The sequence below is a fragment of the Peromyscus eremicus genome, chromosome 14 (assembly GCF_949786415.1).
Source record: "Peromyscus eremicus chromosome 14, PerEre_H2_v1, whole genome shotgun sequence".
NCBI classification, from domain to species: Eukaryota; Metazoa; Chordata; class Mammalia; order Rodentia; family Cricetidae; genus Peromyscus; species Peromyscus eremicus.
Genome location: NC_081430.1, coordinates 42,230,695 through 42,302,783, shown reverse-complemented (window position 1 = coordinate 42,302,783; position 72,089 = coordinate 42,230,695). Strand labels below are relative to the sequence as shown.

Here is a 72,089-nt window from a genome sequence, read left to right as displayed (position 1 = left end):
CAAGGTTATATGTTATTGGACATCAAACTCAGGCCATCATGTGTAGTTAACACTCAACTGAGGAAAACTTCTCTGATGATGAACATGTACCCTGTTCTGTATAAAGGTTCATTTTCATTTTAAATACATTCTAGAGCTATTTTAACAAGTATCTGAACTTTATCAAAAATAAGTCTTTTAGTTTTTTTGACAGTAGTGGAAAGGTAGGAGATTTGTTTGAGAATCTGTATTTAATCATAATCTATTAATCTATTTACATAGCATTAGATTAGGTCAGGATTTATCTAGAGGAACAAAACAGATGGAATAAATGAATGAAGACATATGTGTGTGTGCGTGTGTGCATGTATATATAATATATTCATATATATGTTCATATGTACAGACAACATATGGTATTTATTAGAGTGGCTTATTGGTTGTGGTCTATCTAACCCAATAATGACTGTCTAACAACAGAAAGTCCAAGAAACCAGTAGTTGTTCAGTCCACTAGGCTGGACATCTCATCTGGTCTTCAGTGTCTGATCCCTAAAGAAAATCCTTTTCCTAAGGTCAGATATCTAGACAAATGGCAGCATTCCCTCAAGGGCTTGCAGAAAGTTCTGGCTTGCTAAAAAGTTGGTCATTCTCCTTATGTCTGGCAAGATGAACATGTGGCTCTTCCATTAATGTATGATTTGTTACCTATTAATTTGTCAAGGTCAATGATAGACTCTTGGATCCCCTAAACTCACAAGCCCCATCTGAGCTCACAAGTGCTCTTTCTTGCATTCATGTTTAACCCTGGACAATTTTTCCCTTTTTGCTTCCCCTTGCTTTCCCAGAAGACAGCCTTAGGAGTTTGGAATAAACTTTTTTCTTTTTTTTTTTTTAACCAATAGAGGGGCTATTTTTTTCCCTTATTGTGCCCATTTTCATTCATTCAGTGTACCAAAATCCCAAAGAAAGCCAGGGAAGAAAATGCAAGTGAGAAGGAGAATAAGCAAGCAAAGGGAACAAGCTTGATTTCAAAATTTATATCTAATGAGCATCATATAACGGGACATAGGTAAAGCAATGGAACATGTGGTGATAAATAGATTAGTAGTTATGGGATAATTTAAGATTTAAGAGCTAGCTAACAAAGGGCTTGAGCCATGGCCATACAGTTATAGTTAATATAAGCCTCTATATGTTTACTTGGGGGACGCAAGTGGGAGAGATTTGTCCCTACCGCCAGCAGGCTGAGACACTGGAAATCTTCCGACTACAGCTTGCTTTTTGCATTTCCTTCATAAAGGATTCCAGGGCAAGTTGTAGCCCAGATTAAAGGTGAATCTCCCCACCTCAAAAATGCCAGATTAAAAGAGGTTCTACCTACTTCAAATGATTTAATAAAGAAAAATCTCTTACAGGTGTGTATAGCCTCTTGGGTTTTAGTTAATGCCAGATGTGGTCAAGGTGATAACAAAAATAGCCAGCACACCATCTTTAACACTTCAACCCTTCTATATTCTATTTGAGACAATCTGGCAAATAACTAAAATTCACCTTCCTCTGAAAGTAAGATATGATTAAGTTACTGGGAGTACTAGCAATTTGAAAGAGATCCTGTATGTGCTTAATTTAGGGCACAGTCAAGGAAATTGCATATTACACAATTATGTTAGCGCTGTGGATGCTTCTGTGTCCAGATGTCCTGAGATGTTTTTAACTCAGCAGTGTGAGATTCTTTGCTAAATATCCTGTTTTCCTTTACTCAATCGTCCTGTCTTATTTCTCCCTAGTATTTCAAACCCTGAGAATAAGGCAGATATAGAGAAAAAGACATTCACAAATCTGCATGAAGGACAATTACAAGTTAATTGATTTACATATCCCCTGTTTGACATACAACTTCCAAAGCAGATCTGTGAGTGTACCCTAAAGGTGTGCCTGGAATGGAACATGATCAGAAATTCTCCTCTAAAATATCCAATAAATTGAAAAGGATGGAAAATAAATGCTACCTAAAGTAGTTATATTTCTCAAAGACATTTGTATGGAAATCTTTCAAATGTAAAGCAGTCCCATTTTATCCTTGATTACTCCTTCTGGGTGCTCCTAACCATCTGAGCGGCAGTTATTGCTTCATAATAATGACCATTACCGTCTCTTGTTCAGTTCTTCTATTCTCAAACAAAATGTTCAGAATGTCAAGGGTGACTGTGTCATGAATAATTCAAAATGATCATTTCCTGTATTGTCATTGCTGGTTCTAGGATGGGTTACATCCGAAACTAGTTCACTGAAGAGTTCACCAGAATATGCTGGAAAAGGCGTTATGATTCTGGGTTTGTATCTTTTTTCTACCAGTGATGTTGCCTAAAAGCAAAAAACAAGAACAAAAACTAAGAATAAAGATAATTAACAAAATTAAGTATATGAGGACTTAGAAGAGAAGAAATTTCTTATATAGAAAAGCTTTCAACACTAACAGTATATTGCAATAAGCACAAGCTTTTATATAAACAGTCTCACTGTTAGATACCTAGACATTCCTCTCCAGAATTCCCTTTTAGGCACAGAGCCCTGGCAATATCTCCATATGAGCATTTTCTAAACCAAGGGTCTGTAGCTATGGTTCCAGCCTCAGCAACTTAAAAAGCACTTACTGAAAAAGAAACCATATCCAATAAAAGCAACAGGGTTTGAGTGACTGCGCCAAGCCAATTTCTGTTTTGTATAACTGCTCAGGTTCTAACCATTATTATTTTTTTCTAATAGATTGAAAGGCTCCTTTTTTACTACTGGGCTGAAACAAGGCAATCCAGTAAAAATAGCCAAGTGTCTTTCTGTACAAGCTTGTAATTTCCTTTTCTATGAAGGTTATTTTGGAAATAAAGGAAAGTTATAAATCAAAGAACACCATTCGGTTTTAGCTTTCCTCAGTTCTTTAGCCCAGTCAGACTCACCGCCTTTAACCCAAACAGCTTGATAAAATTGAAACTGATCATTTTTTTTCTTTCAAACTATCTGGTGTTTCATTAAGCATAACATGCACTCTTACATTTCAGCATACAATTGTAAATGTCAGATGAAAACACAAAATTTGACTACATTAAAACACAAAGTATAAAATGAGAGGTGGGGGAAAAGGACTTATAAAATCAAATTACTGACAGGTGGCCTGGCGGTGGTGGCGCACGCCTTTAATCCCAGCACTCGGGAGGCAGAGGCAGGCGGATCTCTGTGAGTTCGAGGCCAGCCTGGGCTGCCAAGAGAGTCCCAGGAAAGGCACAAAGATACACAGAGAAACCCTGCCTTGAAAAACCAAAAAAAAAAAAAAAAAATTACTGACAGGCACCTAAAGACAACAACTGAGCCTCGGGAGGGTGAGAGCCCCTAAACAAGTTTGCTTGATCCCTCTGCCCCAGATGTACTTGACCCTATGTGAGCAGGAGGTCTGCAGGCAGGAAATACGTCAGGATGTATGCTTGCCCCTGATTCGATGTAGGTTGGAAGTATGTCAAAATGTACGGTTGCTCCATATTGGACCTGATGGGAAATACTTAAGTCACTGTAAACCATGATTAGGGGTCTTTTTTTTTTTTTCTTTCTGGGAAACCAGAGATGGACCTAGCCAGAGCCCATCTAACTGGCCAGAGTTTAATCAAAACTTGCTTCAAAATTGGGTTTAAACTGTGGTAGTGGTCTTATTCTCAATTGGTGGGATTAACAGGAGAAATCAATTTCACTTTCAGTTATGAGAACCACTCCTTAAAAACTTTAAATTCATTTTCTCTGCATTTAATTTAAAAATAAAATATATGGAACAATGAACTTCTTTATAACATTTCACACATTTAAGTCATATATTTATTCACATTCAACATCCAAAACACTTCTTTGGTCTCCTTTGTCACTCTTATCCATCTTCTTTGTATTTCAAGTAATCCCTTTTCTATTTACAAGTTGTAGACATATATATTTCATAAAAAATGTAATAGTTTTTGAGTCCATCTGATTTTGTTTAGCATGAATATCCCCAGTTTCATCTGCTGTCTTTCAAATGGGACAATTTTTTTCTTATTTATGATGGAATAAAAATCTGTTATGTATGCATACTACATTTTTACCCATTCTCTGTTTGATGGACCTCTATTGGGATTGATCTTCCTGGCTCTTGTAAATAGTCCAGCAATACACAGGAACATGCAAGTACATCAACAAACATACTGAAAGATTTCATCAGGTACGTACACAGGGGTGGCACACATCTATTATAGAGTTTCAGTGGTTTGAGCAAGGCTACATCTTGTTTACAGAATATTATAAAAAACCTTGCTTTTTTTAGCTCTCTATATCTATTATACACCTTCTGAAAGAGAAGATTTATATAGTAAAGAGGACAGACCACAAAACTTAAGTCAATGAAGGAAAACTAAGTAGTTACAGTTCTTCTTGGGAAATTATAGATGCTACAAAGGAGAGCAGTCCCCTCAGAAGAAGGCTTTACTGGTTATTAAGATAACTGCAGGATATAGTATACACAAATCCATGATGCCCTCGATTTTTAATCTCACAACTAAATTATATTTGAAACAAAATATGGTAAATCTCTTCGTATTTGATAAAATGTCTAAACCAATCATATCTAGAAATGAAGCTGAATTTTTTCAGATTTTTTTATAACTATGTGTTTTAGAGCTCAGATAAAACCCATAATTATAAATTTTCAGTAGGACTTCATTATTTGTATCACAGTAGGATATATGTCAAGAATTCATGAAATTTACAAATGAAATCAATGGACATAGAGTCATTTCTCTAGGAACTTTAGAAACAGCAATAATTCCAACAACCCAGTACAATATGATGAAAACATCTGTTACTGGGGTTTATTACTGTTTCATCTATACTGTTCAACGTTTTCTTTCAACCACTCAAAGCATTATATAGTATGTACAACTTAAACATGGGGTAAAAATAATAACACATATATTGTCCAAGGTGACTTAAAACTAAAAGTAGGGGGAATACCAACAGTTGTCTACTTGGAATTAAATTCTGCTCAACATGAACAAAATCTCACCTTGTACTGGAAACTTAGCCAGCTACCTGTGACTGGAAAGTCATAGACCTGAAAGGAGCCTCATAAAGCCTTTTTCCTATACAAGTATAATTCTTAACTTCCTTCTAAATGTTTATCCTTATACTACAGATAATTGTAGATTTCACCACACCACCAAAGTAGCTTCTTTTTGTTGCAGCAAGAAATGATTGTAGAAAGTCATAACTTGTCAAAATACAGGGACTAACTGATCATGGAAGAGCCATCCCAACTAATTCATGTATTACATAACTGAATCTAAAGTACAAAGAATATCAGGCAAAGGTTGCAGAAAGATTCTAAGAGCCAGGGGAACAGGCAATATGCTTTAAGATTGTGCTTTTCCTTGTTGTGACATGGAAGCTACACCCATTAACTCCCAACAACATAGCTACCTAAGCAACACCTGAACATTTGCAACACCAGTTGTTATTTCAATATACATGAGGAAAATCTCAGGGCTCCCATATCTAGATGACAAGCTAAAAAAGGCAATTAAGAACTTCTGAGAAAAGGAAAATTAGCCTCCCCCAAGAATGATCCCCTTGATTGGTTATCTAATATTAAGTGGTCAGCCCTAGGCAGTACTGAATGAACACAACATGATTTGTTCATGTGTGCATTTGTTTACAGGTTTACGTAATAACAATTCTTAAAGAAGAGAAGATCATGAATTTTGGAAGGAGCAAGAGGTGATGGGAGAAGTAGGAACGAGGAGGAAATAATACAATTGTATATTAACTAAATAAAATGATAGGAAAAATTAAGGTATGATTTAACATACATAAATTAATCAAAAATTTGAGGTTTCTCTAACACAAACTATCTCCTTCCAATTTCTAAATATAACTCAACATATATCAACTCGAAATTCCATGAAACTGTTTCTTCCAAACAAACATATTTTATACATATTCTATGATATAATGACAAAACTGATTACATATGAATATGAAATAAACCCAAATTAACTAGAGAAGGTGATATCAATAAATTAGAAAAAAATAAAATTGAATAGTAATACCACCACCAAAAGTTTTGAAATACTGAAAGAATAACCTAGAGGAGTTCAGTCAAACAACATAAAATAAGTTAGATACTCTGTTCCACACAAAGAAAAAGTTACCACTTTTGTGTTTCTTCATACAGATCTGTAAGTATATATGAAGAGGGGTAACTTGTATGAAAAGGCTGTCATGTATCTCATTTCATTCATTAATGTTACTGAAGAGGTGGAGCCATAACCCAAAAGTGGAAGAGAAAATACTATGAGATAATCTGCTGTTTCTCTTAAAGTATTTGATGTTAAAATATTGCAATTGTAGTGTAAAACATGGCTTTGTGAGTCTAATCCTCTGAAGTAGTAAAGCACACAGGATTTTGAGTTTGAATGCATACTTATCACTAAATGGTTTTATGATCTTAATTCCTTGTTGTAGTCTACTTCAACCTTTAAGACCCAGAAAACATAATGAAAGGTGGATTGTTAGAGTCATAAGGCAGGCCGAGGGGCTGTGGAACATCATTTAGACATGTCATAGACACTATAAGCATTGTCTTGTGGAAAATTTGGTGTCTTCCAATGAGCTTATCACACATTAATCAGGAAGAGGTTCAAGGAGTCCCACAACTCCCTGTGAGTCCCACCATGCCGTATTAAACAATAGTATACCACTGGATTATGAAGGAAGGACCCATCATTAGAGTACTCCATTGGTGAGTCAACTAGGCTGCAAGGCCATGACCAAGCTCATGGTCATACAAATTGCCCAAGATAAACCTAGTGGTCAGAAAATAAAATACAGTATGTGTATGTAAGTAAGAATTTGCAGAGAAGAGGGGTTTAACAGAGGTAAGAGGGAATTAGGAGAGAGGGTCAAAGGTGAGAGTCATCAGAAAATATTATATACACATATGAACTCATCAAAGAACAAGCTTACTACTTATATTTAAAAACACAAGTAATTAAAACACCTTTGGGGATTTTGTTCCATTTGATTAGTACTGATAATGTATCAGGGAGACAGATATGTTTATAAGAGTGCTATGGAACTAAAACATGATGTCATAGAAAATACTGGACTCTCCATCATTTTCATTCGATAACGAAGAATAATGAAATTGTTTAAAAATACATCACGCCACTGTGTCCATAATTCCTTCATGCAATAACTGCTAAGAGGAAACTGGACAGGTAAGTGTAGCAAATACCCAGACACCTAACGACCATTAGGGCAGATCTTGTTTGTCCTGTGATGCTTATTCAAGATGGTCTGAAAATGTCTGTTTTTCATCATTCAGGACATTAAATACAAAGTGTTCTCTGGTTCTTTGGGTTTTCATAGTAAAGGCCCATGTATTATGTAAAACTCCAGTGAAAAGGAATGTTTCCTTTTGTTAATTGCCTTTGGTTACAGGAGTGTCAGCCATGATTAGGTGAAGGCTTAGGGAAATACATTATTTTTTTTTCTCTCCTCCAGTACCATTAGCTGTAAATGTTAAAAGAGAAAATTATCCTTTGAGAAAAGCTGCAAGGCTCTAGGAAAATGGGTGATAAAATTTTATTTTAAATAAAATCTTCCTTTGACTAAAGCACTATATGAGCAAATTAGCAACTCTTTCATGCCTCATAAATAGAGATTTTAGTTGTAATAAATACCAATCTTACACAGCATACTTATTTTTTTCCACACAGTCCCAATGCTATTTCTCAGACTAATTCTCAATAAGAATACCATGTTCTTAATAGGTTACTCTAAAAGTAGACACTTCCAAATGATTAGAATTAATGAGTATGAGAAACAGAGAGAAACAAAGCATTCTGTCAAAGCTCATGTCCTTGGGAAATTCCTCTGAAATATAGGAACCTGAGGAATATTGTCAAACAACCTGATTCTTAATATTCCAGCATAGAAGAAACAATTTAATTGGCACAGTTGCAGAAATTATTTAAATGAAAATTGGTAATTGAATTGGCTATCATTGCCTGGCTGAAATATAAGGTTTAGGAAAAAGAAAAGAGAAAATAATTAAAGAAAAACCAACCAACAAACAATAAACCCAAAAAATAACCAGTATAATGTTATAGGTATAAATCTGGTTTGAAGCCAGAATCAAGCAAGATGACTATAATTAGGCTCACTAATTATAGTGAGCAAAACAAAACAAACAAACAAACAAACAAAAAACAAAACAAAACAAATAAACAAACAAACAAAAAACAATCTACACTGGCATATTATGGAAAGTAAGACTGAGCTGACTGACATGGCCTAGATGAAAAGTGACAAAAGTCATTTGATGAACTTTAACTAATCTAAAAGTAAGAAGTAGTAGTGATTCATAAAAAGTTAATATCTCAACATGTATTAATAAATTTGAGGATAAGTTTGAGAAAATAAAAATCAATTGATGAAGTAACGATCTTAAACTGAGAGCTAATGCAGTTTAATATAGATCAAACTTATGGTATCATTTATTATATTCTTATGAATAACTTGAAAACAATCATAGGTTAAGTGTGAGACTGATATCATCATAAACATGCTATGTCTAGATTTCAAATGATGGTAGGTAATTTTCTTAAGTAAATATTATTTTTTATTATTATAAGCATTTCACTTTCGAAGTAATGAATCCTTTAAAATCTTTTTAACCCTGAAGTTAGTGGAAATATTGTAAGAACCAGAGAGGATGGAGGATACCAGAACACTGATTTCTGACCAACTAAGCACAGCAAATATGAGCTCATAGAAATTGAAGTAGCAAGCCAGGGCCTATGTGGGTCTTCATTCAGATCCTCTCCATGTATATTATAATTACTAGCTTTGTCTTTATATAGGACTTCTGATTGTGAGAACAAATGAGTCTCTGACTATTGTGCCTCCTCCTAGGACTCATTTCCTCTGGTTGGGTTCCCCTGTCCAACTTTGATACCATAGTTTTTATTTCATCTTACCCTATTTTATTTTGTCATCTTTGATTACTGTCTCTTGAAAGCCTGTTTTTTGTTTGTTTGTTTGTTTGTTTGTTTTTTTTAATGAATGACAGAAAGGTAGTGGATCAGGCAAGAAGAAGTGGTCAGAACCTGAGAGAAGTGGTGGGAGGGGAAACTATGATCAGAATATATTGTATGAAAAAAATCTATTTTCACTACAAGGAAGAAAATGATTTAGGAATCATGTAGAAGATTTTTCTTTGTTTTGCCAGCTCACAAAACGACAACAAACAAACAAACAACAACAACAAAAATGGAGACTTATTACTAATTATAAAAGCTCGGCCTATAGCGTAGACTTCTCTCATTGGCTCTTATAACTTAATACATTTCTATTCATCGACATGTTGCCATGTGACTCGTGACTTTTACCTGTGCTCTAGAATGTCTTACTCAATCTCTGTCTGGCTGACATCTTCAACGTTCTTCTTCCTAGAGCTCTCTCTGTCCAGAAGTCCTTGCTATGTCTTCTGCCTATCTACTGGCTGTTTAGCTTTTTATTAAACCAGTCTCAGTGACATATCTTTACAGAGTGTCATCAAATATCTTGCAACATTTCTCCTTTTTGTCTAAATAAAAAAGAAAGAGTTTTAACTCTAAACTGTAAATATACAATAACAACAATTATCAGATATTGTTTAAATATAAAGGAAAGGCATTAACTTTAACAAATGAAACAATATACATTGGGAACAATTATCATGTAAGAATCACACTCAACATGCCCAGTCCATTTGTATTTAACATATTTGGAGAAAATAATCTATTATCTGTTTTTTTGTTTTTGTTTTGTTTTGTTTTGTTTTGTTTTGTTTTGTTTTGTTTTTTTGGAGACAGGGTTTCTCTGTGTAGCTTTGTGCCTTTCCTGGAACTCACTCTGTAGACCAGGCTGGTCTCGAACTCACAGAGATCCTCCTGCCTCTACCTCCCGAGTGCTAGGATTAAAGGCGTGCGCCACCACCACCCTGCTAAAGATTTATTTATTTATTATGTATACAGTGTTCTGTCTGCATGTGTGCCTGTATGTCAGAAGAGGGCACCAGATCGCATTATAAATGATTGTGAGCCACCATGTGGTTGCTGGGAATTGAACTCAGGACCTCTGGAAGAGCAGCCTGTGCTCTTAATCTCTGAGTCATCTCTCTTAGCCCTCTATTATCTGTCTTATCTTGATAAATTTAAAGTTTTATACCTAAACTATTTTTGTCATAACTTGTATTACCATCTTAAAAATATCTTTTTAAACATTAAAGCATTTTTATATAAACAATTTAAACTTTTATTTTTCTCAGAATTATATACTTCATACCTCTTATATAAGCTTTTAAAAAAATGGTAACAAGGAAAACTTAAAAGTATAACTATTTAGTCTTCAAACCCCATCAGATACTCAAGAAGGACAAAATATTACTTAAGTAAATAGGAAGTACAGAGAAATCAGCTTCTAAAATTGGAGAAATGACAGAGACATCTGCTTGTCTGGACAGTCACCCCAAGGTTTCTTTGCAATTTGGGGGCATCCATCTTTGGCCTAAAGGCCTAGAATATCTGACACTTTTCTGTAAAGCATGAATTTTGAAGGACTGTCCTATCTTGTGTTGGCAAAGTTTGGCAATCATTTTTTTTCTATGTCATGCTGTCCAATTTGGACAACATACTGTCAGCATTTGAGGAAAGGGCAGTTTCTTGCACAAATGGCTAGCTTTTGCCACAAATAAAGTAACCTACATATGAAGGTTCTTCAGGTTCTTCAGTGCCCACCAGCATCCCTTTTTGAAGTAGATTCATGACACCAGGAACAGGTGGGTCTCATTGTCAAGAAAAGCCTTGTGTTATTAAGTATTTTAAATGGCTATTCTGTAGGTCTTTGAAGTGTTTGAATATTATCTGTAAATCTAAAATATATCTCAGTATGACTTTGAAAACATACCTAACATGACTACAATTTTGATTGTTACAGGTGACTACTAAGCTGAATTTCTTTATTATACATTACATTTTTAAATGAGTTGCATAAGCACAATACCCAAACAAGTGTAGAATCACACATTCAGTATAATAAAAATAACTTTAAATTTGTGTCAATATGCAAAAATCCATACCAAAGTAAAATGAGAGTAGTATTTGCTTTCTTAGTTTAGTCTAATCTTCCTGTGTTATATTTCCCATCTTCACATGGCTTGTTATTTTTCATTTTTATTATTTCACTCTTTCTTTACAGACTTCAATATTTCTAAACAATTTGTTTATTTATTTATTTATATGACTTTCTATATTCTTTATTTTTAGTAAATCTAACTCACATTATTAAACATATTGCAACCTATTTAGAGGTTTTCTTTTGTTTGGTTTTATTTTGCCGGAAACTGGTTTATTGCATATCTGTAACCTTTTCTGTCTCTATAAGCAAAACCTTAAACCCACCACACAGCTTAGCTTATGGTACAGTGGCAATTCAAACACACAGGCAGCTTTTGGGAGATGTGTCTCTGTACTGTGGCTAACATAAGAGACACAAGAATAGGAAGCTGCACTTGGCTCCATTTTTGTGTGCTTAGATCCTTTTTAAAAGCCTTCTTCTCAAGTCTTATGTGTATATACACGGCTGGACATAGGGAGCCATTTGTAGAAAGATTTTTCTTTGGGATGCCAGCTCACAAAAAACAACACAAAGGCTTTTTAATTAATGATCAACCTATAGATTAGGCTTGTCCCACTAGCTCTTATAACTTAATGTTCCCATTTCTATTCATATGTTGTCATTTTACTTGTGCATTTTACTTGTCCTCTTGCATGTCTTGCTCCCACTCCATCTGGCTGGTGACTCTGCCTTTCTTCTTCATAGAGTTCCCTTTGTCCAGAAGTCCTTGCTGTACCTCCTGCCTAGCTATTGGCATTTAGCTTTTTATTAAACCAATCACAGTGACATATCTTTACACAGTGTAATCAAATATCTTACAAAAACTAAGAAACAAAAAAAAAAAACTTTTCAGACTAAGCTACACAGAAAACACCCAACATCTCTCTTTTGGTGCTTTCCATTAAAGCAATGGAAATTTCTGTAACGGTTGACAAATGCTTACAAGAAGACTGAATCATTTTAGATTATTTAAATCAAAGATACCAAAGCAAATTCTTCTAAGTGAACTACACATATCTCATCCCCAAAACATGTGGAAATAAAATCAGAAAACATAGAATATATTGTAACCCGAAATATGTAGAAGTAAAATGAAGTACAGAATTTAAAAGGACAAAATTGATAAAACAATGTTATTTGATGCACTAATCTTATTCTGGATAGATTAGCTATCCTATTTAATAGATGGTAAAAGTTAGAGAAAGCTAGTTTACATGATGTGTGGCTTTAATTATAGGTCAGAAGACTTAATCTTTCCTTTAATGATTTAGTCAGTCAAAATCTATTTAGTACCTGCTGAAATAATATATCCTAAGGCATATGAATTATATGGGCACATAAGACAAGATTTCTTGCACGCATGATTTAGCAGGTGATATAAACAATGGATGCTTTTCTATTAAATCATCTTCATAAAATAGGGCTAAACCAAGATGCTAGCAGAATGAAAATATGGCTACAAAATAGTTGAAGAAAACAAGGAATGGTGGATCTCCCTCAATTATATTACATACTATATTATAAAGAAATTACTGGGTATTATGATGAAGCTTCCAAAGCCTTCAAAGTACCTAGTTACTATAGTTTATATGGCTTCTTTTATAGTTAATTTGGTGATAAAGTCTAGGGCTACAAGGAGACAAACTGGCAGTAACACATCTACTTGTCAGTTATTGGATGGGTGTAAATCAAAAGGTAATTGTAATGACATTGCTTTCTAAAGAACTATGCTCAAGATTATTTATCTCAACACTTTTACTTTAATGTAAATTAAAATGGATCAGGTTGTATAATCACTCAAAGAATACCACACTGGATTGCATGAATTCTTCTTGGCATACTTTTCAGCAATTACTTTGATGAATTATTCCTTCTCTTCAAATGTGCTAACCAGACTTGTCCTGTTATGTGGAATTAAAAGGAAAACAAAATGAAATAAAGTTGATTGAATAAATAAAATTGAAAATATAAACACAATATTTTTGTTAATTTTCACTTAACTTTAGAATATAAACTTACTGAAATTAGTAACATGTGCTAAGAATAGACATATGAGCTACTATGGATCTATTTATTTAAGTTTATAAGGTGAATAGCTTATTTTATAATTGATCCACCTTTAAACATATGTTTTAAATAATGAGCATGTAACACAGCATATCTTAAAATAGTGTGTTATTTAACTCACAGTCATTAACTAAAGAGCAATTATGAAAAATAAATATGTTTAATGAGATAGAATCAATGCTTACTAAAGATGATAGCATGAGCTCATGTATCATTCTGTTTTTGTTTTCTTTTTGAAACAGTAAGATACATTCACACGAACTTCTTATTAAATTACATTATTAACAAATCTCATTTCATACAACTTATCCAAATACAACTTAAACAAATTAAAATTAAATGAAAGACCAAATCTAAGAAGAGGACTTTTGGAGACATACATAATTAATGTCTGAAAATAGATTTTAATTTTATTTACAGAAAAGATGTCAATTTTGTTTCATGATGATTCAAATCTCCCTGTTACCCCAAGAGTCCAAAATCTGAAATAGAATGGTCCACTATTGTCTTGTTTCTATGATTTTCTTGTGACTTACAACAGTGTCTAAGAGCTTAATAAATGACTGTTTTTTTGAGGTGATTATCTGTTTTTTCCCAGCATCTGTCCTAGTATTGACAGAATTCACTGCAGATAGCTATTTGAACAAAATGTAGGGATGATGACTAGCCTTCATTCATAGACTAATCCTGAGAGGAAGTAAAGTATGGAAAATAATTGGATGACTAATGTTACCTTTCATGTAAGTATAAAGTACAACTTTTTGCTAATTCTTATAAAAAATATGCAATTGTCCCTTAGAATCTCTTAGTTCTAGGACCTGATTCCTGTACCAATATCCATAGATCTTCATGTTTCCTCTGTAAATAGTCTGGTATTTTCATATAACTTATACATATATTCTCTCATATTTTAATTTATTTCAAATTTCTTCTCATATTTAATATATGTAAAATATATAAACATTTGTTATAATCTTGTTTAGGTAATAGAGTAAAGGAAAAGGTCTTAAAATGTTAAATACAGAGACTTTTTTGAAAATACTTTAGTTTGTAATAAAATATAATGAAGGGTCAACTTTTAAAATATGTGAATATACACATACATCTATGTATGTGTGTGTATGTGGACATACACATCTGCATAAATATAAAGATGTATATGTCTATAAAACTTCATCCATGTTCCAATATATGAAATAAAATTTAAGAAATGATCCAACGTAAACACAGAGGACTGATTTGAAAAAAGTTAGAAAAAGTGTTCTAAATACAAACTAGTTTATATGACTAAGACATTAGTGATTACATAGAAAAATAAAAGAACAATATAGTTCTAGAGCAAAAACACTATGTTTTAAATGGTTGTGTTTTAACATTATAGCTTTTGTTTCTTTATAAATGGAGAAACACGTTACTGAGAGACTAGACCAAGAAAATGGTTATTAGAATTCTAGAAGACCTTCAGCACTATTATCCCCCTTCCATCTTTACTGGGATTAAGTTGTTATATGGTAAAAGGCATTTCATATGCTGAGTTGATCGGGTTGTGAAGTCTTGTTAGTATAGGTATATTTTGTGGGCAGATCTCATCTATGTACAGGCAAAATAAAAGATATTATTTTTCCCTGTAGGTAGAGTTTTCCTGTCCTGACTGCCTGCTACCAAATAATAAACACGGAGGCTTGATATTACGTATCAATACTCCACTGATAGATCAAGCTTGTTACTAGCCAGATCTTATACTTAAATTCACCCATATTTTATATATCTATGCTTCACCACATAGCTCATGCCTCGTTATGTCATTTTCTATACATCCTGCTTCCTCAGAGGCTGGCTGGCATCTCCCTAATTCTGCAGCTCTTCACACCAGCATCCTCAGTTTGATTATGCTGCCTAACTTTATCATCCTGCATTGCTATAGGCCAATCAGCCTCTTTACTAACCAATGAGAGAAATATATATTCACAGTGTACAGGATTATTCCACAACATTTCTTCCTTTTTGTCTAATTAAAAAGGATTGTTTTAACCTCAACATAGAGAAACTAAATATAATAAAACAGTTATTAAGTAATAATTACAATTACAATATCCAATAATATAAGTTTATTTGAGTCTGAAGTTTTATATCTAATTTGTTTTTTATCATAACTAAGGGAAACAATAAGTTTAACTATTTTGTCTTCAACTTCATCAAAGACCTGAGAAGTTTATAGCAAACAACTTCTAAAACTAAGAAATGACCAAAATAGCTGGTTGACTGGAGAATCACTCTAGGTTCTTCTGTAACGTTGGGCCATCCATCTTTGGGCTGCAGGCCTAGAATATCTGACACACTTTTCTGTGAAGCAGAATTTTTGAAGGACTGTCTTGTCATGTCACGACAAAGTTTGGCAGTCACTTTCTTTTGTGTTCAGCCTGTCCAATTTGGACAGTAACTGTCAGCAATTGAAGCAAGTGCAGTTCTTTGCCCAGTGACTAATCTTTGTCTCAAGGAAAATAAAATTAATATGGAGTTTCTTTGATGCACATTATTTTCTCACAAGTACATTGGTGCTGCCAAGTGTATACATGTTTCATTGTCATAAAAAAATCTGATATTATTAGAGTAACTTAATTTTCATATTCTGTAGGTCTCTGAAGTGTTGAAGACCACTTGTCTATCTAAAATTTATCTCTGTTTGACCTTGAAAACATACCTAACATGGCTACAAGTTTGATTGCAATAGATGACTAACTCTTAACCTGTATTTCCTTATTATCCCAAAGATTTTGTACTAATAACTTTCAAGGACTGGAAATTTACATAACATTTTCAAATGAGATGCATAGGTACAATTCCTTAAACAAGAGTAGAAATATATATACAATATATTCTAACAAAAATAACCTTAAATTTGTATCAATATACAAAAATGTCTTAAACAAAGCCAGATGGTGGTGGCACATTCCTTTATGCCCAGCACTCGGGAGTCAAAGCCAGGAGGATCATCATTATGAGTTCAAGGCCAGCCTAGTCTACACAGCTAGATCCAAGAAAGGTGCAAAGCTACACAGAAACCCTGTCTTGAAAAACCAAAAAAAAAATCTTAAACAAGAGTGGAAACATATATACCATATAACAAAAATAACCTCAAGTTTGTATCAATATACAAAAATCCATACCAATGTAAACCTTTAAGAGTAGTAGTTGCTTTTTGGTTTAAAAGTAGATTAAATAATTTACAACTTTATCCTATCATTTTCATATCTTTCTTTTTCTTTTTAGAATGATATCCCTGAATCTAATCTCCTTTGTTCAGTTTTTTTTCCTGATAATTACCAAAAACAACTTGTAACCAAATCCCTTTAAATGATAAATATCTATAACCCATTGTAGGGAATGTGGGCATAGTTTTTTAGACTACTTCCTGTTCATTGGTAGCACTAATTATCTTTGAGAGAACCCTGAGCAAATCAGGATAATTGTTAAGTTATGGTTATAGTATTCTGTGAGGCTGGATCATTTTAGTCAACAGCCTGGAAGCTGTTCTGGATGCTGGATCACCTGGGACATCATTTTCATTGCTGCCTGCCCCCCTTGTTCTAAAAATACATAAAATTTTAAATGTACATACATATTTGTATTAGTATAAGTATAGATGGTGCATTGTACACAAATCAGTTAATGATTTTTTTTGAATCATGTCCTTGATCGGGTAAAATATACATCATATTTCTTGTAGTTCTTTTATGTTTGTATGCAGGATTTTCAGGGGATCTTCCTTGATCAAACCTGATTTTCTTTAACTCAGATTAAACCTATAGACTCATTTCTTGTGGAAAGAAAGCATAAACTCTCCCCTAAAGTGATATATGTAGCTAGAGTTTTCCTGCCTTTCCCAGTCAGGACAAATCTCTGTCACCCGCCAGTCCCACAGCCTCTCAGACCCAACCAAGTAAACACAGAAACATATTGCTTGCAAAATGTATGGCCGTGGCAGGCTTCTTGCTAACTGTTCTTATAGTTTAAATTAATCCATTTCCATAAATCTATACCTTGCCACGTGGCTCGTGGCTTAACAGCATCTTCACATGTTGCTTGTCATGGCAGCAGCAGGCAGTGACTCCCTCCACCTTCCTCTTCTCTCAGTTCTCCTCTCTGTTAGTCCCACCTATACTTCCTGCCTGGCCACTGGCCAATCCATGTTTTATTTATCGACCAATCAGAGCAATTTAACATACAGACTATCCCATAGCAGATATATCTTTTGACTTAAATTTTGAAGTCAAGATATCTTTAAAATATATAGGACGGTTGAATCCATCAGTTTTTACAATCCAGTGTTTCTTAGCAGTCAAATGATGCAAAAACAATGCAATGAGATACAGGATCCAGACTCTGTGTATTTCATATCTGTATGTGACTTATTTCTTATATATTACTGTGCAACCTTTTTAAGGACTTTATTTTATTATTTTAAAACTATATGTTGTGAGTAGCAGTCTAGTCATCTTTGTTTTATATCTAGTATCCTCCTATGAGTGAGTACATACCATGTTTGTCTTTCTGAGTCTGGGTTACCTCACTCAGGATGATTTTTTTCTAGATCCATCCATTTGCCTGCAAATCTCATGATGTCATTGTTTTTCTCTGCTGAGTAGTATTCCACTGTGTATATGTACCACATTTTATTTATCCATTCTTCAGTTGAAGGGCATGTAGGTTGATTCCAGCTTCTGGCTATTACAAACAATGCTGATATGAACATAGCTGAGCAAGTGCCCTTGTGGTATGATTGAGCATTTCTTGGGTATATGCCCAAGAGTGGTATAACTGGATCTTACCACTCCAGGGAGGCTACCTAGAAAACAGGACCCCAAGAAAGACACAGGGATCACCCAATCACAGAGAAATGGATGAGATCTACACGAACAACATGGACATGAGTGGGGGTAATGAAGGGCAAGGGTCGAGGGAAAAAAAGCTTAGGGGAGCGGGAGATCCCAGCTGGATCAAGAACACAGAGGGAAAACAAGGAAAAAAAGACCATGATAAATGAAGACCACATGAGAATAGGAAGAAGCAAAGTGCTAGAGAGGTCCACAGAAATCCACAAATATACCCCCACAATAGACTACTGGCAATGGTCGAGAGACAGCCCGAACTGACCTACTCAGGTGATAAGATGGCCAAACACCCTAATTGTCATGCTGGAAACCACATCCAATGACTGAGGGAACCGGATGCAGAGATCCATGGCCAGGCCCCAGGTAGAGCGCCAGGAGTCCAAATGGCGAGAAAGAGGAGGGGTTGTATGAGCAAGAATTGTTGAGACCAAGTTTGGAAAAAGCACAGGGACAAATAACCAAACGAATGGAAACACATGAACTATGAACTAATAGCTGAGGGGTCCCCAACTGGATCAGGCCCTCTGGATAAGTGAGACAGTTGATTAGCTTGATGTGTTTGGGAGGCATCTAGGCAGTGGGACCAGGTCCTGTCCTCAGTGCATGAGCTGGCTGTTTGGAACCTGGGGCTTATACAGGGACACCTGGCTCAGCCTGGGAGGAAGAGACTCGACCTGCCTGGACTGAATCTACCAGGTTGAATTCAATCCTCAGGGGAGTTTTTGCCCTGGAGGAGATGGGAATGGGGGGTGGGCTGGGGAGGGGGGAGAGCAAGGGAATCCATGGCTGATATGTAAAATTAAATTAAATTATAAAATTAATAAAAAACTATATGTTTAAATCTAAGACTTTATGTACTTTTTTCTTCTCTCTTCCAAGCTTGGTATAAGCAACTATTTATACAAGTGTTTATATATATGTACAAATATATATATATATATTCATCCCAAGCCTGGTACAAGCAACTCTATATACTCTTTCTATTCTTTCTTCCAAAGCTGGCACAAGCAACTCCAACTCACTGGGGTTAAAACAAAATCTTATTACAAAGTTTAGGCTGGCCTCAAGTTTATAGTCTTGTTATTTCAACATTAAGCATAGTCTATTATAACAGCAATTTTTACAATATTTCTAAATATTCCAAGGAAATAAAACTGAGCAAAACAGAAAAAAAAAACTGATGAAATTCCACAATAAAGATGTAGAACGGAACTAATTGCCATAAAGAGTCAGAAAATGCAAAGGAGGTTTTTAAACAGACTTGACAATAAAATTGTCAGTTACATAAGAAGAGCTTCTTTATAAATATGCGTGTTAAATATAATCATCCAATGAATATAGACTCTAAATCTACGATTGCGCCTTTGTGAATGATACTGTTTTTATTGCAACAGAGAAGACTTAAATTTATGGAGAAAGATACTAAATATATATATATATATACATATATGTGCATGTATGTACTACTTTGAATGTGTAAAACTGTGTATATCTTACTATACAACAACAGTCATGATTTAATTTACTATTTTTAGTAAACTATGCTCAACTGGAGTTGCAGCAGTTACATAGTACATAGCTTCTAACTCTAGACAATTAGTTTGTTAGTTTGCTTTGCAGGGTTTTTCTGCATTAGTATAATATCATATGCTTATTTTTTACTATAAGTTTTATAAGTTTTCATTCACATTCATATTAACTTATGCTTTTATAATTACCCAGATTCTTATTGTTAACAAAAATACAGGAACACATTTTCTCATTAACTTTTTTTTAAATGTGACTGCTGTGGGATGTTCTGCATGGCAAATGTGTTGATGATTGGTCAATAAATAAAACACTGATTGGCCATTGGCTAGGCAGGAAGTATAGGCGGGACAAGGAGGAGAATAAAGCTGGGAAGTGGAAGGCTGAGTCAGAGAGACACTGCCAGTTGCCATGATGAGAAACAGTATGTGAAGATGCCGGTAAGCCACGAGCCATGTGGCAAGGTATAGATTAATGGAAATGGATTAATTTAAGCTGTAAGAACATTTAGCAAGAAGCCTGCCATGGCCATACAGTTTGTAACTAATATAAGTCTCTGTGTTTACTTTGTTGGGTCTGAGCAGCTGTGGGATTGGCAAGTGAAAGAGATTTGTCCTGACTGTGGGCCAGGCAGGAAAACTCTAGCTACAAATTGCGCCCAACTTGGGGCAAGAGTTTCCAAATAAAACCTGAGAAAAGATTCTAAAACGGAGCTAAAAACAGCTTCCTAATTGCCTCTCTCAAGTGAGCGGCAGCTGCCAGTTTGAGCTACTGGTGGGTTCCTAGCGTGCGCGCTTGACCTGCCATATGGCGGGAATGAGGCCTCTGCAAGTGGCACATTAAGCTGCATGGTGGATTTAGCCTTTACTAGTACAAAACAAAAAAAAAAAAAAAAAAAAGGTTTCTGGGCTACACGCTGCTTGGACAAAAGCATAGACCCAAGATAGCTCCCAGAGCTGGCAGTAAAGGTAGCCATGTTGGGAAGCTGAGGTGGGCAGAACCAGCAGCCACAGCTGCTGCAGTTTAAAGCAAGAGATTCACAATAAGACAGATTCAGATGTAATAGTTTACAATGTGTGTAAAATATATGTAGGCTTGAAAGAGACAAAAAAGGTGATATATGGTGATATATAAAGTTATATAAACAAATACATAGTTTTAAAAATTAAAGTGTATAAAGAGACAGTAAAATTAATATAAAAAATAAGCCACATAAAGATGAATATTACACAGAGAATCTGGATTGTGTTGTCATTGGGATTTTTAACTGCAGAAAAACATATGATTGTAAAAGCTGTTGAGTTATGCCAAAATGTATATTTTAAAGGTACCTTGACTTCAAAATTTGGATATAAGGATATGTTGCTTTGGAAAAGAGTCTCTTTTGTTCCCACAGAAAGCCAAAGGCTATGGATTTGTTCCAGATTAAGATACATCAGGTTTGACCAGCCAAGACTCCCTGAAAGGTCACCGATGACACCATGGCTGAGATGATCCAACATCCAAAACGATTTGAAGGCAACTGGCTCAGACCATACACCCTCATGGACTATTCCATAATTCTAAAATTTTCTTTGTATCCCCATAAGATACAGCGCCCCCCTCCAGCAGGAAGCAGTAAGAGAAGCTACGCCCAAATTCCCAAATTATATGTAATTTCACTTTGTTAAGGTTAAAACCTTCCTTTTTGAAAAAAAAGAAAAGGGAAGTGCTGTGGGATGTTCTGTTTGGCAAATGTGTTGCTTATTGGTCAATAAATAAAACACTGATTGGCCATTGACTAGGCAGGAAGTATAGGCGGGACAAGGAGGAGAATAAAGCTGGGAAGTGGAAGGCTGAGTCAGAGAGACACTGCCAGTTGCCATGATGAGAAACAGTATGTGAAGATGCCGGTAAGCCACGAGCCATGTGGCAAGGTATAGATTAATGGAAATGGATTAATTTAAGCTGTAAGAACATTTAGCAAGAAGCCTGCCATGGCCATACAGTTTGTAACCAATATAAGTCTCAGTGTTTACTTGGTTGGGTCTGAGCAGCTGTGGGATTGGCAAGTGAGAGAGATTTGTCCTGACTATGGGCCAGGCAGGAAAACTCTAGCTACATGTGACATCTACTTTTGGTAGTATAATCTGTTGAAAAAGATATTTTCACTTTAAAATGTATTGCATATTTACCAATTAGAATCCATATGTCTAATCAGGTAGAAATTTTCATTTCTCTACATTTATCATTACATTTGAAGATTCATTGTCTTTTCTATTACTAGGAAATATCATTTATAATTTAATTTAACTATTATTTAAATGAAACATCTGCTCAATTTGTTTTTGTTTTTCCAAGTAAATTGTTAACAAATTTATATATTTGATGCACTTTCAAATGGACTGGACTCATTGACTTTTATCTGTTAATTATAAACTATGATTATTAATCTTTTAATGATTAATTGATCACAAATAAAATATATTCTCAAGTTTTCCTATACCTTTTAGAAAGCACTATGCTATCTATAAAAGTATTGTTTAATTTACTTCTAAACAATTTATCTTTTCTCCTTCAAAGTTATTCAGATTTTGGTTTCAATTGGAAAATTTTTATCAATTTCAAATTTTTCATTTGTGTGTGTGTGTGTGTATGTGTGTGTGTGTTTGATCAAAGGATTTTGAAAGTGTTCTCTTTGTTATTTTTTCAATAATTTGCAAAGCATCCTTTTCAGCCCTTCTTTAAAAATAAAGGAAAATTCATCTAGACATGTGTAGTTTTTAGACTTAAGTCTTTTTATTATTATTATTGTTTTGATATGAAATTTTTTTCAATATTGATTTATCTTTAATTAAATTTGGTGGTTTGAGTGAATCTAGAAATTCATCCATTTCTTTTGGATGAGCATGGCACGGAAAGACTAGGGTCAGGTGAATTTATCAGATTGAGTTGGTACACAGGATATGCTATCTGGGCCAAGCCTGGAGAATGGGAAGGGAGTTTATGGGGCAAGTTGCACAGATATAATTAGTCTCTGCAAATGGACAAGTTTTTTTATTTTAATAACACAAATGAAGAAACACACACTTTCTTTCACACACTCAGTAATCCTACAAAAACCAAAGACTGGAAACCAAAATATATACACAAAGCACCTTCAAGCCAGAAGAAACAAACAAACAAACAAAACACACCCCTACTTAACACTATGAGACAAAGAACCTTCAAAAATGCCTTTCAGTTCATTATATTTTGGCCATCTATTGCTAAGCATGTAGCCAAACCTTAAGAGAGCTTTGTTCCCCCAGTGACACTCCCACAGAGAAAGATAACTTAATTTGCATGTGGCAATCAATTGGATATAGTGTGTAGGTTAAGGATGGGAACATATATCCACTTTTCCTTTCAGCTCTAAAAGTTCCATCTGGTGCAGATCCATGAAGACCCTGTGCATATGATCATAGTTGCTGTGAGTTCATATGTGCTTCGTTCCTGTTGAGTCAAGAAAGATGTGCTTCCTTGGTATCCTCCAACACTCTTGTTCTTACAGTTTTCTGTCTCTTCTTCAGTAGGGTTTCCTGAACAGTCAGGGGAGGGATTTGATGGAGATATCCATTTTAGAGCTGAGTGTTTCAAGATCTGTAACACAATTCTTAAAAGGTCTTATTAATAAAAACCCAGAGCCAGATATTGGGGTGAAAAACTGAGAGATCAGAGAAAGAGGACAAGCCACAGACAACCTCACCTTACCTCACCAGTGTCTCATTCTCCAAAGAGACCTACTTCCTGTATACCTACACCTATATGCCTTTCTGTTCTGCCATCTCATTTCCTCTCTCCACCCAGCTACATCACTTCCTGTCTATCTGTACAGACCTCCAGACCTTTATGGTTAACTAGTGTTAGAATTTAAGGCATGTACCATCAATCCTGGCTCTCTTCCCAATGTGGCCTTGAACTCACAGAATCTCTGCCTTCTGAGTGATAGGATTAAATGTGTGCTACCTTTGCCTGACCTCTATGTTTACTCTAGTGGCTGGCTTTTTCTTCTGATCCTCAGATAAACTATATTAGGGTGCACAATATTTTGGAGAACATAATACATCGCCACAAAGGTCTCTCAATCTTTCCATATTGTTTGGTTGTGGGTCTCTCATTGTTCCCATTGGATGAAGGATGAAAGTTATCTGATAATGCCTGAACAAGGCACAGATCTACGACAGCAGAGTATCATCAGGAGTCATATTATTGCTACGTTCCTTTCATGTACAGTAGAATTCGGTTTTCCTCTACGTCTTTGAGCCATCTAGTCTCAAGTTTTTAGCCACCCAAGCAGCCTTGGGTATGGGTTCCACCTTGTGGAGCTGGACTTCACTCAAATCAGATATTGATTGGTTCCTCCTATAAGCTTTGTGCCTGTGTTTCACCAGTGTTTCCTATAGGCAGGTCAATGGTAAACCAAAGGATTTTTAGCCGTGTTGCTGTTTACATTCCCATCAAGTAGTGTGCAAAATAACTTCTGGTGCCGTGAACACTAACTAGTCTGTAGGGGTGAAGGATCTAGGCAGGAACCAGCTCAACTTCTCTGTAGTCAATGAACTGTGTAGGTGTTGTTTTCAGCGATAGGGTTTTACCATCAACTTGTGGTAAGTCACCAACATCTGTGTTGGTAGCCTAGGTTGTTTTGAGGATCCAAAGCTATCCCTTTGGCCAGCAACTTGATTAGATGTAACCCATTCACAGTGCTAGAAGCTTCATTTGGCCATGAGAAATGTCCAGTTGAGGCTACAGCTCCCCAGTTACTCAGCAAATTCATTTAGATTGCCTTCATTTATGTATATATTATAGGAAGCTTCTTCTGTATTAGGTTTCCATACAACTCCCCAAATGGCTCTTAGTTTTATCTTTATTTCTTGTATTCCCTCCTTTTTCATCCTCTTCCCTCCTCCCTCCTGCTTCATTGTGCCATTAGAGTGCTACTTCCTGCCAATCTATAACTATTAATTCTATTTTCTTATCCTAAGGAGATCCCTCACTACCACCAGTTCCAGACGCTCTACCTAACCTCTGTGGTTATATGTATTTTGTATTGTTTATCAATTTCTTAATACCTAGCATCTGCATGCAATTGAATATAGATCATATTTGTCTTTCTTGGTCTGACATACCACTTAGGATGATTTTATTTTCTAGGTTCATCTATTTTCCTGCTAATATAATGATTTCATTTTTTTAGCAGATGAGCACTATTCCATTGCATTAATGCACCACATTATCTTTATCCAGTCATGTATTAACAGACGCCTAAGTTATTTCCAATTTCTGATTATTATTAACAGAGCAGTGATGAACACATTTGAATAATTGTCTGTGTAGACGTTTGAAGCATCTGTTTGCTACATGCTCCAGAGTGGTATAGCTGGATCTTGAGGTAGGTTGATTCCCATCTTTCTGATGAATTGTCACATTCATCCCCATAGTGGCTGTATAAGGTTTAACTTGCACCAGAAATGGAACAGGGTTCTTCTTATTACTAGAAGACTTTTTGATAGAGCTTAGTGTGGTAAACATATCTTCTTTCCTATTTATCCTTGCTCCTATTTCAGCTGAATACTTGATGACATAATTTTAGTCCAATATGAAACTAACATTTAGGCTGAAAGCATTGTTTTAAGTATTTCTTTGGTTTCACAGTGAGATACATAAATTACATTGTGTTATTCTGTAATGTTCAGTTTTTGGCCTATGTTTTTGCATATCTATCTAGATAAATATTAGAATGATAAGTATATAATATCTTTTATTTTATCTTGTGGCTCAAAAGGTACACAACACATTTCAAACATTTAAGGACTATGATACATTTTTACATGTATAACTAACACCATGTGAACTTTTCTTCAATATTAATATCCTTTTGCCTTCTCTCTTACTGGTCTTGCTGTAGAGGTTTAATCATATGTATTTTTAAATAATAAATGATTACTTGTTTTCAGTCAGTTTAAGGAACGTGCTCAGACAGACTATTTGGGCTCCCGAGTGACTCTTGGATCATGTTCGCCCTCTGTGTTTTCATTCTTTTCACTGGAGCTTATCTTTTTCTAATTCTTTTAGTGTTATTCGGAGAGCAATAAGCTCCCTTATCTTTGTATGTCTTAAACTCAGCCTTGTGTGGCAGTTTTATGGTGTATAATACTAAAGTTATGTTCTCTTTATTTTTGGCAGGTATTTATTTTTTATCATTGGACAGGCATGAAGTCTGTGGCCAGCCTTATGTGATTCTTTTCTGTATAATCTCTACATTTTTTGTGGCAGTTTTTGATAGCTAATAGCTTCTCTTTATCAATGACAATTTCCCATAAAGCTTTGGTTATGATGGAAGCTCTGACTGCATCTTTATCTTACTTGTTTCCTTGTGCCTTCAACATATTTTAACTTTTACATATTTGGTTCCTTTCTATTCACACATTATATGCAACCCTATTTCAAATTTTAATGGGACTCCTATTTTTTTCAGTCACTCATTACAATATCTTTATCACCCTGGATGTTTGTGAACAGAGTGTACATTAAGCATGTTTGTGAAATTCACCATTCATTTTTCCCTGTGTTTTTGGTGTACATCCAAACTACAATGTCCCTCTATTTGCATGCTCTATGTTGAAGTGGAATTATTTAGAAGATTTACATATATTTTGTTAATATGCTTACATTAAATACACGTTGCCACCACTGATTCTCCTGGCTGTTTCTGGAACTGTTGTCGCCCCTGTAGCCACTGAAATGTTGATTTCTTTATCAGTCTGTGCTGCATAGTATTTATATTAATGTTTTTTTTCCTTGTTTTGCACTTAATATAACATTTTCAATTTCCCCAGGTTTGATGGTAGAGCTCCCAGTTTAGAAACAGAACAAAATTAGAATATTTAAGATTTTACATACAACTTTGGGTATCCAATATAATTCTTTTACTTCTAAATAATTCCAACATTGTGGTTAGCCACTAACTTTTATGGTAAAGTCAAAAAGTGTCTCCTTCTCTTTGGATTCCGGTGACTTTCCCATACATGGTGAACTGGGCTGGCCCCATGGCATAGTGGCATATACCTTTAATTCTACTACCAGGGAGGCAGAGATAGGTGGGTTTCTTCAAATGCAAGGCCAGTCTGGTCTACTTAGAGAATTCCAGGGCAACCAGAACTACAGAAAAAAACTTGTCTCAAAAAAAAAAATGAGTATTATATGGTGAACTCATTATTTTTGCATCACTGTGTTCAAATTACCAGGATGAGCACTAGAACCAAAAACCAGGTATGACCTTCAAAGGCTGACATTTACTGAGTTATTGAGTTATATCTACCAGTTACATATCATTTTCTAGAAATTCAATAGCCTATCAGAAAGCAACTATTGACCAAGCGTTAAAACATGAACTTTTGGGAAAATATTTTAAATTAAAACAATAGAGGAAATGGTACCACTGGAGTTGTTAGAGTCCAGTCCTAACACCACCCACATTCTGTCACCTATCCTCAACAGATCAATTAAGGAGACAAAATAATATTTAAAAACTGAGAAGGGACAGATTTATTTAATGAAAAGTTTTGCTGGTCAATCTTTGGCCCTGGCAAACATTCATGTTTAACTAGAAAGTAAGAGCTATGTATAACTAAAGAGTCCAGGGAAAGATGTGGTCCATTCTGTCATCACTGTTTCTTCTTCAGTCTTCTAAAAGGTGGTATGCCATTTGCCAGACTGGGTGATATCATTTCCAAAAAAGAAGATTTTCTTCTGGCTACCACCTAACTTTATCTTGATTACTTTTCTCCACATGAAGTTCTTGGGGTAGATCCATTTCAGATGTGGGTTTGGGAGGTCTATTGTTTCCATGGTGTCTAAAAGGAGGCATATATATTTCTCTTCTGAATGTCTTCATTTCTGCCAGGATAAACTGTTGCTCTATTCCCTCTTCTGATTGGTCGGCCTTACTGGCAGGTATTAAATCATGTGGTTCCTGCCCATTCTGGCCTCACTGAAACCCACAGACTAAAGGCTGTATAACATCATACAAAGATCCAAATTAATTATAATTCATCATTATGTGCACATGAAAGAGAAATATCTTTTATCATCCCCTTAAATTTTCCAAGATTAAATTAGTGAGACTAACTGCTAATTTCTGTTTCCTTAAATTACTGGCCTTTTCCACATTTGTATAACTCTATTAGAGGGGAAGGAGAGGAACATATGTAGTGATAGAGTCTGGATACTATTGAGAAAGATGAGGAGGTGAGAGAAAATACATAGTGATAGAGTCTAGATACTATGTATTATTGAGTCAAATTGGCATGCACAATTTTGAGTAACAAAACAGATTTGTCTTATTTTTCATTCCATTTCTTCAATCTTTAGTTTAAAGGAATTTAAATTCTTTTGCATTATACTTGGTGTGTCTTAAGATTGAGGGTGTTTTCAGGTTCCTCTCTTTGCTTTGTTGTCATACTGTCAATCAGAAGAGTTTCTCCTGGAAAGTATAAATATAAATTCTTTCACTGCCTCTAGTTACCACACTACCCTTCTCTCTAACTTAGTGTCAATATCTCTTTTGGGCAATGTTTCCTACTCAAAAGATGCAGCAATTGCAGATCTAGATGCATGGATAATCAGTTATCTGGTTCAGGTTAGTCATAGGGGTCTCTCTCATTTTCTTTAGACATTTAGGTTGCCCCAAACCAAAATCCATCTTACATTATAATTATTTTTTGTTGTTTAATTTCATGTTTAAATTCTTATGTTCTAGTTCTAGTTTTGAGTCTCAAATCATGTTGTCATCTCACAGGGGAAACTATTTATCATTGGCCTTCCATTCTATTCTTATGTTAGAAAGAATGAGCTCCCGGAAGTCTTTCACATAGTATAACAACCTCATGCCTATTCTAGAGACAATTAGATCATTGAGGATACAGATCTACTTCCCGAGACTTTTTTCTTTTTATATGTTTTATTGCTGGATATTTGAAACTGAATGCACATGCTAAAGTATGAACCAGAACAGAAACACCTGGTACAATTGCCTTTTAAATTCTTACTATTATTATTTTCTTTTTCTTTTTGTAATTATTAAAGTATATTCTTTTACTTTAATCACTGAATAAATTAGCCCCTCTGTATTTCTTACGTTGACCTGCAAACCATAGTTTCTTCTACGACAGTTTTGGCTTCATGATTGAGTGTTTAATTTAGCAGAATGCAATCTATTCATACCTTTCTGTAATTTATATCACATAATTTACACATATGATCAAGGTCTTATGCAATTTAGCTGTGTAAAACATTTGCACAATGTAGCTTGCAAGAAATATTCCAAACACAATGGCATTATCTTTTTTTGCTACAGTCATGAATTTTTTTTCTCTGACTAATGATGCTCACTGTGGACTTCGGCTCATCAGTAATCATAAATATTTGCAGTCATATAATGAATGTTTCTCTTTAGTTCTTAAAATAAGTCATAATTTATCTATAAACATTTAGTTCAATGAGAAGCATATGTTTTCCAAATTATTTGTCTTTGCAATTATTGATTTTGGGAAATGCTTTTTTTAAATTATGCCTTTTGTATAATGGTAGAAAACTACTGAAAATAAATTGACATCTATGAGAGCGATAATTTTCCTAACACTCAATGGACATTTTCTAATTACGATGAACCTAACTTGTGCTTAAAATTTCTTCACTCTTTTATTAAACTTTATAAACAACACCTCCCACAGATGTCAACTATTACTATCTACTCTTTAAAATGTTTTAAAATGTCAGTGATGTATGCATTAATTTAATAAAAATCTACTGATAAGTGATACAATTAAAGTATAGAATTTTTCTTGAGTTTGATTTTTTTCAAGGCAAGGTTTCTCTGTGCAGACCTGGCTATCCAGGAACCCACTCTGTAGGCCAGGCTGGCCTGGAATTCAGAACTCAGAGATCTGCTTTCCTTTGCCTCCCAAATGCTGGGAATAAAGGCATTCACCACCACAATCTGGCACATTATTATATTTTTTTAAGATTTGTTTTATTTATATATGTGTGTGTGCATAGGTGTGTGTGTGTGTGTGTGTGTGTGTGTGTGTGTGTGTGTTTGTGTGTTCATTGTATGTGAGTGCATTCAGTTATTATTGGATGCAAAAAGAGGACATCAGATCCCTTGGTGCTGGAGATTTTGAGCAACCTTTTATAGTTGGAGAGTCTTCTTAACCACTGACCATCTCTCCAGCTCCCTGTCATGACATTTTATCAAAGCAACAAGGAAAGAAACCAAGAGGGCCATTGTATGCAGTCATCTGGTATATTTTCAATTTTCCCTGAGATCAGTATTTCTTATTAATTTAAAAGCCAAAAAGCAAGCTATATAAAACAGCTCATCATCTTCATCCTTCATGTCTATCTATATATCAAAAAAAAGTACTTAAACATTAAGCTTATAAAAAATTGTATTTTCTCCTACACAATAACTACACTAAGTGGTGAAACCTACTTTTGAAAGGCATTTTCCTATAATAACAAGAACAAATGTACTTTGTTGATTCTATGGGAATTTTACATCCCAATCCTGCTCACCTCCCAGTCCCTTCATATCCTCTCTTTACTCCTGCAGCATTCCCCCAAAAAATTAATTAAAAATACAACAAAACAAACAAACAAAACATCTCCTTCCTCAGTCTTTCCAACACCTCTTCATTCATCCTAGTGGCATTGGGAGCTGTTGTGTGTTATGCCATGTACTCCCTTGTCCAATCAGCCCCACCCACAAAATGTTCATTGCAATGAGTCAAGTTCAAGGCTTCTGGCACATCTTCATGACTGGACCCTCACTGAAACTCCTCTCAGATATCCTGCAGTTGCTCAGAGTCACAGTGATCCTGTGGATATTGTTCTACTTGATTAGTCCCGTCATACACTACAGCAGGTCATAGATGGGGTAGATATTAGGGTGAGCTAACCCACAGCCCCAGATGTGGGTCTAGGTGGTAGCTGAGCTGGTCTGTCTGGGCCACTGGGAACGTGCTCCTCAAGCGAGGGGCAGAGTCAGTTCTTCTAGGCCTATGTCATAGGTAACAGCTCTCCTATGTGCATGGTGAGTTATGAGGCCATCTCTCCCATGATTGTGGGAGCCAGCTTTCCCATAGTGGGTGGGGTCAGCTCTCCTGTTATAGTGTCTTGTGAGGAGCAGGGCCAAATCAGCATGACCCTCAGATTTAAATATGCATGATTCCTATGATCCCCTTTAGCAACGCCGGCCATGGAGATCATCCCAGACTCCAGCTGCAGCATGAACACAGACCCAGACATGGCCACTGGTGGTAGCTCAAGCCTGGACATCAACATGGTTCCAGTGGCAGCACAAGCCACTCAGATCAGTATGGTCCCGGTGACAGCAAGGCCCTTGGACACCAACATTGTCAGAGGTGGCTGTTCAGACCTCGGGAATCCAGTCTTAGGTGGTAAAAGGAGCAACAGACATCAGTTCAGACACTGGCTACTGTCCCAGACATGGTAGTAGGCAGTAACACAAGCCTAGATGACATCATGGTCCTATGTAGAAGTGCAGGCCACCCAGATCAGCATGGCCCCAGTGGTGCCACAGCCTTTAGACACCAATGTGGCCACAGGTTGCAGCCTAGATCTGGGAATCTATGTGGCCTTTGGTGCTACCATGGGTCACAGACATCAACATAGTCCCTGGATATAGTAAGACCATGTATGCAGATGTGGTCCTTGGTAGCAGCCCAGGCCCAGATGTCATCATGGCCCCAGGAGGCAGCACAGGCCACGCAGATAGACATGGCACTTATGGCAGTGTGGACTCTGGACACCAACATGGTCCCTGGCAGCACAGGCCCTAGGCATTGCCTGTGGTTGCTGTAGGGCTGCATCCAGAGACGGCCCTCTGCAGCAGCTCTGACCCAGAAAACACCATGGTCCCTGGTAACAGGGCAGGTCATTCAGATTGGCCTTGCCCCAGCCAAGGCCCTACGGTCCTGGGTTGCCAGTATGTCTAGAGGTTGCTGCCTAGAACCACGGTATTCGTGTGGCCTTTTGTGGAAACATGGACCACAGACATCAACACAGACCCTGGCTGTGGTAGAACCCAAGACCCAGACACGGTCCACATCTGCAGCCTGGGCTGTGATGTCACCATGGCCTCAGGTGGCAGAACATGTCACTCAGGCTGTCATGACCCCATGGCAAAGTGGCCCTCAGACACCAACATGGCCCCAGATGTTGGTCAAGGCCACTGACATGGGTATGGTCATTGAAGGTATCAGGAGCCACAGATACTAGTTGTTACAGGGCAACAAAAAATTGGTTTTCTTGAGAACATCTATTTCTTTTATGATATTCCACTAAGATAGTCATTATTTATCCATATTTTGATAAAGAAAATAAAACTTAAAATATTATGTGACATGTGAAAGTACAATCAGACTTTTAATCATGAACTGTTTTTTATGTGTATTTTATTCTAATTGTTTGTGTATGCATGCATGTGCATAAAGTATGTATATCAATGTTTGAGTACAGATATAGAATGGAATAATGATGATGACAGAATCCAGTGCTAGAGTTCCAAGCAGTTATGGGCCTTCTGATGTGGATGCTGGGAACCAAGCATGTCTTCTTCAAAAGTAGTAAGCACTGTTAATCACGAAGGCATCTGTCCAGGCTTAGGAGAACTAAATTTTACAACTGTGGTTTTTATCATAACAGTTATAAATTTCATTTGATTTCATAAGAAGTTATTAATAATGTGTTGTAAAGGAAAAAGTGAAATTGAAGTCAGTTAATCTTTTTAAAATCAATCATGTTATGGTAAAATCACTTGGTTATTGGCAATGTCATGGTCACTAAAATTCAAATATCTCTCTGACTACTGATGCTGGTCTTATCTACATTCTGCTTAGAAGCCGAACGTCTATCTGCCCAACATGTCTCAGACATCCCATTCTTCCACATAAAAAAAAAAAAAAAAAACAACTTTAAGACTACCCTTCCTTGAGTTCCCCATCATTTGTTTATTCACATCATTTGTGTTCTTATTACTGCATCATCACAGCATTTGTAATGGAGTTCTATCTAAAATAGATCTTTCCATTGTCAACAAATAGCTTGTTCATGTGTTTTGTATTATTTTAAAATCCATCCTTAAAATAATTTTATTACGCACAATTTTATATTAATGCTTAGTGTATGACGTCCACACTAGGCTGTGAAACCCTTAGGGAATGAGTATTACTAACTAGTATTCCTTAACATAATAACTGGTCCATAGTGTCACACAACAACAACAGTAGCCATGAAAAGAATTTAGGTTTTTCTGCTTGATAAGCCTCTTGCTCATACTCTGACATTGTTACAATAACTGACTTTCTATTCCCAAAATGATTTTTCTAAAGAAAAACTGAAGATAAAGTAATAATGTCTAGACTGCTTATTCCATATTATTTTGAAGTTATAATGGGAAAATTATATAAAAGCACTTTGAGAACTATAAACAATGTAGACATATGACTTGTTACTGTCTAGACTTAAGAGACACCCACTGAATGTTCTATAATTATCCCCAGGATTTGCATTTCTGCAAGATTTAGAAAGTGACTGTCATTGAGCTCCCTGGATCACAAAAGACAATAAATTCAACTATTTTTTAAATCCTACTTTGTTGCATATGGTAAAGTTTTATATTAAAAGTTAATATGCAGGCAATTAGAAAACAGTAAAGGTAGATATATGTGAAGTGTAGGAACTGGGGAAGCAGCTATGAATTTTTACGTAAGATTAGCAGGGCATTTATTCACCACAGGTGTTAGTAACATACTCAATATACAAGTATGTAAAACTCTACATATAATGTATCTAGTAAGAATTCCTCCATAGGTGGTAAATAGTAAAATTATACGGTCATTTAGATATAACATACCCACCAGCTATAGCAGGCAAAATTAGAATAAATGTGCACAAAGTATTTAAGCTTGAGTAAGAAATTATTCCTGTAATGTATATGAGAATTCAGCTTATTTAGTAGGATTTCATATTGGGTATGGTGGCCAACTACAAACAAGTCAACTTTTATGACTCTTAGGGGATATTAACCAAAACAGAAATCAGCAACTTTAAAATATGGAACACAATAGCAGTGGAAGAGTCATGCATGTAGCCCCTTATGCCACTCATTAGTAATGAGGACTGTTCAATTTGAGGTACTTTATTTTTAGTTTTTAAAATATTTATCATATTATCTTGCTTTATAATTTTACCAGTTTACAGAGAATTGGGTCTTATTATGGCACTCTGGGGGAGGGGGGAGGGCAGAGTGGGAGAGCAATGAAAGAGATATAGAGGAAGACGTTCTGGGATAATGGAGAAACCTGTTGTGTAGTGATACATTGTGTGCCCTAATAAACTTGCCTGGGGATCACAGGACAGAGACAGCCACTAGATTATATATAGGGGACAGACAGTGGTGGCCCACACCCTTAATCCTATCATTTGGGAGGCAGGGATCAGTCTGGATCTCTGCGAGTTCAAGGCCACATTGGAAACAGAGCCAGGCAGTGGTGGCACACACCTTTAATCCCAGTGCTGGGAAGCACATGTGCCTTTAATCCCAGGAAGTGACATGGCTGGGTTTGAGGAAATAGGGACTAAAGCAGTTGAGCTGAGATCTTTTCAGGTGAGGACTCAGAGGCTATCAGTCTGAGGAAAGAGGATCAGATGAGGAGTTGGTGAGGTTGGCTGTGGCTTGCTCTGCTTCTTTGATCTTTCAGCTTTTACCCCCATATCCGGCTCTGGGTTTTTTTTTTATTATAAGACCATCTAAGATTCGAACAAGACTGGTGCTAGGGAAATTCCCAGGAGTCCACAAGGATGACCCCAGATTAGACTACTAAAAATAGTGGAGAGGGTGCCTGAACTGGCCTATACTGGTAATCAGATTTGTGAAGACCCTGTCATCATAGAACTTTCATCCAGTAACTGATAGCAGATGCAGAGATCCACAACCAAGCACCAGGCCAAGCTCCAGGAGTCCAGTTGAAGAGAGGCAATAAAGATTATATGAACAAGGGGGGGTCAAGGTTATGATGCAGAAATCTATAGAGATAACTGAACCAAGCTCCTAGGAATTCACAAGCTTTAGACTGACAGCTGTGGAACCTGCATGAGACTGGACTAGGTCCTTTGCATATAGGAGTCAGTTGTGTAACTTGATTTGTTTGAGGGACCCCTGGCAGTGGGATCAGGATTCATCCCTGGTGCATGAGCTGGCTTTCTGGAGCCCATTACCTATGGTCAGACATCTTACTCTGTAGCCAGAAGTTACCCTGTGCTTGCCTGGCTCCCATGGACTTGATGTCCCACAGCCATTCAGACCCAAATGAACACACCGAGGCTTATATTAATTAAAACTGCTTGGCCGTTAGTTCAGGCCTACCACTGGCTAGCTCTTACATTTAAACTCAGCCCATTTCTGTTAATCTATATATTGCCATGTGTTCCATGGCTTTACCTGTGTGCTGTTACATGCTGCTCCCTGGCTGGCATCAGCTGACTCAGTCTTCCCCTTCCCATAACTCTCTTTGTCTGCTTATCCCACCTAAACTTCCTGCATGGCTACTGGCCAATCAGCATTTTATTTATCAACCCATCAGAGCAACACATCCACAGTATACAAAGCAATATCACCCAGCATTACTCACTCTTGATGCAGGGGTGTAGGGGCTTGGTTCTGCCTCAGCTGAATGTACCAGGCTTTGCTGACTCCCCATGAGAGGTCTTATCCTTTTGGAGGAGGAGATAGGGAGTGGGCCAGGGAGTTGGGATGTCCTGGGGGGCAGCTGAAGGAGAGGGCAATATGAGGTTGGTATGTAAAATAAAAATATTTTTTAAATAAAAAAAGAAAAAAAATATTTTCAATAATCCCAACTGCTGTTTCTTTACCTTCCACTCCTCCAAGTGCCCTACTCTAATCCCCCGACCACCTTCCCTCTCTCCCAAATCCATTCCTCTTCTGATTCCCTTCAGAAAAGTGCAGGTCTCCCAAGGATATCTACTGAATGCAGTATAACAAGATACAACAAGACTAGGCACAAACTCTCATTGTTGAGGCTGGGCAAGGCAACCCAGTTGGAGAAAAAGGGTCCCAGGAGCTGAGGAAAGAGCTAGAGAAATCTCACTCCCAATGTTAGGAGTCCCACAAAAACATCAGGCTAATAACCACAGCATATATGGAGGGGACCTAGAGTGGACCCATGCAGGCACAGTGATTTCTTCTTCAGTCTCTATGAGCCTCTATGAGCCCTACTTAGTTGGTGTGTTTGACCTCTCTGGCTCCTATAGTTCTTCTTCCCCCTCTTTTTTGGTATTCCTAAATTCCAAGGGAGGGACTCAATGGAGATCTCCAATTTGGGCTCCTGATCTACCTAATGCTGGGTGTGGATCGCTGCATCTACTCCCATCGGCTGCAAGCAGAAGTCTCTCTGATGATGAACAGATCTATCAGTATATTAGACTACCATTAGGAATCATTTTCTTATTTTTTTTCTATCATAGGTCTCTGGGCTACCCAGACTTTGGTGCCTGGTCATCCAGGCAGTGTTTAGCATGAGCTCTTTTCATGACATGGACCTCAAATTAGACTAGTCATTGATTGGTCACCTGTGGGAGCCCACAGAGGTTTCCTAGTGAAATCTGAGGATGATTGGACCACGGGCCTGGGTACAAGGTGTTTGGAAGGTTCTACACTTGGCTGTATCTAGTAGGGGGTGGTCTTTTGCCTAGCTCCTTGTCACTGATGTAAAAAGCCCTTTTGAATAAAGTTCTGGGTCATTGAGTATTGACCCAGGTCCTCCTGAAGCTATCCTATGTTTCTGTCTTCTTCTCGGCTAGGCCTATCATTCTATCTAATATTTCTTATTCCTCTCTCCTCCTCATAGGAACCCTGGAAAAGGTGGGAGCTGGCCTCCCACAGTCACCCCCACAAGTTTTGCTCCTGAATTGCCCCAGCACATCTTTCAGGCAGGGTAAATTGTAGGTTGAAGGTTTTGTGACTGGGTTTGTATCCTGATCCCACCACTGTAAGCCTATCCTGGTTACAGAGAATGTCTGGGTCAGACTTCAAATCCTCCATTACTAGGAGTCCCTGCTAAGGCCACTCTCATAGAATGCTAGGAGTATCTTCTCCACCAGGTTTCCACATCAGTCTCCCCACCACATCACTCTTCCCACCACCAAATTTTCTTCAATTGCAGTCATCTCTCACGTACTCTCTCCCACCATTCTTCCCTACAGCTTGATCCCTCCTGTTCCAATTCCCACTCATCTCTAGTCCACTCACAAAATCTATCTTTTTTCCATTCCCAAGGAGATCCATGCACCCCTTTAAAGCCCTTCTTGTAACTTAGCCTTTTGGGTTCTGAGGATTGTAGCATGATTATCACTTACTTAACCGTTAATAATTCTCAGTAGAGGAAACTCAAATGGCTGAGGAAAACTTAAAGAACAGTTCATCGTCCTTAGCCATCAGGGAAACGCAAATCAAACTACTTTGAAATTCCACCTTAGTATCTTTCAGAATGGCTAAAATTAATAACACAAGTGACAGTTCATGCTGGTTCCTTGGAAAACTGGGTATCAGTCTATCTTAATATCTAGCTATACCATTATTGGGCATAGACTCAAAGGATGCTCCAGCCTACTACAAAGATAGTTGCTCAATTATGTTCATAGCGGCTTTATTCATAATAGCCAGAAACTGGAAACAAAATAAGATGTATCTCAACTGATGACTGGATAAAGAAGATATGGTACATTTACACAATAGTGTTACTCAGCCTTTAAAAAATGACATCATAAAATTTGCAGGCAAATGGGTCAAACCAGAAAAACAAACAAACAAACAAACAAAAACATTCTGTGTGAGATGACCTAGACCCAGAAACACAAATATGCTATGTACTAACTTACTTTTAAACAAAATTGGTGTTTTTTGGTTTTGGTTTTTCCTTCCCTCTTGCCATTCTCCTTTGTCTCCTGTAAGTACCCAAACACTTTAGGGCACTTCCTGATTTTTGTCTCAACTGTAACTTTTTTGCCCCCTTCCATTCTCTTTCTCAGCATTCCCTATTCTCCTATTTAGTTGCATGATCCATAGGCATTCTCCCCTACTTAAGTACACACATGCATACATACATTACATTAGGACTCCTCTATAAAAGAGAACATGCAATTTTTTTTTGTCTTTCTGACATTGTCTCACTTCAGAAAATATAACTGTATTTATTATAACCGTATAATGATAGCTCCTCAGCACTGAATTTTTTAAATGATCTAGTATGGAATACACAGTTTGAAACAATTTCCTTATGATGCATTTATAATTACAATTTTATATGTATACCAAAATTGAAATTTTAATATTAAAAGTTAAATAAATGAAGTTCTAGCAATACACTATGGATAAATATGGAAATAATGACCTTCCATATTCTCAAAAACAGTATCATTTATACTAAAAGAATAATAATTATTGCTCACTCTTTTTTACAATTTTGTTATGCATCTACAAAATTACTAAGGTGTTGCCCTTCTTCTTTTATAACACTAAAAGAAAGAGCTACACATGAACTGCACAAGAAAAACAAGTCATTTGCACATTCCAAGTTTGTCTTGAATTCAGCAACTCTGTTTTCCAATGGGGACAAAAGAGAGTTTATCTGCGTGGGAGGAAGGTTGAGAGGAGTAGAGGGAGAGGAAAAAAATCTATTTCCAATAAAAGAAAAACAAACAAAAACAAAAGAATGAATAGTTAAAACCATCACTCACAATGGTAACAGCCCTTACCATTTTGCCCTTGCCTCTTCACCTCCTTTGTTAGACTGAAAAGTAAGATGTGTTAGTTTATGCTTTATCTCCTCATATCATTTTATTATCCCACAGAAGTCTGCATGTTTGCTAATGAGAGACAGAAAACAAGTACATCTGGATGAAAAGGATGTATGGAGAAGTTAGGAAGAGGAGATGGAGGGAAAACCATAATCAGGACATATTATGTGAGAAAGAAATCTATTTTCAATGAAATGGAAAAAAAGAGACATTCATTTTACTGGTTTGTCTTCAATGTTATTATGTTAATCTACTTATAGAAATTGCTACGATTTCTCCCCTTAATTTTTGGTTTTCTATAGCCAGCATTGTTATCTTTTGGTGTTGTTGATTTCACATTTTTCATGATTGAGATATGTAATGTTTTGTGAATAGGTGTTGAGATAGTTTATTCATTTCAAACATAAAAAAACTATTGGGTTTGATACCATTTGGGTTTTATTTTATGGAAAACTCTTTAAGAATTCTAAATGTATGTAGTTTACATAAACTGAGTGGGTCCCATACACCCCTTATGTTTGTACTTGTATATGTGTTTGTTTTAATTTTTAAATCACTTTGTATTCAGAGCAGATGTTGTCTACCCTATCACAGCACAATCAATACTCCTTTCTTCTGCTGTTTTTGATGATTGAATGTGCAAAATTGCTGTTAAATATTCCATCCTCATGTTAATTCTCCCTGCTTCACTTTCTCTCTCTCTCTCTCTCTCTCTCTCTCTCTCTCTCTCTCTCTCTCTCTCTCTCTCCCATACAAACACACACACACACACACACACACACACACACACACACACACACACACAAATGCACATACTTCTATTACTTCCTGTCTCTCCTTTTTATCGATCATTGTGCCTTGTATATAGTTTGCAAATGCTCTAGCCTGAGTCCTATCCCATGCCAAGTTTTTTCTTAAATACATTCTCTGGCACGTTCCTGTTCTCAATTATTTACCTACTTTTTTTTTAATTTAGCCTCAAATATATTTGGAATATATTTATTAGAATTGCTTAAGTCTACTACAGGTAAATTTACAAAATAATATAAAAATACAGTGGATATGAAATTTTTTCAGGTTAGTTTATTTAAAGTTATTGGCCTTTACTAGCACAGTGATAGAAAATCAATTGTACCACTTAATAAGTTAAATCAATAAAGAATTCTTCATAATAACATTATATTTTTAATAATATGACTATTTTTGAGCTTGTTATTTTGTGACTACAAATACGTACAATTCAGAGATTTCACTTCATGTGTTGTTTTCTGTCAGTTTTAATACCTGCTTATTCTTCACAAAATGCCATACAATATCTAAAAAAAACATTCTTCTCAAGATTATTACCACTAATATATTATTTACTTTATTAAAAACATGCTTTCTACCAGAGCATGAGAAATTAAAAAAAAAATAATACACTGAAGTATTGAACTGTGTTTGTAGGGTCAGCTGTTGGCTTAATAAGAGCATTCAGCCAATTTCCAAGTAAAGAATGTGATTAATATGATCTTGTCTCTGTGACATTAATTTAAGCAAGCCATTTTGTAGAATGATTTTTCAAGTTCACAGGTAAATGTAGTAACCCATATTAAGTATTTGTCTTTCCAATGTTCACTCAAAAAATAGGTAGCAGTGGTAACACTGGAAAACAATTGTGTCTAGTTTGTTCTTCTTGCTATCCAACACGAGTTTTAAAATAATGGCACTACGTATTACTATTCCAACAAAGGATACATTTGGAACAATACTGATTTTTCAGTCAGTATAGAGTTAATCATACATTGGTCCCTTCATGTTATCAGACTTCCTCCTAGCTTAATGAAGCAAAGGAAATTTTCTGAAAATCCATGAAATTTTAGACAACTTATCATTTGGACTGTGACTCAACTTCACTTGTGAAAACCTTACAAAAGCTTTGTTCTGAGTACCTAATCCTCCATTCCCACTCTTGTATTATATTCAACATTCTATTTAAATTTAGCAATCTTGTCTCATGCATTTTATTTCTAACTAATTAAATGGTTTATTAAGAAAAATTATTTTAATCGCCCCTGTAGTTGAAAAGGAACAAATTTAATCAGATTCTTAGGGTAAGGGTACACACACAAATAAAGGAAGAATCAAAAAGATACAGCAGACATCATTCCAATGGAGAAACCATATTACTCATAAAGACAGATACAAATTTTACAGATGCTGGGGTTGATATGTTCAAAATACCATAGATGATAACGACATGTCTTCCTCTGTTTATAGAAAAAGAAAAAAGGGGGAGATGTTTCAAAGAACACATGGTAGTCTTGCTGTTTTAAGAATGATAATTCTCCACAATGTTTAAAAAGAAAGAAAACCTGAAAGAAAATGAAGCTAAAGATGGTATTTGCAAAACAAGGCAGAATGTATACAAAATATAAAGTAGCCAGATTAACTGTGATTATACAAGTTCAGTAAGTAGGACAGCAGGAATGAGAATACCATGTTAATTATATCAGATCTACTTTTAAGTATAGTAATATACAAATAAATAAATATAATCTTACCACTGCAAGTACAAAATTTATGAAAATAATGTCCTGAAACATTTTCAAGTTTGAAAGAAGCAAATAACTATTTGTAATCAACTAGCTGGAACGATGAAGAAGAAAAAAAATGAAACAATAAACCTTAATGTCTAGCAAAACATCTTTCCTATTATTCTGAGTCTTTATAACTTTAATGAATGTATTCAAAGTGGCAAGGCAGCTATTACCTACAGAATCTAGGACACAAATTTCACCAGTGATGAACTCTTTGTTGTCGTCTCTTAGTTTGAGATGTTATTTAACACATTTCTTAAATTAATGAGGGTAGAGAACTCTCTCAATTAATTATAATGAGGCTGTCAATTTGTAACTAAATTGAAAGCATGGCATACACAGGCAGAAAGTTAGGGGAAGGGTGATGATGAGGACACACATAAAATGCTGGCCCATTTGAAGAAGTGTCATGAATGCTTAGATGTGTCTTGAAAACTTCAATTTCAGGTCATTTTTAGAAAGAAAGGCAATAAGTTGAAACATTTCCAAATAAGAAAGTGTGTGTATTTTATAGCAGGTTAGTAGATTCCACAGCATGCTAAGTGATTAACAACATGTAACGTAATGATGTAAGTGTCATGGATGTGTTTACATTCTCTAATGTCAATATTCTGCATTGCTGGTGTCTGAATAGAGAAAATAAGACTACAGAGTACATTTGGACTTGGTTCATCTTAGTTTTCAATTAAATTTTTTATGTGACAATCATTCAAAATATTTTTAAAGAATTTTGTTTTAATCCCCCTCAGGGGTTATTTTTTTATTTATTTGTGCGCATGAGTGTTTTGCCTTTTGTATGTCTCTGCACCACATAGGTGTCAACTACTCTAGGAGGTCAGGAGAAGGTGCCAGATCCTCTCTAATTGGAGTTACAGAGGATTGTGAGTCACCACGTGTGTGCTGGGAATTGAGCCTGGGTCCTTTGGAAGAGAATCTAATGCTCTTAACTGCCATGTCACCACCCTGTCCCCAAGCACTTCTAATTTACAGAAAGAAAGAGAACACATATCATCATCTTTTCTCTCTCCTTATTTTCCTCTTCTAATTTATAAGTTTCAAGATACCAACCAGTACCATTTTGCATGTTTAGAGATGCTCATCTTTGTTTACCACTGATTCACTACTGAAGGTCATCAATGACATATGAAGAGTGGAGAGGTCCCAAAGTGGACTGTGGAGCTGTGGAGAAGGACACTGGTTATTTAAATTTGTTTCACCATATTTAGATTCTTATGTCTCTTGTCCTTGGTTAGACTGTTTTATAACACAGTAACCAATCTCTAAGAGACTGACCTCATCATTTTTAATATTTATCTTATATAATACCAGCACTGACAATCACAATGTGTTTATGTTTCCTTCTAGTATTTCATTAAAGCACTCTTTGGAAGGGAGATATTTCAGAATAAATATTTAGTCCATCACTTCAAGTTATTATAAAGTTTTTTGCCTGCACTTGTCTTGCACATATATTGTAATTTTTGTGATTGACCAATCTTTAGATTCCAAAATGAGACATCACTGAGAGATCAAAGCTGTCAAAGCAGTGGCAATTCTACTGCTGATGCTTTGATGAAAGCAAGCCTAGAGTCATACTACTGAACATTTATCATTTTTAGTCTAAGAGAGATTCAAACTAGAAGCCAAGTCATTCTGGCTTGGTCTTTACCAAAGCTCAGTTTTTTTGGGGAAATGATCAGTATGATGACTGTAATCCAACTCCATGGCATCCCTTCTATACTTAGGGAGAAAGGTCTCAACACTTTTTGAAAGCTCAGACATATGCAGAACTAAGACAATAGAAAGTCACTTTTGCTCAGTAAGAACTGTCCAAGAGGTAGCATTTTTAACGTAAGAATTATTTTCATGGGGGATAGTGGAAGGAACTATAAAATGAAATTGCAAAGCACAAAAGCACTCAGATACCATTTAAAAATCTGTAAATCTCTGTCATGTACAATGAAGTTAAGCTGAGTAGATTTATGTATACACCCAGTCAATTTGTTGGTGTATATTTCTTGTGTTTGTAATTTTTTACATAGTAGTCTATAATACAATTCTGTAAACCTTTTTTCTCCATCAGGAAACTAAAAAACATCGCAAATATAGGAAATTTAAATTATTGGGGCATTATATAATATGAATAAATTATAACCTCATAGGAGGAATTATTATTGAAAATAAAATAAAAGCAATTGATATGTGTGATAACATAGATATTTTCTCATAAAAATCATACTTGACAGTGACAATTTATTAAAAATTTTCTTTTAGATAAATTTTCATTTTATGCAAAACTGATTTTGTTTTCACTTTTACACCTTAAGTGATTGTTATAATGCATTACATAGCACACAGATTTCACACAGCCTCTGCTGAGGGATACTTTGTTCACATTTGGATCATTAACCGCTCTGGAAAGTTGAGCTTTTTGGCTGCCTTCAGAAGAGTTTATGAGTGTTTTACGATGTTTCCTGGTTATGCTGTATTTTTACAACTGTTGCAAATAGACACAAATGTCATAAATTATTGCAAAATGTTATCCTCGATCCCTCTGAGTTTAATAAGGAACAGTTACAGAGAAGGAGAGTTTGCAAGTGCCACTAAAGTTAGTTGATGGATTCCACATGTAGAGCAGGTTCTCAGATCATGAGTCAGATTTGTTAAACTTCTAATGCACTCTTTCTGTTTTTGTCCTACACCCTGACACTGTTTTAAATGTACCCCAACTTCTGGAAGAAATAAGTATTTGTTATTGAATACGGCTATTTGTCTTAGCTAACATGTGTAAAGTGCTTCTCTTTCCAGCTACAAGGAAAATATATACACATCCTGTTCCAAATCAAACCATTTTTATAAAATATGCCTGAAAAATTCCCATAAGCAAACCTTTAAATCTATTAACACTTTGAACACTATAGCTGAAACTCTGTATACATTTAAGTATTGACCTAAAATTTTAGAGTTTTTATTACATTCATATTTTTTTATAATCATAAGACTATTACCAGTGCAAAACACTTATTTAGAACCAAAAATGTATGCCTGGAATAGTGGTAAGTATTATTGATTCAAACAGGTTCAAAGTTAGAAACTGAACGATAGAAGACATTAACCATAATTAATAATAAAGGATAGTTCTGAGTAATTAATTAATGCTAGTGATAATGAAAGCAACCATGTTATACAGGAAAACAGCCTAAAAAAGAATATTTAAGGACAATATTTAACAGAATATTTAAGGAAAGAGGAATTTAACCTTAGGTTTATTAAATTTAAATACTTAGCAATGAGATATATTATGAAAACTACATTAGATTGTTGGAGCACATCATACAATGTACCGTGTATCAACTGGGATGGATAGAATGTTAGGGATATACTATCATGTATTTTAACAATTAAGGCTAAATTATTGTGCAAAGCATAGTTATAACTAGGTTTGGGTTCAAAGAACTACATCTGGAAAACATCTTCAGCTACCTACAGATTTACCCCTGAAGGATTCATTGGAGGCTGAATAACACTTCTTACGTTTGTATCCACCACAGTGTTTGCAAAGCAATGTCTAGCCCTGAACTAGTACAAAAACATTGACTAATAACAATTACCAAGCTTCTCAATATTCAAATAGGTCAAGTCTATTAATGTTATTTATTGCTTAATAATATTTTTTTGATACATAGTTCAGTCAGTAGGTGAATTCTCTTCTTTCTCTTTCAAAATTTGTTTGAATTAAAAGGGAAAATTCATTAAAAATGAAGCCTGGAGTAGAAGGAGTTAGAGACTACTTAGCACAAACCATATAACTTCACGGGTTTAAAAACAAACAAACAAACAAACAAACAAACTGGGCTTCATCTAACTATGACATGAAAGCAAATACTGCCTGGAAAGCCTTGGGAGAATTATTTCATAACAATCTCCTTGACATGAATGCAGATCGTGTCATTAGCTCTGGGTATTACATAATGAAACTGAGGCCTGACAGACATTATCACTTAGTGAGTGAGGGTCAAAAGATTAACTAAGGTGGCACAAAACAGTTCAAACCATTATGTTTGACTACAGGGCCCAAGTTTTAACAAATAATCCATAAGGTACTATATTTCCAAATACTACAGACTTTATCTGAAGTCTAATTTTCTTTAACCTTAAACCATGCTTAATTATTTGTTTTCTGCATTTGTTTTATTTTAAGTATATATAATTATATAATTTCTCCCTCTTTATTTCTTCCTATTCCTCCTGTCTCTTCACACACTTTCTCAAACAAATAGCCTGTTTTTTGGTTATTATTGTTACATATATGTGGATATAGGTCAAATAACTATAAATATAACTCACTGAATTTGTTTAGTGTTGTTTGTGTTGTTAGGACTGGCCACTTGGTTTCAGATAACCAAGTAGGGGGGCTCATTGCCCATTAAACTCAATTTGTCATGAAAGCATACCTATGCTACCTGTAATAGTAATTTTTATCCAATACCACATATTAAATTAGCCTCAAAATAATATTTCTTTTAAAAGTAAACTAATATCAAAAGAGAATAACACAGATTAACTTCTAACTGGCCATTATAACTTTTTCTTATGATTAGTCATCTAGTATTTTATTAGAGCTACCACAACTTGATTTTTGGGTTGATTTAATAGCCTTGCTTATGTATCATATAAAATTAAGGACTAAAACCATGTGCCTATTTGATTTAGTTTAATCAACTAAACACAAATTCCTAAAACAAATACATCCTTATATAAAACATAAACACTGTTAACATATTTTAATTGTATTAGAATGTTTAAAAGATTTTTGCAGCAAAGGTCTTTCCTTTCTACCCAGTATTAATGATATTTTATGTATTCTACATGATCACCAAGATCAAAAAATTAATGAATGGAGCTCATGCAAAAGTACTTACGTTTTCATATTTTCTATAGTAAGTTGATAAGTATCTGATTTTAGACAAACTGAAGCTTTTTAAATGATACATATGAAATAGAAACAACCACTCTGAAGCTATTCTATTCTGTACCTTGTTCAAGGGGAACCAAAAAGATGCCTAAAGGTACACATAGGCGTGTCTTCTTTCTTTGCATCACAACTGAGCTCTTGTTCTACTCTTGCTGGTATCACCATTATCAAACTATTGTATATTTGATCCTTGCCTATGGCAATGCAGTAGCCCCAACTCAAAGAAGATGGAGACACATCAGGACTACATTAAGGAAGGAATGTTTTATTTAAAGCCTCCATTGGTAACACACTACCATATTTCCCCTTACAATTTGCTCACTCTAATTGTTAAAACATTTCCTTCTATTGCAGTTTTAGAGACCACAGAAGCTTACAGATGATGCTCAACAAGGTTTATATGGAAGGAACAAACTTATTTTGCATCAATCTTTTAAAAGTTTTTGAGCCACATCTTATATGACTTCTTTCTTACCAATATTATTTGTTTAGAATTAACTATCTTAATGATTAGATTTTAAATTGAGCAATTAGTAAATCATTCACATTAGGAAAGATTGGAGTGAATGTCAGTGAGAACCAATGTGAACACACTAGTACATGTAAGGAAAGAGACATAGTCTGAAAAACTGATTCCAATGTGGGTTTGAGATTACTGGATGATTTCCACTGATTTATAGTTCTATTTTAAAGACAAAAATGCTACTTCACTTTTAAATCAAGAGGTATATCATAGTTTTTTTCAAAACAAATTAGAAAGAAGTGGAAATTAACTTATCAGATATTTAGAAACAAATAACAATCTCAATTATATAACAAAACTTTTTAAGTACCTAAATGATTTTATTAATATTAACATAATTTAGTTATATTTGAAACATAAGATTCTGTCTTCCTGGAAACTATTGCATGTTTTAAGACTTAGTTAAATTATCCTACTACCCTGTGTTCTCAATTTGCTCTCTATTTCTTATATCTCACATAGCTCCCAACATGGGAATGGAGAAAAAAATTAATACTTAGATTGTTAAGCATATTTTAATCAATCCATTATGAGCCATGATATTCTTTTCTTAAAGTCTTAATTTTTTTTAACTCACTAGACTATGAAAATATCAATTTCATCAGGACAAGAAAGCTTGTATATAAGGAGGTTTTTTTTTTTTTTCAAAGTGTTTTTACATTTGTGCTGAGCTTTTGGTTTTGAAAATATTCACAAGTTTTTTTTTTTTCCCATTGTATGTAATATTCAAGAGTATGATGGATTTACATTTAAGGTAATTTTCCAAAAGAATTATTAATTTGAATCTTTAATACACCTGAGAAATGCAATCAAACAATTGTAATTAGAGGCTCAATAACTTCTATTTTAAAGGGCACCATGGTGTCACTCATCTGAAACATAAACATTGCCACACGCTAATACAGATCAAAATATTTTTTTCCTGACCAATGTACCCAACACACTGATCAACCTTGGAATTCCCTTTTTCTCCACTTAGAAAAATAATGTCTCACTTTCCCACTATGTATGTACATATCATCAGAGATGATCACAATCTAACATTTTAAGCAACATGTTTAAAAGCACCATAACCTTTCTTCATCTCAGTCTCGGTCTCCCTCTGCATCTCCCTTCCTCCTCCTCCTCTCTCTCTTATCCTATCTCTCTATCTCTGTCTTTCTGTCTCTGTGTCTCCCTTTGCGTGTGTGTGTGCATGTGTGTGTTTGTGGTGTGTGTGTATGTGTATGTGTGCATGTGTGTGTGTGTGTGTGTGTGTGTGTGTGTGCATATGTCTGCATGCCTGTGGAGATGAGAGGTGCCAGGTGTCTTCCTGGGTTGTGTTTTGCCTTATCTTTTGAGAAAGGGTATCTCAGAACCCAAAGTTAAAAAATCACCTAAGCTGAGTGTCTATTGAGGTCCTGGGATTTGCCCTCCAGCACCTGTGCTCTCAGTTATGGGGTTGCAGATGATCTCCAGCAGACCAGGCTCTTCACATGGGTGACAGTGATTCAAACTCGGGTTTCCATCTTGACGCAGAAGGCAAACTACCCACTGAACTCTCTCCCATGCTTTAGACCTGCATTTTTTTTTAAGATTTTATTTATTTATTAGGTTTACAGCATGTATGACTGCAGGTCAGAAGAGGGCGCCAGATCTCGTTACAGATGGTTGTGAGCCACCATGTGGTTGCTGGGAATTGAACTCAGGACCTCTGGAAGAGCAGTCAGTGCTCTTAACCTCTGAGCCATCTCTCCAGCCCTAGACCTGCATTTATAACTACGAACAGCAACTTAGTTCTTACTGGCCCCGGTGTCATAATGCTGAGGCTCATTTTATGTATCACTTGCTGTAGTTTCTCTGTCAAAGAAGAAAATGGTTTCTTGAAGCATTCCAGACTCTATCATTGCGAGAGTGATGAGCTACTGAGTCCTATTTGTGTTTGACATTCTCTAAAGGGCTGAGAAAACACTTTCTGAAAGAAGATCAGTAAGATGAAAATTTTAAAGCCTTCAGGAATCTCTTTCAATTTCCCTTTTTTTTTTTCAATATTCCTTGGGTGCTTTATCTCAATAACATGAATGACACAAAAGGGAGGGAAAAGTTGGTCTGTCAACCAATCCTACGTGCAACGCACTACAGTCAATTGTGCTGTCTTAAAACTGAGTTCATTACATGCCAATTGACTCTCACTGTGGTAGAACAGAAAGCCTGCACATTGTTCCACCAGGTCTCACTTTGCAGGTTTTCAATTGTAGTACGAGAACTTTGACACTCCAGACTGAAGGGATGTAAGGCCTAAACACATGGGGGCCCAACTGAAAGATGATCAGGTTTGTAAGTTTTCTTCATTTCTAATTCCCATCAGGACAAGAGACTGTCAAGCACTATGACATGCTCAATTAGAAACAGAAGAGACAGAAAATGCTTATAGTTTTCTATAATCCCTCATAAATGGGAAGGGAAACATACTTGAGCCTTTTTAATCAATGAAAAGACTGTTCTTTCAATGACTCTGTTGTGACTCTTTGCCCAGAAGGACTACAGCCAATAGTGAAGTGACTACTGCTATTTTAGTCATAAAATACCTATGAGAACTCCAGATGTTGCCTATGAGGCCAGTTGTTAATGGGGCAAGTGAGGATTCATTCCACGCCCATTTTGTACTTTGGTCCTGAAATGTGAACTAGTCTGTAGACTAGATCCCACCCACATGCCAGTATGCACCTGCAAAAGTCTTCAATTTGGGAACTTTTAAATCACAAACAGACACCCTGATTCAGTCTTTTATATTAAAAATTCCACAGCAAGGAAAAAACTCTAAAAAGTTGGAGCTCTAATTCCTTAATGAATTATATTCCTGGAGAGGGCTGTATGGCAGGCATAACTGGATTTCCTGTTCCCAGTACTGGAGAGCACATTGGAACGCGGACCAATTCCATTTCTTGGATAGTGTTTCAGTCACAGTGGAGAGTAAAGCAAAATGTTATCAAGATATGTTTTAATTGAGGAAATGGGGAATTCTAAACTATTAATAAAATGCTGTTGACGTTTAAACTCAGGACAAAAATGTACTTGGATTTCTTACAGATGAACTACAGTCTTCAGAGATAGGTTCAATGTGGGTAAGAAGGCAGCGATTCAAGCATGTTTTTGCACATACTCTACAAGGCTTTGCTTCTCATCTACAGGGACATGAATCTGTGCCCATCCTTGCCTGATCATCCAGTTTCATTCTAGACTCCCAGTGAACCTGAAACTCAAAGCTGAATTTGTCTACAGTCACCAGCTCTCTTGTTCTTTTCACCTGGAGTCATAAATCCTCTCTTTATATCCTTCGGGACGGAGGGAGTTCCTCTGAAATGTAGGCCAACTTCACCTGACACTTCTCATGAGCCCCATTTAGGGTTTGCATAGAAAAAAAATCTCAAATGCAAATAATTGTTTGCCAGATTTGTGTTTCATTTAAAAAACACACAGACACATGTGCAATGTCCCCAATCTCACATTAGCAGTAATTTAGAAGACAGAAATGACATGAATTTGGACAGAAAGATGTATTCTGAGAAGGACACATTCAATCACTCAATCTCTCTGGCCCAGTGTTTATCTCTGAGCATAAGGCCAGATGAAGTTTATGTTAAAAGTTGAAACTACATGTGACCAGATAGTAATCAGTTATGTGATTATTATTTCCATCCATGTACATTCTGTTAAACCTCATGTTTTCACTCTGCCTCCACATGAAAACACTATTCATTATTCTAATTAACTTCTATTGTAAAAACCTGGTGCCAGAGTGCCATGACTCTGAGATCCCTGATGGGCACAGGCATGAAGGTTGGAACCTGGCAGCTGGCTTTCCAGTAGAGGGCCCCAAATGCAAGCATAACCTAGGAAATGTATGTGAATATATGACACCTAGAGAAGCCCTCTTCTTGTTCCTCCTTTAGACTCCTGCTTCCCATCTACTTCTGCTGCAAACTGGTATTAGCAATAGGTAAAATATGATACAAGAGCTTTGAAAAGGCATGCTTCTGTTTATTCCATAGTTGGAAGTTAAAAATAATTGGAATTTCTAGGTTATACGTAATATCCTCTTCTTTAATCTAGTTTGTATTCATGACATGATTTATAGCTGTAAATTAACCATGTGTGATATTATATGACTGCTATATTATAAATTCTTTCTAAAAATACATATGCATTTCTCTTCTGTTTCAAGCTAACAAGGGGAATCTACAAGAAAGATGTAAACAGATAGATAGATAGATAGATAGATAGATAGAAAGAAAGAAAGAAAGAAAGAAAGAAAGAAAGAAAGAAAGAAAGATAGATAGATAGATAAAGATCTAGGCATGGCTACATGATTCAGGAAGGCAAGGCATTTGCTACTAATAGAGATGACTTGGTGGAAGGAGAGTCCCTGATCCCTCATGTCATCCTCTGACTTCCACATTCACACTATGATAGAAAGTACAAACCCCCAAACACAAATAGATTATACTTTTAAGATATATCTAATGAGAAAAAAGTAAAAGAAATAATAGGTATTAGTAAGTTTACAGACCACGTAGAAATCTAAGTCTGCAGTAAAAGAGATGAATCATAGGGTGAATCAGACATAACACATCTTCTGTGAAAATGAAGAAACTGCACAGATGTACTCAGTGAATAAAATTTTGTACTTGGAAAAGTTGAATCCAATTCCTTTAGAAACTAGTATATGTGAGATTCCATGCCAGGGTGCAGCCGGAAGTTTTTCTATGTCCCTAAGCTTCTTGGTTTCAAATAAACACACAGAGGTATATATTAATTACAAATTGTTTGGTTTATAGCTCAGGCTTGTTGCTAGCTAGTTCTTTCATCTTAAATTAACCCATTTCTAATAATCTGTGTATCGCCACGTGTCTCATGGCTTAACCTGTGTTGCATTACATCTTGTTTCCCGGGTGATTCTCAGCATCTCCTCCAACCCTGCCTTTCTCTTCCCTGTTGCTTGGATTTCCTGTATGCTTCTAAGCTGCCTTACTATAGGCCAAAAAAGCTTATTTATTAACCAACGGTAGCAACACATATTCACAGTGTACAGAAAGACCATTCCACAGCATGACCCCTTTTCTGTCTAATCAAAAAGGAAAGTTTTTATTTTAACATAGTAAAATTTCACAAAACAAAACAGTTATCAAGCAAGAATTACAGTTATAATATCTAGTCTATTTATATTTGTCAAAATTAAAGAAAATATCCTATCTTTATGAGCCTAAAGTTGTATTTTGAATTTACCTTTTATCATAACTAAGGAAAACCATAATTATAACTATCTGGTTTTCAACTCCATCAAAGACCCAGTAAGGATATAATATTACCTGAGTAAATAGGAAGTACATTGTAAGCAACTTCCAAAATTCTAGAAATGATAGAGACATCTGGCTGCCTGGAAAGTCACCCAAAGTTCTTCTGTAACACTGGAGCTTCTATCTTCAGTCTGCAATCCTAGAGTCTCTGGTATACCTTTCAGTGAGCAGGAAATTTGAAGAACTGTTCACCTGTTTTGCCAAAGTCCATCAGTTGCTTTGCTCTGTGTCCTGTGTAATGTCTGGCAGTTTCTTCTCCCAAGCAGGAACCTGAAAAACTGTTTTTTCCTTGATTTGGCAAAGTTCAGTGGTCACTTTCCTATGGGTCCTGCATGTCCAGGCAAGAGCAGTTTCTTGCCCAAAAGGCTAGCCCTTTCCACACTTTAAGTAAACTCCATAACAAGTTTCTTCGATGCCCATTATCTTCTTTGAAGTAATTTGTTGCTGCCTGAAGCAGATGTGTCTCACTGCCCAGAAAAGCCTAAGTTTTAAAACATTTTAAATACCATATTCCGTAGTTCTTTAAAGTGTTTGACGATTACCTACCTAAATAAAATATATCTTTGTATATGTAGAATACTTAACCAACATGACCATAAGTTTGATTATCATAGATGACCAATTATCAACCTGTATTTCTTTGTTATACACTACAATTTTAAATGAGCTGAGAAAACATAATACCTTAAGCAAGAGTAGAAATATACATACAGTACAACAAAATTGACATTAAATTTGTATCAATAAACCAAATCCATATCAATGTAAAATATTTTGAGATAAACAGTTGTTTTTTTGGATCAAAGTAGATTCAGTAATTTATCTCTTTTTATCATTTCTATGTCATATCCCCCTTTCTTACCTTAGAAAGAGATAGACTATAACTAATAACAATTTGTAACTAACCCCCCTAAAAAAAGACGAACATCCATAATCCATTTTGGGGAAATTCGGGCATAGTTTTTTAGGCTACTTCCTGTTGATTGGGAACATTGGTAATCTTTGGGGGACCCTGAGAACATTGAGGATCATGGTCAAGTCCTGACTAGAGTATTCTGTGAGCCTGAATCATCTCAGCCAACAGCCTTGAAGCCTTTCTGGATGCAGAACTCAGAGGAAACTGCAACAGAGGTGCTCTGAAACATTGGATCATCTGGGCCACCTGTTCCCATGGTGGTTTTTCAGGGGGTCTTGTTCTACCAAACCATATTAACCTGGAAGAAATCCACAAGTTATCATCTTCTGTGTAAACATAAGTAGAACCTCTTTTCCAAAGCAATATATCCTTAGGCACAAATTTTGAAGTCAAGACACCTTTAAATTGTATATGTTGGTTTAACTTAACAGCCCTCATAATCAAATGTCTCTCTGTAGTTAAAAATCTCAAAGCAACATCATATTATATAGCATCCAGTTTCTCTGTGTATTTACAATTTTTACTTGGCTTATTTTATTTTTTATTATGTTACTTCTTTTTTAAGGACAGTAGTTGTGGCCCTGGCTGCTGGCTCCACCCCATTCTGCCTTTCAACATTGCTGGAGGTACCAAAGGGTCACACTTACCTTCTCAATTCTCAGATCAGTATTCAGTAGCATGGAGCTGTGTTCTTAAGCCTGTGGCTGTACTCTTGAGCTGGCAGGCTGCAGCAGGGCCTGGGAGAATCCTCTGTACCATGGCTTGTGGAACCCCTCCACGCTGTGCTCAACCCTGAATGCCACAGAATCTCTGTACTGTGGTGTCTCTATACTATGGCCGCATGAAAGATAGAACTTGGAAGCTGTTCTTAGCTCCATTTTAGAATCTTTTTAAAGCTCTCTCAGGTTTTAAGTGGATATTTTTGCCAGCATGTCTGGGCGCCAATTTTAGCCAGAAGTTTTCCTGTGTCCTGCAGCTGCTTGGTCCCAAGAAAAGACACAAAGGCATGTATTAGTTAAAATCTGCTTGGTCTATGGCTCAGGATTGTTGCTAGCTAGTTCTTTCATCTTGAATTAACCCATTTCTATCACTCTATGTATTTTCAGGTGTCTCATGGCTTTACCTGTATTGCATTACATCTTGCTTCTCTTGGCAGCTCTTAGCATCCCCTCCGACCTGGCCTTTCTCATCCCTGTCTCTCTGCTTGGATTTCCTGCCTGCCTTTAAACTGCCTTGCCATAGGCCATAGCAGCTTCCTTATTAACCAATGGTAGCAACACACATTCACAGCATACAGAAAGACCACCCCACAGCACCAGGGAGGCAAAAAGAGAAAGAAAGACTAACAGCTAGTTCCTGTGGTGTAACACACCGGGAAGGAAGAAAGGCCCTGAATTATTCCACATAACAGTAATGAACTACATCCTCCGAACGATACACAATCCTAATCTTGAATTAGGACTCCAGTGTTTGGTAACTCAATATCGATTTGGTGGTAAATCAAAGAAAGCTGACTTTGCCTTTACAAAAGCAAACAATTGCTCATATCAAGCCTATCTGGATTAAAGCAAATAAACAAAAAGACCTATACTTAATCTCTTAATCAAATTCCAGGCTAAAACGAAAGATCCATCACAAGCAAGCAATAATTAGCCAAGAACTCTGCTCACTAGAAATACTGCCAAGAAAAGAATCAAAAGCAATCCAACTACACATTTGTGAGAAATTGCAATCTCAGGATTTGAGGAAGAAAAAATAGGTGAACTTTTTTTTTTTAATGTGCATGTACATTAAAAGCTTTGCTTTTCATCTCAGTAAAGGTTGCTGAACAGTGACTCACTGTGACGCACTCAAGAGAAGGAAAACAGAGCAAAGAAAGCAACCAATCAACCAAACCAAGAGTGTTTTATGAAACTAGGCAGTATCCAATCACTTTCAGTTAAGCACTGGAGTTAACTAGAACTCTTCATTTTTAATTAATTAAAAGTTTGGATATCCAAACTTCCTTACTTTAAAATAAAAGAAGGTATACCTGGAGGCTATAATAGAGACTGATCAGTGGTTAAGAAGTATGCTGCTCTTTCAGAGGAGCAGAATCTAAGTTTAAACTCCAGAATTCATCTCATTTGGTTCACAACTGCCTGTAATCACAGAGCATATGACATCCTTTTCAGGCTTTCATGGTCATTTTGTTTTATTTTCTAAAAGTGACACCATTTTATCAAGAAAAATAGTATGTGTAAAACACCTTAAATATTTTGTGAGTGTGTGTGTGTATGTTTGTGTGGTGGTAACATTGTGCTAACAGTTTCAACATCTGAGTCAAACTTTGAGTGGGCATATAACTTTTGCAGTGCTCAAGGAGGTATAGAAATTATTTTATACATACACTTTTCTAAGTCATATGCTTTACTCTACAAAACAGAATTAAGAAGGCTGGAAAGTATTGGAGATGACTGCAATAACATAAACTTATTCTTCCCATTTTTCCACTCTATCAAAATCATACTAAAATTAAGATTATCTAAGTTGTACAACACACTAAGACATTGTTCAGTCTAATTTTTTCATGCTTGTTTGTGTAGTAGAGGTGTCTTTATCTCTGTACACTTGAGATGTATCAGGAGGAATGCTGGAAAAGTTAGGAATAGATGATGACAGTGTGCTTATTAGTTATGCAAGAAGGAATAATGAGAAGTTGTTGTATGCAGATGTGTGCATAGAGTACATGAGAAAAATAGAAAGATAAGGATCTGGTAAGGCTTAGGAAATGAACAAGTAAAAAGATAAAATTGCTATTTACTGCACTAAGGAGAAAGTTGAAAGCCTGACTTCAGTGAGAAAAAATGAAATAACATTTTGGAAATATTATCTGTTTTCACCAAAAGTATTTTAAACACTATCAACTGCTTAGATTGTTCCTTATAATTTAGAATTAAATTATCATTGAGCTGCAACATATTTGTGGTATAAATTAACCCTAATGTAACATTTAGTGTTATCTCTGTTATTTTTCAGTCTAAAAGTTTTTATTTCATTCCTTTTTATAGTATCTATATCATGGATAAATATACATATACATATATTCATGTATATATATATTCATACACACATACATATATATATATATATTGTTCATGTAAATGAATAACTGTTGAAGCATTTTTTATGATGGTTGCTTTATGATCTTTGACAGATACTATCAATATATGATTCATCTTACTATTGGCATCTGTTGATATCTTTGCTTGTAATATAGTGATTTTCCAGGTTCTTGGCATGATGAATGCTTCATAATTACATTCTCAAAACGTTGGAGGTTTTTAGACTCTTTATCCCACTTAACTTGTGGTTTTTAGAAAACCTCCCTGAGGAGTAATAAAAGGCCAGGGAAGTGCAGATGTTTGTCTGCACTGGGATCCACATGTATCCTAGGAAATGTGGAATAGTGACTCATTCTGCTCTCTTGCAGAAAGGTGTGGTGAAAGTTCACCTTCTACTCAGCCATGCTGACACTTTCTCAGAGAAGTGAACACCAATTTGCACCTCCTGATTCCATGAGGGGTAGGGTAGAATCTGCACCTCACACCTTGCCTCCTATCACCAGCTAGATAGCAAGAACCAGTTCCTAGGCTCTGTTGCTCTTGGATGTGAGTGCACATTTGACACATTACTGGCTCTCATTGGAACAGAGGCAGAGTGGAGTGTCAAGTGTGTTCACCTTGAAAGACTTCCTTCACCTTGTTGATATTGGCTTATAGTAGAAGCCCAGCTCCTTACCCAGCCAAGGTACTAATAGAGAAAGAGAAAGGAGACTGTGTTCTAGTCCTCTCCACAACACTTAATTCAGCTTTAGTTAGGTGTCAGAGGTTCAGTTCCCCATTGCACCCGGTGATTTGTTTTGATGTTGATTTTAATAGAAAGAACATTATGTGACAATGATATTAAACACTTAATTTTTATTTATATTTCATGTTATTTTCCACATATTTGCATTCATTTGTGTATACTATCAATAATAGCATAGATTAGACCTTTTAATGTTTATATTTATATGTTTCTAACCTTCATAATCATCATCTGATTACACCATTACACAAAATATTCTATTATATATTAAAATATAATATCTTTACATTTTTAAAAACTATTATGTTATTGGCAAAATCTTTCATGACAATTTCATCTATAAGTTGTACAACCAACTGTCTACCATTATGGTAGACAATTTAGAATATTCTAAAAAATATTCATATTTTAAAAATATTCATACATATACACATATGTATATATATATATGTACAATTTTATAGTTCCATGGTATGAAAGTATTGATGGGGTGGATGGGCATAGAAAATTCTTAAGGGTTAAGGCACTCCCTACTCTTCTAGAGGACCCCACTTTGGTTCCCAGCACCCACTTCAAGTGGCTCACAACTTACTGTAATTCCGGCTCTAAGGGATTCAATATTTCCTCCCAGATACTTTAGAGACCATAACACATATGGCACACACACACACACACACACACACACACACACACACACACACACATGCACACACACACACACACATGCACACACACACACATGCACACACACACACACACACACACACACACACACACACGAACACACACACAAGCATGTATAAATCCCACTGGGCTACCATCCAGCTGCTGCTAACTGTTGTGTTATTTTCTGGAGACAAGATGGCAAGATTCACTGTTTTGCCATCTATCTTTAAGGTGCTAAGCCAATTTAGCCAATGGTTAAGTTCAAATAGAGTAATCTGTGCCAATGTTTTCTCACATGGTTTTACTCTTAGATTGACTCTTTTCCAGACCTCCATATGAAAAATACTGTGCTCATATTAATGTGGATTGTGATGATGTTCCAAATGCAAAAATCTTCTGATGATTCAATTTTCAGTCACTTTCTTTTGCTGTGTAACCTAATGTATCCACAAATACTATGGATGAGAGGTGGGTCATCTTCAGAGACCATGAACTACCTTTAAGAGGTCTGTTTGCATCACTAGTATTTGATTGGTTTCAATTTTGTGTAAGCCACTACCATAATTGTTGACAAGAAACATACTGACAATTATGAATGTACTACAGACAAGTTATGATTTCACCACCAATTACAACAGAAGGCTATAAAATTATGATTGATTATGAATAAATGTGGCATTCATAATTCAGAGGAAATGTTAAATTATCCTTAAACTGTGGAAAGAGTAGAGACATTAAATGTAAAAATCCTGTATCCTTTGGTATATTCCTAAATTTCCAGGAACTTAGAGTCATTTTCAATAATAATTCCCCCACTTTCTAAGATAAAATATGTGGGACAAACTTAAAAATTTAGAATGAGGATGATAAATACCAAGTTTCAGAAGAACCTAAGACTTTTGATACATGCTTTGATTCCAGAAGGGAGAGGCAGGAAGATCAATATTTTTAAGTCATCCTGGACTGTATAGCAAAACCATGTCCCATAAACACAACAAAACTAACAAATAAAACAGTCCTGAGGATCAATTTGTCAATCTTATAATGTTGAGGAAATTAAAGCCAAGAATCTTGGTCATGTTTCTATCAAGACCACTGTAGCTATAAAGTAAAGGAACTTAGAAATGCATTTTTTTTTTTTACAATCTAAGAATCTGGCTTTGACTATGTTACTTTTGTGTCTTGCATGGCATTGAAACTACTGGAGACTGGTAGTATGATATGAAAGATTATAGCTACAATAATGCTCAACCTTCTGAATTAATTTTTAATTCATTTATATTTAGTATATTGGTGTTTTGCCTGCATGTATGTCTGTATGAGGGTGTCAGATCCTGTAGAATTGGAGTTACAGACACCTTGAGCTACCACGTGGATGTTGGGAATTGAAACTGGATCCTTTGGCTGAGCAGCCAGTGCTCTTAACCTCTGAGCCATCCCCAGTCCTAATGTTCTGAATTATTGTCATGAGTGAATACGATAAGCTTCTCAGGCCTGTTGATGGGTACCAATTAAGTAGTCAGAAAGGGTAATTATATAAAGTAAACAAAGCAGTGAAAAAAGTCAAATAAACTAGATTAGGTGGTTTTGAAGAATCTCTCCAAAGGATCATAAAAATCCCTCCAACATCAACAGTGGCACTAGAAACTGTACTTCACATCTTCTAGAACAGAGATATGTTTATTCATTATTATTATACTTTTCGTAAATTCTGAGAATGATGCATATATTAACCCCTTTATAGAGCTTTCTTCACTTTACATGCTATTGAATAACTATGGCATAAATTAGGAGATTATACACCTGTTTCAGAGTGTTTCTTGAATATGTTTTCCCATGTTATTAAAGATGAACTACTAAAATAGGTATGTTATCCTTGATGATTTAGATGGAAAAACAGAACAAAATCCTATATCCTGGAGAATGAAAGATAGGGCATGAGTAGAATGCAAACTTGCTCATTCTGAACAACTGGAGGGTGGATTCGTTAGGACAAGGAAACACAGAAGCTAGATAATACTGTCTCAATGGAAGGCCATTTTAAAAGGGGAGTATTTGATAGGCTGTGTCTATGTCAAAATGGGCCCATGGTAATGGGAGAAGAGAATGGAGGGAGAAGAAAGAAGATGACAAGAAGATTCGTAGTAGTAGTAGTAAACAACAGTGATTCCTGTGCCCTTTTGGATATATTGAGCACAGTCTCTTTTGAAAGCAGATGCTTAGTGACTCTTTGCTCTGCTAAGTTGCTCCTCTAACTTTCTACTCAGAGATTCTCTGAAGAGACATCATGGAAAAGTGATTTGGACCACCCTTAGTGCTTTACATGCAGAGCTTGGAAGTTCAATAAAATGGGAACATTGAGAACGCATTCATTTCCTTGAATGGAAATGTCAGAGGTATAGTTCTCAGGGCTCCTTCAAGGTCCACACAGGAAAGAAAAGGTCTTTTTATTGGACTATTTTCCTTTCACTCTTGTTTCAAGATATCAATGTTCAACACTGTTTTACAGTGAAGTGTTGTCTCTTCTGTGGTGTGAAATTATACACATTGAAAAAACAATAAAAGCTAAGACTAATTGGCACTGACAAATGTCAGAAAGAAAGAGAGAGAAAAATAAAAAAAAAAGGGAGAGTCTTATTCTATTTGCTGAAAGTGTAACTGAGAGATTTATTCATCTAGAAATATTTGGGAGCTTTCTTGGATGGGATGTCTTCTTGCAACTGAGATGTGAAAACTTTCTGAAGCATGGAGTCATCTATTCATCCACAGTGAGAGCATCACCCTTGGCAGATTAGAATGTAAAATTAGCTCCGTTAAGTCAGCCTATCCCTTCCATTTTTTTTTCAAAATCCAAGTAATTATATCACATTTAAACATAACAAACACTTCCAAAATCAAAATCACATATGTTCATGTCTTGGTAGAGAAAACCAGATGGACATATGAGAAAGGTAACACATATTTACCCTAAGCTAGCAGCCAGTGATGTAATATCATTAACAGTTGCACACTAGTCCTCAAGAGAATGAACTTACTGTGAACTCTTCTTAGTATTAGAAAACAAACCAACATTTTTCTTGGTATGAAAATAATAATATATGAAGAATCTTGTTTTTAAACTGCTTATCAATTGCTGGCACTGAAGGAAATAGAAAATTAGTTATTTCAAGTGTTCACTTAGTTCATGTGTTTTTATTTATAATATATTAAATGAGTAGATGAGATCTGATAGAGCTGCTCATGTGACTCACCATTTATCATGAGTGTTACATATTGCATAGATATGTCCCTTGGATTTTGTTTGTACAATGTATGACTTTTTCCTAAAAGCTTCTCAACTGTAATTATTAAACATATGCACTTTACACCTGCAAAGTTTATCAGAGGTTATAACAAGATAGCTCTTGAGAACATAAAGAAAAATGGTTTACTTGAAAGAATGAAATATCACATTGTTGGGGAGATACCAGCTTGTAGCATGACTCTTAAAGGTACTTATTAATAAAACAAACCCGGAGCCAAGTATTGGGGTGAACACTGGAAGATCAGAGAACCAGAACCAACCACAACTATCTCACCTCACCGGATCCTCAGCTGGTCTTGTTTCCTCAGACTGGAAGCTTCTGAGTCCTCATCCAAATGGGTCTCAGCTGAACTGTGCTGCTGGAGGCCTGAAAGCTTAACCAGCCAAATGCTTAACCAGGCCAAATGCTTCTAGTTTCTGGTCCTCACACCTTATATATCTTTCTGCCTTCTACCATTACTCCCTGGGATTAAAGGCTCACTTTCTGGGATTAAAGGCGTGAGTCACCATGCTTGGCTATATCCTTGAACACATGGATTTCTGCCTAGCTCTACCTCCCAATTGCTGGGATTAAAGGTGTGTGCTACCACTGCCTGTCTTCTATGTTTAAGGCTGTTCTGTCTCTGACCCCAGATAAGTTTATTGGGGTGCACAATATTTCAGGGAGCACAATACCACCACACCAGCTACCAGAGTTTGGCACAGAAAATAAACACAAATGCTGGTGCCTGCTGCTGCTGCTGCTGTGTGTATTGATAAGTTTTAGGCCTCCTGAAGGCCTCTCTGCCTTGCAACAAACCGAATGAGACCAAATTGGAAAGCCCAGATTTAATGGGTAAAGCGCTCCCTGGCGATTCCCCAGCCCTGCAGAGAGGAGACAGGGACATGAGACCAGAACAACCACAAGTCTCAACTATAAACTTACAGGTGATAGGGTAGGAAAAGTCTGTAGGTCACTAAAAGTTAAAACTGTCACTTTTTCCTTCAGCCGCCAGTTTTCTGACAGGGCAGGGGGCATGGGAGAGTATTGATAGCTAATCAATCTGCATCACAGCTTGAAACACCTGCTGAGGGGAAACTCCCTTTGATCTAAGAGGTTCTCTGGGGTTGGGGAAAGAGGGGGGGGGGAGGAGGCCTTGATTTACAACAAAGCTTGTTCATCTAGTTGGTAGGCATTTGGTCTGTGAGACATGTAGTCTCAGAAAGGACATTTCATCTAAATTGTGTGTGTGTGGGGGGGGGGTGTTTCAGGCATCTAACAGAAGGCCTGGTAGCTATCTGTTCCTTGTTTGTCTTTTAAGGCTTTGTTTGGGGGTGACTCTATCTCAGGAAGTAGCTCAAGGAGGGTATTTGCAAATGGCAGATACCCAAGACAAATGCTAAAGAGGGGCCCTGGAGCTCAGAGGCAGAAGGTTCTGTCTACATGACTGTCCAGGTGCTTTGAAACAGAGATTCACACACACATACACATTTTAGGCGAATTATGAGCACAAGGAATTCATAGCAAGAAACAACTGAATATCAAGCCACATAACACCAATAGACCTTCCTGATTGGCTTTCCCACTCGAATGACCCTTGGCCTCCTCAAGGTTTAGCTTATAATACACAGCTGGACTTCTATTTTATATTCCTGTGGCTCCCCACAAACAGCAACTCATCCTCCTCTGCATCAGGCTGTCCTGCAATGGACTCAAACTTCCCAGGAGGTGATGTCTTACACCTTTGCTGAACGTTCCCATGGAGCCAAACTGAGGATCTAGACTTAGAATCATGGGTCTGTATGAGCAGGTACATGCCAGCTCTGGACTACAGCACTTTGCATGGTTTCAGTGTTCCATAGCTCTTTCAGGTCTCTGTTGAGTTTTATTGAACTCCTTATCTGAAACTTTGTTGCATGAAACCAGTGCAGTTTCTGATTTCCGAGTATACTCTGAGTCACACCAATGGGCACAGCATATCTGTGTGGTACAGTGTGACAACAGTGTGGCTTTCATACTACACACCATTCTCCTTTTTCATCATCTCCACAGGGCTTCCACCGGATTCCTGGAAATTCAGCTCTGTCCAATTATGGGATGCCTAAATGCTCTTTGTTAAGCATCAAAGCTGTTTCAGACAATTATATTTCACTTTCCTTATGCAAAATTATTTTCCTGAGGGTCAATATATATATTTTCTTGTAGGGAGCCATAGAAGCTAATACTTTATACTTTGGTTCTATGGTCTATGTCAAAACTGTTTGATTCTGAAGCATCTTTACAGAAAAAGAGTCAGAGATGATGGCAGATCAACGAGTGCAGCTTCATTGCAATCCATACCAAAATGGCAGCAGGCAGGCTTGAGGGAGTGTGATATAGTTCCCTGACTTTTTAACCTAACAAACTTTTTTCTTAAAATGTTTACTTACTATGTTATATTTTTCAGATTGAATGTGTCTGCTTTTGTCTCAAGAAAAAAATTTCATTGATCACAGTTGATAAATAAAAAAGACATTCATAAAGGCCAGTTAACGTACTACTTCTGAAGAGAAGCCATTTTAATAATCCATCTTCCTGACAGAACTTTATCAATAATGCTTTTATTTACCTGAGTTTTCAAGCTCACCTCATTTTCAATGGGTATAATAAATGAATGATGATCTATACTTCATATATTTTGACAGGAATTTTATTAAGTTCCTTTACAGAAGAAAAAGTTCATTTTTTAAAAATTTGTTATTTGTGTGCTTGTTGAAGTGATTCTGTTTGTAAAGTATTGAATGGCTAAACAACTGAATGATCTATGCTTCATTTACTTCCAAAAAACTGGTCACCTGGTCTGAAGCTGTGAAAACATGTTGCTTCTACAGTGAAAGCTAGGCAAGAAAATATAAATAGGAAGAAAAATATTCATCCATGGTTACTGATTAATTAGTGTTGTTTTTGACCAGATAAACTTCATTACCATGTAACTTCTCTAAAACATTCTTTTAATTTATTTTAAGATTCATTGTGTGTGTGAGTGTGTTTGTGTGTGTATGTGATTGTGTGTGCATATTTCATTCAGGTGCAAATGGTAGGCAGAAGAGGCTATCAGAGCCCCTAAAGCAGAAGTTTTATATGGTTGTGGGCCACCAGATATGGGAGCTGGGAATAGAACTCACGCTTGCTACGAGAGAAGTACACAATCTTAACCTCTGAGTGTGTGTGTGTGTATGTGTGCGTGTGTGTGTGTGTGTGTGTGTGTGTGTGTGTGTATGTGTGTGTGTGTGTGTGTGTGTGTGTGTGTGTGTGTGTGTGCAGAGCTACCATGGAATGCTTGTGGAGGTCAGATGACAACCTATAGCCTTTGAATTCTCTCTTTGTATACTTTATCTCCTGGGAGTTGATTCAGGTCATCTGATTTGGTGCCAAGTGACTTTACCCTGTGAGTCATCTTGCCTGCCTGTAACTACCTGCAAAGGGCCAACTGGATTCACAGCCAAAATTTCGGGAGGAGAAATCTCAAAGCAATTTAAAACCATTTTTCCTTTAAATTTTATGTTAGATTCTTCAAAATAAATATCTGCTAAAGAAAATGTGGTATATATACACCATGGAGTACTTCCTCAGCAGTAAAAAACAATGACATCATGAAATTTGCAGGCAAATGGATGGAACTAGATAATGTCATCCTGAATGAGGTAACCCAGGCTCAGAAAAGATAAACATGGTATGTACTCACTCATAAGTGAATACTAGATATAAAGCAAAGTATAACCAGAATACAACCCACAGCTCCAGAGAAGCTAGCTAACAAGGAGGACCCTAAGAGGGATGCATGGATTGCCCTGAAAAGGGGAAATAGACGAGATCTCCTGAATAAACTAGGGGTGAGGGGGGACAATAGAGGGTAGGGGATGGGAGATGAGAACATAAGGGAATGGGATGGTCAAGCTAGAACAGGGACAGAGTGGGAGAGCAAAGAAAGAGATATCTTGAGAGGGAGACATCATGGGTATAGGGAGAAATCTGTTGAGAGAGAACTTCCCAGGAATCCACAGGGATGACCCCAGCTTAGACTACTAACAGTGGTGGAGGAGGTGCCTGAGCTGGCCTACTCTGGTAATCAGATTGGTAAATCCCCTATCTGTCATCATAGAGCCTTCATCCAGTAACTGATGAAAACAGATGCAAAGATCCATAGCCAAGGATCTTGTCGAGCTCCAGGAGTCCAGTTGAAGAGAGGGAACAGATGGATTCTATGAGCAAGGGGCATCAAGATCATGATGGGGAAACCTAGTGACAACCAAACCTAGCTAGTGGGAACTCATGAAATTTAGACCAACACTCTGCATAAGTGAGACAGTTGTGTAGGTTGGTCTGTTTAAGGAATCCCTGGCAATGGGAGCAGGATCCATCCCTGGTGCATGAGCTGGCTTTTTGGGGCCCATTACCTATGGTGGGACATTTTGGTCAGCCTTGATGCCGGGGAAGGGGCTTGGTCCTGCCTCCACTAAATGTACCAGGCTTTACTGACTCCTGATGGGAGGCCTTACCTTTTCATAGGAGGGGTTGGGTGTGGTGGGCTGAGGGGGGGGGAGCTGGAAGGGAGCCGGAAGAAGGGTGAGAGGGGTGTGTGTGGTTGGTATGTAAAAAGAATAAAAATTACTTAATAAAGAAAAATAAAACATAAATAAAAGGTTCTTGGAAAGAAATTGAGATGACAGAATGGCATTGTCTTTCTAACATTAAGATACCAGTATTAACTCTATCTTTAGAGAGAAATGGTGTTATCAGGAATTTTACTACTTTCTAGATCTATCAGTTTCTCCAAGACATTCTCACTTAAGTTACAGAAAAGCTTCTGTGACAGTGTTTATTCACCGATTTGTTTTCTAAAAAATAAGCTAAAGCTGAACCACTTTATACCATTGGCACAGTTTAGTATCTCAGGTATTCCCGTCCATTTAGTGATGAAATATCTCAGTTTTCCTTTGTGCTTCCCTGCACCAGATGTTGGCTCTTAAATGCTGGCTTGGTGTTTTTTACTGCTCTTAGGTCATACTTGTCATTAGCTACGAAATACTGGAGAAAAAGTGAAACTTATCAAGGGAAAACTTATGAAAAAGAAGTTACTGAAAAATCTGTCAAAATATTCAGGTTTGTTCAGGTAGTAGTTCCTAAGAAAATAGACTCCAGGCACCAGGGTTGGGGAGAGCCAAACAGTTTACGACCAGTATGAACATTGCAAAGAGAAGCAAAAAGCCACAGATGTTTCCAAGTTTGTGTCTGAAAATGTTGGATAGATGAATGATTTATATATTTTCATTTTTATGATGGGAGCGTCAAGTCAATTGTGCTGTGAGTAAGTAGTCACAGGATGCTGGAACATATGTTGAAAAGCTCAGTGGCCTGGATGCCGAATCTGACTGCTTTGTTTGGCCTTCACAGCTACCAGATTTTACTTCCAGTCCATACATGCTCACCAATTAATTCAATTTCTACTTTTGAGGAGAGAAAATGGAGGTATGAAAAATACTGGCTACTTAAATATTAAGCAGGAATGTAGAGATTTCCATACATGGAAAATCATTATGCTCCCACAAAGTTTTTGCAAATTATTTCTAAGAAAGGTTAAAAAAAAAAAAGACTTGATGGGAATACTTCATATGTTCTCATATTAGAATAATGACAGTTTTCAAAAAAATTAAGCCAATGTTCCTGGCACTGTAATTAAAAACTTGTTTTAGGTAGCCGTGGTGAGTCTCATTAGAGACCAGAATTACTGTTTCAATAAGAATCATTAGAATAGTTAAATTATTTCTTTCAACATGACTGAGAAAGTATGCAAAGATACTTTTTAATACATTCACCTAGCTCTTTGGACTCTTTTTTTCCCCCAATTATTTGTAAGTGTGACTTCCTCTCTTTTTGTTTCATAAACAAAACACCAAAAGAATGTCCCAGGACCTGATTAAATCAATCCGTTTCTTCTGGGCAGCCATATAAATTTACCCCTTCTAGAATAGTCTTGACAAGAGTCACAGCATGACAATTTTACCAAGGAAAAATGATCTCCAAACATACACTAGTTGTGTGATAGAGGTAATTATTTAGAAGTGTTGTGCTCTCAGTCAGGGATATATACATATACAGCATGATAAGTTTTGAAGTTTTGCCGTGCTTTGTACAATTCCTTGTATTCTTATATGTTAAAAACCACCTGGATTGGATTCCAATGGAGAGATTCCAGTATCCTCAAGTGTTTTCAAAGAAACATGTTAATACAATTTATTAACAAGATCTTAAGTGGTAACTAGGTAACTAAAAAGATAAATAAAAGCATTGAGTGTCAGGAGGTTGCCATTTTCTCAAGTAGCACCTCATTTGCACTGAAAAAAAAAAAAATCCCAAATGCCCATACATGGAAATCTTGCTAGTGATCTTACTTCAGCTCACATGCTTCTACCCTTTCTGGAAGCCAGCTCATTCACATATTTGATATACAGTCCTACACCCCCCACCCTCCCACCCCCCCTCCATCTCTGTGTTATCCAAGCCAAAGGCAAGTATTTGCCTCCTATAATAACACATATGTGTGTACATCTGTACATCTACATCCTTTTCTAGTTGATGCATAATCAGCATTTGCCTACTATAATCTTTTAAGTTGAAGAAAAAGAAGAGTTATTAGCAATATTTTAGTGAATATTTAATATTGTCTAGTTAATTCATTCAGTTATAACTATTGTGACATTGCTAAGAAAATGTAAATAAAGGCATATTTATATTTTTTAGTGGATTTGAATGTTTCCTTTCTCTCTGAAAAAATTATAATTCCTAATGACATATTTTACAATATTTATAAAATGAGAGAGGAATACAGAAAAAAGAGGGAGAATAAAGAACCTTAATAAATATGTGTATATTAATCAAAATATAAGGTTATGAGAATAAACTTATGCATTCTAAAATATTTTCATATACTACAGGTCTGATATGTGGACTTGTTTTCATGACATCAGGGTGTCATGGTTCTTTCTCTCCACTATCAATATTTTTTTAGTTGGCCAGTGAGTACTTATTTTTCACTTGAATCTGTGAGTTATGTTTCTGTGTCTTCATAGGAATGAGTATATTTTATTGCATGCTACCTTAACATGGCAATTATGTGTTGGAATTTGCAATAATGAGATTTCTGATTTAAAAAAAAAACTATAAAATTTAAAATGTTTCCCCTATTAATTTGCCAATATTTTTCAAATTGAGAGTTTTGTTTTGCTTTTGATTGTGTTTTTCTTCAGTACTCTTTAGTACATTGTCTAGAACTAATAGACAAGTAAAAGACATTTTGTTGAATGAAAGAAGATAGAAAGGGAAGGAAGCTGGATCAATATTTACCAAACAGAATGGCTTAATGTATCTTTGATGCATCAGTGTTGAAAGGAAAAAGCATTAAGCGATATTAGATCATGAGGTCTTTATCCTCCTAGAAGGATTTTTGACATTATCAGAGGAAGAAGTCGATTATCATGTGAGACCACTCCCTATAAAACGATGACCTCGCCTCCTTTCCTCTCATCCGCTTGCCCTCCTCCCCTTATAGTTTGTCTCTCTCCAGACTCTGATTTCCTCTTTTCTCTGTCCTTCCCTTCTCCTCTCCCTAGAGGGCTATGCAGCCTGTAGACTCGTGCTGGTGGTGAGCATCTTTAACTGGGCATTCTTAACAATAAAAATGGAAAGAAAATCTGTTCTGCAAGTCACTGTATTTTTGCAAATCACTCAGCCTTGGTTGTTTTCTTAGTTACCGCACAAATGAGGCCAAAGAATCAAAAAACAAAAGATTATTCCTTAGGAAACATTTGAAAATATAAATGATGTATTCATTTCAAATGTTACCAGTATTGATAAACTATGATTTTAAATACTGTATTCTAATTTTACCATGAAAAATAAATAGCAAGATTGGGAAAGTATTGAGAACAATCCAATTTATTTTAAAATTCTAAATGTAAATCCCACCACCTTCTATAAACAATAGAATAAATGTCACATATTTCAAATATCTGACAGATTTACACACAAGCACTCAATTTACAGATAAATCATTATGAGGTTTTGAAATATGATGTCTTTTCTACAAATTTACCTCATTGTAAAAATTCCAACCCAAGGTGTAAACACCTTCATCTCATTTGATACTTCATATGATATAGAGTCCATATACTCATGCCCCATGATATAGAGTCCATATACTCATGCCCCATTTCTTCCCCTGCCTCCTCTTAGATCCAAGCTCATCTCCATCAAAAAATATTGTATGAAATTCCAAGGATTAAGAAAAATAACAAATATAATATGTGTTATTAAGAAAGTAGTAAGTAGCATTTCATATCAAATAATACTTACATTTTGTCAGAAAATATTTTTATATGTCCTCATCTGTAAATACCTGAATGGTACAGAAGTTCTCCTATAGAGAAACTTTACCTTACTGGGAACTATATTTAGATATCAATGTACATAGATGATATTTGGTTGTTGAGCATGATGTCTTTTATAAATCTCATTCTATATTCTATATAAACTTCTTTAAAATACTTGTCAATGAGACTTTTTTTCATAGAATAAAATATATTACACTGTGGCCCAGAGGTCTCACTGTGGGTGAGAAAGACCCTGAACACATAATCCTCCTGCCTCCATTTTCCAAGTGCTGGGATTACAAGCATATGCTACCATACCTTCCCTCTGATGATACTTTTTTCCCTTTATTGAAAATAGATTTTCTTCTCACATGATATATCCAGATTACATTTTTCTTTCCCTCCATTTCTCCCTTTCCCCCTATGTCTAATCCCTTGCATATCCACAACCTTTCTGTTTCAATGAGAGATTTAACATGAAATTTTGTAATATTCATTGTACAGATATGCATTTTCCTCTTGTAGGCCAACCTCACTATTATGAGTACATAACACATAGAATTTTTTTTATAAAATATGTTATTTAAAGCATGATTCATACAAAGCTACAGTCCATTATCTCAAAGGAATTTTTGTATATTACAGAAATTTTACAATTGCAGATTTGACAGAATATCATATAAACCCACAATAACAAATCATCCTTGAAAGGACTAAACTAGACTCTATAAGAGAATACATTTCAATTGCACATATTTTCTAATGATTGTGTTCATAGTTGGTTATAGTCTTTGTCATTAGTCATTTGTTTTGGATCAAAGCTGAGGCTTGTATTTTTAAGTGCTTTTCTACTGAGATACTTACCAAGCCCCTTTGTGTTTTCCATTAGTAAACTATATCAACAGACTAGCCCTCCTTAAAAGAAGAACATCCAATCAGAAATATACCCTTAATAATAGTAGATGATGACTAATGGGATAGTCAGGGATGCCTATACTTCTTTTTTATTTTTCTTTTCTTTTATTCAAGTTTTCCCAGAGATCTGTGAGAACTGATCAAACAATTGGCATGGCAAATTGAATTATGGGAAGGTGGGCACCTCATCTAGTCCTATAAGATCAGTCCAGCCAGGCGGTGGTGGCGCATGCCTTTAATCCCAGCACTCGGGAGGCAGAGCCAGGCGGATCTCTGTGAGTTCGAGGCCAGCCTGGGCTACCAAGTGAGTTCCAGGAAAAGGCGCAAAGCTACACAGAGAAACCCTGTCTCGAAAAACCAAAAAAAAAAAAAAAAAAAAAAGATCAGTCCATATATTTCTCATGTTTCCCACCAGAAGTTTTGAAAGCACCTACAGAATGACAGCAATGTGTGTTCTGCTGAGTGATGTATACATCTCCCCGGCTTTCCCAAATTCTTCCCAATCCACCTGTAGAAAAGTTTTCCAAAATATCACACGATGTATTTACAATGTTTTGCTGTGACCAAATACCTGACAAGAAAATATTTAAGGAGGAAAGGTTTATGGTGGCTTATAGTTCGAAGGGGATGCTAGTAGGGAAGCCATGGCTGCAGAAGCAGTGGCCAGCCTCTTTCTTTGCATTAGTAATCACAAAGCAGAGAGAAGAATAAATGTGACAAGGCCGTAAAATTTCATGACCAGTAACTCATTTCCTACAGTGAGGCTCTTCTTCCTCCTCCACCTCTTCCTCCTCCTCCTCCTCCTCCTCCTCCTCCTCCTCCTCGTCCTCCTCCTCCCCATCTTACTCCTTCTGCTTCTTTTTGAGACAGGGTTTTTCTGTCTAATACTGACTGCCCTGGGACTCACCGTGTAAACTTGACTAGCTTCAAACTCAGAGATCCACCTGTTTCTTCCTCCCAAGTGCTAGAATTAAAGGTGTGTGTTACCATGCCTGGTTAGAGCTCTACTTTTAAAAGGCTCTTTAATCTTTCCTAGACAGCCCCACCAGATGAGAACCAAGTGATTAAACATATGAGAGTATAGAGGACATATTGTACTCAAGTTGGAACACAGAAATGGTCATTTTTAATATGTATGAGAAAAATTAAGAAATTAGACACACATAATACCTTATATAAATTATAAGAAAACAGCATACCCCCTTTCTATTTCATGAGAATATGATGAAGTCAGAGGTAGAAACACTGTAATTCTATGGCCCCAGTAAGAACCACTTTGATATATGAACAGTAGTACTTCAAGATGAAACCATACTTGTCTATGTTAGTTTCTATGGGACACCATAACACATACTTTTTTTGTTTACTATCTTTATTCCTTAGCTGTATTTTCTACTTCCTTTCATGATTTACTTATAAACACTTTTTAATAAACCACTGAAGAAATTGAACTTTGTTGATAAGCAATGAAGATATTCTCCACTTAACTTGGAGATCCTTGAGCTGTTGAAAGAATCTGTAATGACTCCTGTTATCATTTTGAAATCAAGCAAAAGAATACCATGTTCACATCCTAGATTGATAACTTAAATGGATCAAGCATCTAACATAAACATCACTGTCTAATTATACAAAGATAAATGTATTCAGTGGTAGCATAAGTTCAACAGATCAATTGTGAGATAAAACTTTGATTTTCCTACTAAACAAAGTAAATTCATTTCCACATACACATTGAGAAACATTGCATAAGTGGTTTGTGGTTAAATATGTAAACTTTTATGCATGACAAAGTAAAATTGTCTTAGAAAATAGCACTATTTAAGTGTTACATTTTCCAGAAGGATTCAGAAGTACCACTTCTTCTATTCAGCTTTGCAATAAAAACATCGAAGAGGACTTACCATGAATTAAAATGTAGTATTTCAGGCAGCCTTTGTGTTTAGGTAGAGAAAAGCAAAAAGCTAAGAATGTAAATTACATCCTAAAATTTATTATATTTGCAAGAAAAAATTAAACCA

The 72,089-nt window shown here is 36.1% G+C and overlaps 1 long non-coding RNA gene across 1 annotated transcript; it reads right to left on the bottom strand.

Moving 5' to 3' along the window:
• Positions 1–40,672: 40,672 nt before the first annotated feature.
• Positions 40,673–53,768, bottom strand: LOC131924525 (uncharacterized). The gene is made up of 3 exons (XR_009382930.1): positions 53,594–53,768; positions 42,271–42,375; positions 40,673–40,866 (listed from the first exon to the last, which is right to left on the bottom strand). It is a non-coding gene; the product is annotated as an uncharacterized LOC131924525 (long non-coding RNA).
• Positions 53,769–72,089: the final 18,321 nt, after the last annotated feature.